Source organism: Echeneis naucrates, chromosome 7 (genome assembly GCF_900963305.1).
Source record: "Echeneis naucrates chromosome 7, fEcheNa1.1, whole genome shotgun sequence".
Taxonomy (NCBI): domain Eukaryota; kingdom Metazoa; phylum Chordata; class Actinopteri; order Carangiformes; family Echeneidae; genus Echeneis; species Echeneis naucrates.
In genome coordinates this window covers 23,216,314-23,288,402 of record NC_042517.1, presented here as the reverse complement: position 1 = coordinate 23,288,402, position 72,089 = coordinate 23,216,314, and the positions used below count along the sequence as shown (strand labels likewise).

General features: G+C 40.5%; 1 protein-coding gene across 1 annotated transcript; it reads left to right on the top strand.

The window, feature by feature from the left end:
- The first annotated feature begins 57,203 nt into the window (after positions 1 to 57,203).
- gata5 (GATA binding protein 5) lies at positions 57,204 to 63,292 on the top strand. Its single transcript, XM_029507001.1, has 6 exons — positions 57,204 to 57,726; positions 59,276 to 59,445; positions 61,848 to 61,976; positions 62,477 to 62,561; positions 62,667 to 62,797; positions 63,173 to 63,292. Exons 1-6 carry the CDS (start codon positions 57,204 to 57,206, stop codon positions 63,290 to 63,292), a joined length of 1,158 nt encoding a protein of 385 aa, XP_029362861.1.
- The last annotated feature ends 8,797 nt before the right edge of the window (positions 63,293 to 72,089 follow it).

The window sequence follows — 72,089 nt, the reverse complement described above, 5'->3', positions numbered from 1 at the left end:
GCCAAAAGTTTGGACACACTTTTTTATTCATTTGAATGCGAAGGTGTGTTTTTGTTATTGTGTTCAATTTGGAAATGAGTATTGTTGACTGTCCCATGTTACTGGTACTGAAATTCATGTATCATAATGTCCCTAATAAGATAGAGGCAGAATTTATCTCTTCAAGTAAAGAATAAGCTCCTAAAAACAGTTTCCCAGTATATTTACCGCTGACCTTTACCTAGTGGTGTAGCATAAACCTGTGAGGACACCCACAGCCAAAGTGACTTCCTCTCTGCCAACGCTTATGTGGAGCAGTCAAGCCTATGACTTAAGGGCCACACTGTCCGGTTTTATAACCTGTGCTCAGTAAAATACTTGAAGATAATAAGTACTCTATCAATCCTGTTGGGAAAGTTTTCATAATATATTACATAATTTCCTGTAGTGCTTTCAATCCAAATGTTATTATGTGCTCACAGCCATTCTCTTTTAACATATCTCTGTTTAAACATACATCCCAATAGAACTGTGCTGCTCTCGCATTAAGAGCGGATCCCTATCAGTGCCCAAACAAAGAAGACTGACCAGAGGTCTGCTGCAACGGCTGAGAGGATCTTTAAGTACTAAAGTGGTCCAGCAATTTCCCCTGTCGCATGTTGAGTGATAACAGTGAGGTCAGCCTCTGGTCAGCCAAATAGTTATGAGAGAATAAAGATGTTCCAATCTGTTTTACTGTTTTACGCCTATCAGCAAATTTCCACCATTTCAGTAAGACAGAAAGGGAGAGAGATAGGAGAGGAGGAAGGAGTGGTCTCTTCTGCACAACGAACAGTCAGCTCATTAAAATTAATTGTTTGGTAAAACACAGAAAATTTTGGCTAAGAGGATTCTCCATTCGATTGGCAATTTAGACACTTCCCAGTTTGTCTTTCTGCTCTACCAATCAATTAATATGACACTTTAAACACAAACAGGTGTATCAGTCAAACAAGGCCTACACCTCCTGTGTATTTATGGTCAAAAATTCCCATAAACACACTCCCAAACCTTGTGAAAGCCTTCCTAGAGGAGTTGAAGCTGTTATAGCTGCAGAGGGTGGACCAACATCATATTAAACCCTATGGATTAAGAATGGGGTGTCACTTAAATTCATATGCGAGTCAAGGCAGAGGAGCGAATACTTTTGGTAAAATAGTGTATGTATGTGTCTGTGTTTGAACCACACTGGTAGAGCTTAGGGCTGCTGCCTCAGTGGTAATGAAAGTCAAGAAGCGGGCATTAATAAATTTGCCATCCGTGTATTTTACCTTATTAATGGTCTCAGAGTCAAATCACAACCTCTTTAATGCATTTCACTTAGTGCAGCTTATAGGTGCATTTCATAAAACATGGCAGCTTTTTAGACACTTATTCTGGGTGCAAATTTATCACCCTGTCTGCCCCCTTTCATGCCTCTCTCTTCTCCCCTTTCATTTCCACATTCACGCTTCCCCTGTATCTGCTCCTCCACATATTTGCTCCCTGGCTAAAATAACTGTCTGAAAGAAATGTGTTCAATCTACAGTTTAATCTGGAACACTTTGTCATTGTGAACAATTTCTATGAGGGCAAGGGGAGCAAAGATGTTTAAACAGAAGCACAGGCCGCAAACTGTGCTGCTCTCCTCTCGAAACACATGATAATCAGAGTTGTTAATTTGGTATCTCTCACGCTTTAAAGGTGTTTGCCCAGTTAAGATGTGCATGTCTAGCTTGATTATCAAAATGCTGAGCCCACAGTGTTGGAGAAGAGGTTTACATCTATATTGAGATGATTTCATTCATTCATTCATTTTATAGCTTATCTGTTTCTGTGTCGCGGGGGGTGCTGAAGCCAATCCCAGCTCACACTGGGCGAGGGCGGGGTCACCTTGGACACCAGTCCATCACAGGGCCAACACCCAGAGACAGACAGAGACCAACAACCACTCACACTCACACTCAGACATACAGACAATTTAGAGTCACCAGTGAACTGAAACATGATGTCTTTGGACGGTGGGAGGAAATCCACACAAGCATTGGGAGAACATGCAAACTCCGCATAGAGGAATCGAATCCACAACCTTCTTATTGTGGAGCAACAGCGCTAACCACTATGCTGCCATGCTGCCCCATTGAGATGATTTTTGGTCCTTAAAAGCTAAAATGTACTTTATCAACACAAGCACTTCAAATGGAAATAAATGAAACACAAAATGGTGAAATAATTACCATAATTCAGAGAATTATCACTCACAAGAGCATTTTTTTTTATGTTTGTGTGGAATGAAGAAAAGCATAAGTACATCAAATTTCATTGCTTTTAATTACTTAGTGAAAAGTGCAGAGAGGCAGGACCCACATATCATATCTTTTGTACCAGCAGCAAGAAAAGAAGAGGAGACATTATTTCAACTAAAATGATGTTGCATTCATTTGTATGCACACTGAACAATTTAATACAAACACCACATTGATATTAAACTAACTTTCCTCACAAACAGCCTCAGTTCTTAATGGAAGTGTCATATATTGAAACAGGATCAGTTCCGCGGTGACCTGTCTGCATTACATGCAGATTTATCACCTGCACATTTAACCTCCCTGACCTACCAGATCCCAAACACCGTCTAAAGTACAGTATACAGGCCATCAAGGGAAACCAGGGTGAGACGGCTTCTGCTTTGTGATATCAAGCATAGTCCTGCAGGATGTACCCATTAGAACATGGTGAACTGTAGCAAGGAAGGAATAAACATGGTCAGTAACAACACTATGACCCTGCCATTTGCTGCCTCAGCAGAAATCCAGATCCATCAGACCGTTTTTTTTTTTTTTATTAGTCAGCTGCTCCACAAGACCAATGGATTCTGAACAACTAGCATATTAGTTTTCCTGGCAATTCTTCTTCTCCTCCAATTTACAAGCATCAACATAAGTTTCATCCTGTTGAAAGGGCCAACGAACTCTGCTATTCTTCTCAAACCCACACAGCTAATGTGTACACTCACAGTACAAACACCATGCAAACGAACAAGAGTCATGGGCCCTGTTGATGTAGTTTACTGCTGTCTGGCAACCAAATACGTTCACAAGTCTTTTTTTTTTCCAGTCCAAGTCAAGCGTCAAATCTTTGGTCACAAGTCCAAGTCAAGTCTCAGGTCTCCTCTGGCTGTACTAAGCGTTCTATCATCTATCATCCTGTGTAACCGTAACCTGATAAACCTGAAACATTAACTTTACATGGACAACAATAAACCTGCAACCTGCCTGTAAGCCGATAGTATAACTATGTATTTTTCTCTGTTTGACGTTACCCATTAGATGGTGGCAGGCAAACGTAACGTTACCCGTCCATTTTTTTACGTTATTTCAACGCCGCTCAATGCAAACAAGTGTGACAAGGAAACTAACACTCACTCATCTTTTCAAATATTCAGTTACTAAACTAGTAGCAAACCAAGTTAACGTTGTATACCTGATGATAAGCTAAGCATGTTTGCTAACCGTCCAATGTAAGCTACCGATCTGATCTCAGGTGCCTGATAAAATTTGAAGTAGTTGATCCAGCATCCTTAATTTGGTACCACAGACTTTGCAGTCTATGCTTATTTTTTTTGATGCCATCTTTTTTAAAGATTTTACAACTAAATGTATTTATAAAGGGTAACGTTACAGAAGCAGCTGCAGGTATGCTGGTCACCATAGTTACCGTCATCTGAGGTACAAGGTGCGCACCAGATGCCTAATATGTTTATTCCCGTGGCAAAATGGAGGTAGTGACATTAAGCATGTCAGACATTTCAAAGTTTCCTCAATGTTAATAGAAAAAAAATATGATTGTTCATGAGTCACAAAACGCGAGTCCGAGTCGAGTCTGAAGTCTTTTCAGTACGAGTCCGAGTCAAGTCTCAAGTCTCCGAAGTGTGCGACTTAAGTGCTACTTGACTCCCCATCTCTGCTAGCAACGCAATAGTAAAAATAACCCTTCATGTAGCTGGATGGTTGAAGAAGAGGGATGGTGAATGTAGGACATTTCACATGCTTTCACATGCTACTAGTTTCCATCCTGAAGATTCAACAAACCCCAAATAGGATCTGTCCCAACCTTGAGAAAACAATGTTTTTGCATATGGGACTCAGAATTTTAAACTATCAACTTAATGCTTAGGTGCACAGCACTGGTTGTTAGCATTAACATGCTAGCCTCCAACATTAAAATATATGGAAGCCTTCAATCATCAGACAGAACTTTGCTCATCTGTTCCTCTTTCTTACTGAGGAGCTCCATTTTGCTACCTACCATGTCTCACCCACCTCAAGTGTGCCTCTCCTATGCTTCGCGCCCTCTCACTCCTCCCCCAGACCCTGAAGGTCAGCTTCTGGTGAGTGATCTCCCATTCTGCTGAGTCCACCAAACGCTAGAGCAGAGTGGCGCTGTGCTGCCACCCGGCTGGCCACTGATGTTCATAAACCAAACTGGGAATGACAGGTGTTGCTGGGCCCCCGCTGCCTCCCCTCTTCACCCAGTTTTCCTCCACTCTTTTTTCCCACCACAAGCCCCACCACCTCACCTCCACTATCCGTTTATGTATGGTTTATTGTTCCTTGTCATGTTTCAAGGTCATCACTTAGATGGGCCAAACTAGACCAAGGGGGCTGTATTTCAGTGTGCCTGCCAGGGTGCCCCAATCGTGGCTGCGGCTGCGGCTGGTGCTGCTTTTGACATTGCAAAGGGGTAAAATGAAGCTGTGGTTATCACTGATGGACTGGCGGCCTGTCCAGGGTGCACCTCGCCCTCTCCTAATGTGAACGGTCCCTTAAACAGATAAGCAGTAGATGTTGCATGAATTAATTAAGTTGGAGGGGTTTTTTTTGTTTGATTTGTTTTGTTTTGGTTTTTTTTTAGAAGGGTTGCTTTGGGGGCTGGATAGAAAAGGAAAAAACACATGCTTACTGTGGCAGACATGGTTCCTCACTAAACTGTAGTCAATGAAAGAAAGCTCCATCATGGGGCTCCCAGGGGAGTCGCTGAGATCTAAATAGAAATTAGCAGAACAGTGAAAGGGAGAATAACTATCTCAGTTGTAATAGTTGTGAAAAACAGGGAGGAGGGAGAGGAGGAACACTTGAGCAATCAGCTTAAAATGCACCTCTTTTGGAGTGTGTGTATGTGTAGGTGTAGTAGATGTAATGGTGTTTCCAGAGGCTGTCTCTGGATCTCTCTTCTACAAAATGGAACCTGTCAAGGCATTAACAACTACGACAAGCATCACAAAAGGAGAACATATTGAAGGGGACTGTCTTTGTGTGTCTGCCCAGACATTCATAAAAGTTTTCATTGCAGTCTTGTATATTGATGGGAGCTGCCAGTCAGACTGTGATAGTCCTAAAGTGTATTGAGTGTGCAGGGTAAAGTTTGACTGTTGCTCCACTCTCCACACTGTTATAAAATCTTCTTTAAATCTAATGCAAAATCATGATCTCATAATAATAATAATAATAATAATAATAATAATAATAATAATAATAATAATAATAGTAATAATAATAAATAAGTGAATTGACAACAGCAAATGTGTAAAATGTAAAGTAGATGAACAGTCGTTCATGGTAATGTGGGCCAGCAGTGAGTTTGGTGGGGATGTGCAAAGCTCAGTGGGTGACCGTGGGTCCGTGGGTGTTTGTCTGTGTAAGGGGTGGGAAATGCTGATGACAGAGAAGAGTCTTACAACATCCGTCACTCATCTACTGTTGCAGAGGCACAACAAACCTCAGGATGTGCTTTGTGTACTGCATGTTCCCATGCGCGCCCACAAATAAGTGTATTTGTGTGTATTCTTTCAATCCTATGTTTGAATATGCCTTTTTGAGCACACAAGAGTTGGTGGTGTCTCCAAAAATTTGGGTTCTGGAGTCCCAAACTGAAATAATCACGTTCTTGGTACTTCAATATTTTGTATTGAAATAAAATCTTTGATTGAAGTTGTGGCAGAGGGAGCCAGGGACATCACTTTGTCATCTAGTTTGTTCTTTACCTTTATTTCCAAATACTGCCGACCTGCTCCCATGTCCCTTTCACTACGCCTTGCTTCCAACACTTTCCCCATAGCACCTCAGCACCACTTGCGTCAGTCTCATATTCCCTTCCTGTTCCTCTGATCTTGTTACTGCTTCCGTGTCCTACCTTTTACCTTTACCTTCTCTTCACTCCCCTTTATCCACCTACATCACCCTTTTCCACCTCTGTTTTTTCATTGTAAACCTCTTGTGTGCCAAGGGATTCATCCTCACCTCTCCTTCTCCTCTGTTTGAAAAGTGCATGGGAGACTAACAGCTCGGCCTTTCTGAGCGTTCTAGGCCACTGTCTCCCTGCAGACAAATCAACCTCTGTTTTTTTCCTCTACCTTTCTTTTACCCTTATTCTTACCCTTTGTTCAGGTGATTTTTTTTTTCTTTTAGCTCGATTGCTTAACTTGGATAGAAAAGAAAGATGGATTGTTACACCATTTTTGATTACATCAGTTGAGAGCAGAGACACTGTACCAGACTGTACAAAATTATGTCTCCATTTCAGGAAACCTGGGATTTTACAGCCTTGAATTGGAGCAAGAGATGAAGGTTTGCATTTTTTTTATCATTATTTACAACAAATTGCGTGGTGTCACATTGTCAAAAGTGGACTTCCTACACATAAAATACTGCTAACTACTGTTATTTGCATGTTCTTTGTTTTTTTTTTTCTAGAGTTGTGTAAGTTGTGCAAGGGACCGCAAATAACTATAATAATATACCATATTTCCTCTAATCGTGGCCAGGGGCTTTTATTTACTCAAATGTAGAGGGTACTAGGTCTTTATCAGAAGGATAGCTTTTATTAGAGAGTAGACCTTTGTTTAATGAATTTGCTGCTGCATATAGAAGCACTGCTGTCTTTGTACCCCACAGTTACCTTAAGCCTTCCTGGTGTCTATTAGAATGGAAGGCATTATAGGTGGAAAGACCGTCTGGATATCTTACCATTCTTCTAAACAGGGTAAAAGCTTTTTGGTATACACATTAGGATCCAAACGTCTGAGTAGTCTCCCAATTTGTTTAAACTTATTAGAAACATCTGTTTCAGGTGATTCGGGTGTAGAGGTGACACCTCTACATTTAGATGTGAACGCACAAGAAGTGCAATTTCCCTATGGGAGAGCTGCAGCAGTACCAATATATCATCAAACAAGTCAACCAGGTAGATGTGAATCTGCTTCTTCTGTTCGCATTCTTCCCGTAATGCCCAATCTCTACAATCTGCAACCAAAAAAATCAACTGTACAACCATACACCATTCAAATGAATAGAAACCCGATTTCATCCTCTCCCTTGCTCATGCAATGTCAGCTACACACTGAATCACAGTCAGCAGACCCATTTGACTGAATGACTAAAAACAACAATGCCCACCTGTTTATTTGCATATAAATCAGTGAAGCGGGTTTTGATCACAAGTGATCACTCAAGATGCAAAATGAAGCATAGCTGAGCAGGAAGCAGACACTGTGTGCTAACAAGGTTACAGTAGTTGTTTCTCTATTCCTGATATTGATGGCTACACTTGATGGCTCAGCAAAGCAATTTGATTTAAAATTTTCCCTCAAATGTGACTAAAGGTCCAACTGGGGGTCCTTTAGCATGGCAGCTGGTCCAAAGATATATTTTGCACGGTTGTTTAATCAGTTCGCATCTCCAAATCATTCAAAAGGCCTAATTTCATTGGGCCCTGAACTGAATTACACTAAACTCAAGATACTAAGTACTGCTAACACAATAAAAATGCTTGACAAAAAAATGTACTCAATTGTGAAACACACTAGAATATCAATAGTGCTTGGGAATGCACAGTTACTGTGCAAATTTCCCTTTGGAGTCTTAAAACCTAATTTAACATTTTCCACTGGATACTCAGAAACATCTCCCAGTTGTCCTTCAATGTGACACATTACCACAGTGGTCATTGCGCAGGCAAGAAATATTGTCTGTGTAAATTCTATTTGTTTACATCATGTATTTCAGCAGATAGATGAGCCATAAGCTGTTGACGATGTTCAGACTGAAAATGGCTCTTAACAAATAAACCCATTTGACATTCATTCACATATGTTGTAGATATTCACCAACAGTCTCAGAAAAATTTGTTTTGCCTTCATTTTAATGGCTGAGTGATATTATACGAAACGACTTCTACCACTTTTCTGTTTTCAGGCCGTGTGGGATGCTGCAGCCAAACCTAACCACTGGACAGGTCACCAGTCCATCACACAACGACAAACAATCACATTCAGACAATTTAGAGTCACCAGTCAACCCAAACATGCATGTCTCTGGACAGTGGGAAGAAGCCCACACAGACAACATGCAAACTCGGCACAGAAAGGCCCCAGGCCGGGAACTGAGCCCTCAAACTTCTGATTGTCAGGCAACAGCGCTGTCCACTACGCCACCCCTCGATTGCTTACCCCCCTGCAGAGAAATCAGCAAAAACAGAACCACAAATTCTTCTTGTGTGTGTTGTGTGTCCTCAGTCCTGCTGCAATCACACTTAACTATGGATAGTTCGTATTTTTATTGTTTTACTTGTGGTCAGAATGTCATTGTACATCATTAAGATGAGAAGCATGAGATGGCACAGAATGCGTTTGTGAGTGAGCGAATGACTACTGCAGCACAAGGTTGAGCAAAGGCCACCTCCGGTTTATGCTCCCTCCCCTCTCTTTCTCTGTCTCTCTCTTTCCCACACACACACACATGCTTTCACATCGCGGTTGGAGGTTCAACTCAAGCGCAGTGACTGAGGGTGGAAACCTAAATGTCAATGAGAGGAACAAGTCCATGTTAACACGAATGCGCTCCTGCAGAAGTAATTGATTTTCATTTTGGCAAGCAGTGGGGTGCATTGCTCCGGAGTCTGCTGTGGAGTGTTTGTTGCCATCTACATATCAAGCCATGCACCAGTGATGATTCACCTTACTGCAGACGTGTCCAGCAGCTAGCACATTTTAGAGTCAGCCAGAAACAGTTTTTTTCTCCTTTGTCCAACTGAAAGCAATACACAATCTGCACCCCATAAATTTATGGCAGCTATGAATTATGTTTCACCAGCAGTTTTCTATTTCTATTTGTATGTCTCTTCTCATTTTCGCTCAAGGAGAATCCTTACTAGTGAAACTGAGAAAAGAAGATTTCATTTTTATAATATATTAACAACGTGAGTAGTAAGAATTAGAATAGTAGGTATTCTAATAATGAAGGTGTTGCAAAGAGGCTGATAAAAAAGATGCTGTGCCAGTGAATACTCATGAGAATATCCAACTGATTTTTGGCAAAGAAAGATAAGAGCAAAAAGTAAAAACCTCATAAATGTTATATAAACAGTTGTTTTTATTATGGTTTGCTCTGGTTGAACAAAGTTTAACAAAAGCAAGACAAAATAAAATTAGAAGCAAATTGTCCTGCCAATTCCCATTCCAATCAAACATCTCAAGTGGCTCTGATCTGACCCTGTGGCTCTATTTGGCTTAATAAAAGACTTGGTTTCCTTTTCTTATTGACTTTTTTCATCATTTCAGCTACTGCACATATTTTGTATATTACCCATGCAGGATATTTGTACAGACACATTATCCCTTGTGACAGCAGGAGACAAACTGAGCCTTGTGGCTTTTCTCTCAGTGGATCACATAATGGATCCAGCGAAAGCTTTTCAGAACTCGACTGGTTTAGTGTTTCGGACACACTGATAGATCTCCATGAAACGTCTGTTGGCCGGAAGTCAGATTTGAGGCTCTTCGGTGAGTCTCTCCGTCTTCTGTCTTACCTTAAAACACACATAGAAACAAACAACATTGTGCGTGGTTGGGAGGTAACACAGTCCCATCCTACTGATAGGCCTTGATCTGTAAAAATCAGTGGCCAGGGATGAAAGGCTGCCTACGCTTTAGTCAGTGCTCTGCTCACTCCAGCTAGTCATTTGTTTGCTCTTTGTTTGTACGCACTCTCACAACGAGGCCCATACACACACACACATACACGTTTAAAATCAGAGGTACTTCGACATGGTTTGGTGATCACAGGAGAGACCTCCTCTGTGCTGACTGGACTCAAGTGAAGGTGATTAGTTACAGTCTCCCTCTACTGCCACAGATGCCTCACTACATCAAGTGTGCGATTTTAAATGCAATCCGGCAAGGACAGCAACACAGGACGATGTAGGAAGGTAAATGAGAGAATGTATTCCTCTAAAAGTAACATATATTCAATTGAAAAAACTTCATAGACTAGATCATAAAATTTAAGGAGGGCATACAGACACGAGATCAGTGTAGTTCCTGCTTTTAAAAATTTTTGGGTGTTGAATTTTTTATTTTTTTTTTTTCAGCTCAGTGAACAGAAACTGCGATGCTCAGCCTCAACCATGATGAAAAGCTGTTCCGTTTATCTGCCTGAAAAAAACTAACACTTTCATTAAGTGGAAATCAAAATGACTTTGACGAGATGTGGGGGCCATTCATGACTGCATGGTTTCGTTAGTGCAAGAACTTTGCCATGTAATGACTTGGGGCAGGGGAGGTTGGTCACACTTACTTTCATTCAAATTACTCAAAACAGCCTCCTACATAGATCACCTTTCATTCTGTTATGGGAGCCTCAAGTGCAAGGTAAAAGTTGAATAGCCTTACTGAAAACCCAACATGTTTTTTTTTTTTAAGAAGTATTTTTTCTTTTTTCTCTTTTTTTTATATTCTATCATATTTATTGTATTAAGAGAGAAGCCAGGCTGGCAGCGTGGTGGCATAGTGGTTAGTGCTGTCACCCAACAACAAGGATGCCACAGGTTCAGTTACAGGGCCTGGAGCCTATCTGTGCCTGTGACTGTAAATTGTATGAGTGTGAGCGTGAATGGTTATTGGTCTCTGTCTGTTGGCCCTATGCTGGACTGGTGACCGATCCAGAGTTTCCCCCACCCTCACCCAGTATGACTTGGGATTGGTTGCAGAACCCCCTGAGAACCCAGCCAATTCTCATTTTACTCTTGATATAATGACAATAAAGTTAATGAATTAATTGGTTCACTCCTTTGACCATTCAAAATGTGGACTCAAACACATCTTCCGTGACATTCAGCAGGTTGGTTGTCTATATATTAACTTAATCTGGAAAAATTACAAAGCGGAGAGATTGTTAAAATTTATTTTGAAATTCCATTAAAATCCAACAACCAATATCCTGCTCAGGCTGAAGGAAAATCCTCCTCAGGGCGCCCTGTGATAGGACAGAGTCATACTCCAAAAGCCACGCCCCCCGGAGGGGAAAACAATATGCAGCACAATCGAAAATACACTGTCCAGTAGTTATCCTAAAACATTATTTCAACATATCAGATGATTATTTTAACACCCTGGCTGTACTGGAGAACAAACAGTACAATGAAAAACTCACATCTGTGGGTCTTTCTCATTGTCCCTTCTGTTTGCCTTCATTTTCATGGAGAAATGATCCCAGTGAATAGCTGGAGGTGACAAACATCGATATTTCCAACTACCTGATGGAGTCCCCGGTAAGATCATCATTTAACCTGATAACGATAAAAAGCTAGGCTACATCCACACTGCTACATCATCATTTTAGAATAGCTTTTAATAACCCAAACGTTTCAAATCTGCCCCACTTTATGGGGTTATGTTGTAAAAACTTGATTGGTAACAGAAGCGGTGTTTGTGTGACAGACAGGACTTCATGCAGCCCGCATCGTGTTTCTCATTCTCACTGTTTCTTCACCAGGTCAGGTTTTTTTCTGGCCGGCTCGCTCTTCTTACCTTGGTGTGATACAAATTAAGCTGTAAATAAAAATATATTGAGGCTCACAATAAATATGGGAACTTCTGATCAACCCATATCAATTTCAGGCTTAAAAACACAACTTTTGGATAAAACACGCCCACGTCTGTGTTAGGCCACGCCCTCTTCCAAGTATGAATAGAGCAGATAATGTAGATGGTTGAAAAGACAGTGGTGTACTCACTCATCCCTAGTAAAGACTGACATAGACAATCATGATTTGTCACAGTGTGTCAGCCAATCCTGAAGAAGCCGTAACAGTCTCTTCCTTAATTAATTTAGCACTTTTTTCTAACTGTAGCACTCACATCCACATGTTCAATTCTAAGCTATAGCTATCACATAAAACTTTGGTCATTTGGGGCTCACATGCTGAGTCAAAGACAGAGATAGACTGAAGTGTGAGAGACTCAAACTGCCACACTTCTCAAACAGAACTATGAGCAGTAGTAGAGCAGGATCACAGAAAATACTGACAGATTTTTGTCCATTTCTCTTCTACCTATGAAGTCAAGCGGTAGTTCAAAAATAATCATACCATACTGCCTTGAGCTTTGCAAACAGTGGTGTTGTGTTTGATTTTAAAGTGAAAAGATTTAACCTGTTTTGAACTCATCAACACTTCTTCATAGAACAATTTGGAGCAGGTTTTAAACCCAGCACACTGCTTGGCGAAAAACTCATCCATATGTTTGAGCCTCCGTCAGACTCCATTGTAGCAGATGTTTCAGAACGGTTAGCGTACTTTGCATTTCTTTTCTGTTAGCTTGTAACTGACAAAGAGTTAGTGACAGTGTTCATAGAAATGAAGGTCTGAGTTCATCCTTCATTTTGAAAAAGTTTGTGACGTATGAACATCCATCCAGGCGAACAACCACTCATGCTCGCATTCAGAACCATGAAAATCCCACAACATGCATGTGTACGGTGGGAGGAAAGGCACATCTGTCTGTTCTAATCCCTCTTTATGAAAATGTTATTGGTATAAAAATTGTTATTAAAAACATCATGCGGTAATATTGCAAAAGATTCGTGCTTGATTTTTATCAAACCTATTTTTGTTTGACATCTCATATAGACATGTCGGGGCTTTAAAATGAAGTTACTGCCGGAGTTTCTTAAACCTGTATTCCATTTCATGACCAACACTTGGTGACGTCTAAATTACTAGTCTGAGCCTTCAAAACATCAGTTCATAAACCAGCAGGTGATGTCATGTTGGGTTACCCCTTGATCTCATTCTAATCTGTCTCTTTGCTCTGCAGGCAATTAAATGGTATACCTGAAATGCCCAAGGCGCCTGGTGTGCTGCAGGTCCTAAATCCTGGCTGCAAATTAATCTCTCTCTCTTCTCTCTGCTTCCACAAGCCCTTCATATCCTGGGTGTGGTTATGTTATTCTAGTTTGTCACTCACTCTCCTGTGCCCATGCATGTGCCAGGCAGGAAAGTTTGGTTGCTCTCCAGAGATCTTCCTGGCTCCCTGTTTAACTGGCCCCTTTAAATCCATCCAACATTCCTTGTTTCATCACTCAGACCAGTCCCTTCTAGTCTCAAATCAGTCTGCTCCCTCCATCCTTACACTGCTTGTTGTACAGCTGGCTGCCTGATGACCCCAAAGGAGAATATTCATAAAATCAGCAGAAAGGACATTCCTTCTTTGTTTACTATAAATTAAGGAAACAAATTAAATATAATAAATAAAATCAAAACTGTGATAAAATTGCAGGTAAAGTCTCTCTCAATATGCCTATATACATTATATAGCCTTTCATCATATTTTGTATGGCTGGCAGATATAAGACACTGCATATTAAAAAATAAAAGAGGGTAGTTTGCGGTATAGAAGGAAAAATGCAAATGAAAATAGTTTCAGGAATCACAGCTGAAAAAAGAAGGTGTTTAACTCTACAAAAATAAGGAAATATAAACCAGTCAAATCTGTCAAGTGCGAAGGACGTGATATGCAGCCAAGTCGTCCTGTGCCTGAGGAAGCAGGGGAGCCTATTTGTATTTTTAACCTGTAAAAATCATGGCCGGTTGAATCTTGTCATGTCAGGTCTGCATATTCATGATAGATGTCTGGTCTCCCTCCGGGTCCAGGCATGTATCTGAGGAATTCTTCGGCCTGCTATTCTAAAAGGCCTTTTTTTTGACGATATATCCATTTTCCTCCCACACCCTTCGGTCCCAACACACATGCCTTTACAATGCTCCATCCATCCCCATTATCCAATCTAATATGGCATGTACCTGCTGACGTCTCTCCATCATGCGAGTAGACTGGGATCTCAGAAGGCCTGAGGATGACATTTCTCTCAGTGGCTAGGTCTGCAGAGTAGAAGGCGTCTTTAAATTAAACTTGTAATTAACACAAACAGAAAAAATGCTATTTTTTTATTTTTTAGAAGCATGGATCAGATCTAAATGCAGGCTGCATACAAAAAAAAAAAAAAAACAGATCACATATTTTTGAATAAGTGTATTGCTGAGTTGATTAGTTTTTTTTGGGGTTTTTTTTTTTTGTGACTTAATTACTTCCAGGACTATAGAAAAATAGGTCTAACAAGGCTTAGAGTCAAATCAGATTAAGATGGAAAGAAAAAGGTAATGCAGTGAAAGAAACTAGTGAGTTAAATGCTGAGTTAATACGTTTCCTTTCACAAGGCCAAATTGTAACATCACAGCTCTCTAACCTTCATCTGTGCCGCTAATATGTATAAGATGATCACTCAGTCAGTCAGTCACTCATATTCTACTGCTTATCTGTTTCCAGGTCATGGGGGTTGATGGATCCCAGCTCACAGGGCCAACACACAGAGACCAACAACAAGTCACACACACTAAAACCTGCAGATAATTTAGAGTCACCAATTAACCCAAATATGATGTCTTTGGACGGTGGGAGGAAACCTTCACAGACAAAAGAGAACATGCAAACTCAGCACAGAAAGGCCGGGAACCGAACCCGTAGCCTTCTTGTAGTGGCGCAACAGAGCTAACAACTATGCCCGTGTATTATCTTTTAGTTAAATATTAATGACTATTTGAAATATTTTGGGTAACACTGGATTTCAAAGCAAATCCAATGTATTTATACCGAGAGCTTTAATGAAGAGACTTTCACCCTGTCTCTGAGAGACTGGATTAAAATTCAAGAAATCGCGTGAGCAGCATATAATCTGAGGATTATTTTAGGCAGTATGTCTACATGGGAGGTGTTCAGGCACAATGTTGAGTGACAGGTCACTAGAACATTGGATGTGTTCAGGGCCAAACACACAATTACTGTACTTATATATGAGGGCGTGAAGAATGAAAAAATCACACACCATTACTCACAGCTGGTCTGATGAAGCAGGAGTTTATCATCAGCATGTACTTTTTTATATAAATTGTGGTACGCAGGCCAGCTTGTTTGTGATGCAAAATCAAAGCATGCCAACCTGAAAGGGAATGCTCAAGGTTTGGTTTTAGAAACAATCTAAACTAACTGCAATTTTATGAGTGAAATGTTTACTCATTCATTCATTCATCTTCTATTGCTTATTTGTTTGGGGTTGCTGGAGCCAATCCAAGGCTCACACCGAGCAAGGGCAGGTATGCACCCTGGACAGGTCACCAGTCCAGCAAATTGTATTGCCAGTGTAGATTCTGTTTCTGTATCTTTTTTACATCGGGGCCTTAAAGTATTTTCCTCTAGCTGGCTATCTGCAGTCATAAGAAATAGCAGAGGCTTTTTTCTACATTAATATTTAATATATTTAGCCACTTCTCAATACAGCACACATTAAAGGATCAGCGTTTTTTAACACAGGGAGAAGAAAGACCAGAGCAAACAAAGGCCCAGGTATAAACACAAACACTGAAGGTTTGCTTTATTTGTTTTGTTATAGGGCACTGGGCTAATCTAAAGAAAATGATTTGACATGCTCAACGGTCGTATCTTTTAACCCAGGCACCAATATCAGCAATTTAAAGAGGGATTTATGTTTGAGAGAAGACATAGGCATGGCATAGAGGTGAGCATCGGTGTCTCTGTTTTAGGGAGGAACTGATGGTAGTGAGAGCGGTAACATCTAGGTGGATGTACTGCAACTCTGGGGTAGAGAGAGAGAAAGGAGGAAGAAAGGAGGAGTGGAAAAACACTTACAGAGATTAAACACAATAGAATGAGTGAGGACTCTATTTTTACCTGCTGCAAATGTGTGCAAATGTGCGCTTGTGTGTGTGTGTGTGTGTGTGTGTGTGTGTGTGTGTGTGTGTGTGTGTGTGTTACAGACAGAGTTTTGGATCGGTTTCAGGTCCTGCCTGGCAATCCATTATGGATTGGTAGTGGGTTGGCCCTGTTTTTATTACGTATGGAATCTATCATTAATGGACATCTAGAGGACTTCATAGGTATTCAGTGAGAAAGACATCACTCTACTGTCAGCACTAACTGTGTTTGCCTCAGTGGCGCTCAGTGTTGTGGAACCAGGAAACAGTGTTAAACTACTATTATTGGGACAAAGAGTGATACAAGGTCTGGGTTATAAAATTCATCACACAGTGGCATGAGTTACCACAATGGGTGAAATTAACAGGAAAGTATGTGTGTATGTGTGTGTGTGTGTGTGCATAAAAAAAATAATAAAAGGAAGATTTCAGGGTTATGGATATGTACAGTAATGGTCAAAGTTATTAGAACCCTACAATTCTTTCACACAATGCATCACCTCTCTGGGAAAATTACTTTAGTATTCACTCTAGTATTCACATTTATTTATTCTATTTGCATTGAAGTTAAGTAAAAAGCAGAGAAAAAAAATGGTCAAATTCAATTTTATTCCACAGAAGACCCCTGTCTTTTTGCAAACTGTTCCAGGTTTATCCGATTTGAAGGGTACCTGCTTCCAACTGCTGTTTTGAGATACAGTATCTCCACAGGTGCTCTATGGGATTCATGTTCTGAATCACTCTCCCTCTCTCATTCATCTCCCACCGCTTAACTGTTTCCAGGTTGTGGGGGGTGCTGGGGCCAATCCCAGCCACATTACAGGCAAGGGCAGGGTGCACCCAGGTTGCAGGTCTATCCCAGGCCCAACTCATAGAGACCCAGGGAGTACCTAGAGGAAACCCAAGCAGGCACAGGCAGAACAAGAGAGTGACCCTCTTGCTGTGAGGGCACAGTGGTACCACTATGCTGCTGTGCAGCCGTTTTGGACTCATTCCTGGCTATTTCGGGACTTGAAGTACTTAAGCGCCATTTCTGAGTGCTTATTGGAGTATGTTTTGGGTCATTATGCTGCTGGAAGATCCATGACTTCTGATGGAGTCTGATAGTCATCATATTTCATGATGCCATTCACAAAGTCAATGCATCCAGTGGCAGAAGTATCAAATCGAGCCCAAAACTCCACCATGTTTGACTGTAGGAACTGCAAAGGCTGTTTTTGGCAAACATTGCTGTAATGCGCTTTGTTAAATAGCATGCTATAGTAGGAGAACCAAAATGGCCCCACTGCTTAAAAGGCATAAAAAAAGACTTATGTGAAGAAGCCAAAATTCTTAAGGCGGATAATATCTATTAGACTGAAATATAAAATTAATTTGGTAAAGTTTAATGGGGCCAATGTTTTTGGCCATTTTTGTATGGGAGAAGTGATATTTACTTCATTGTTATAAACACACAGTGACACTCACGAAATCAGAGACCAGCTGTATTGGATCACATAAGCCACAATGTTCATCATCAAGGATTACAGGAGTCATTAATACCCTATTACTACATTTAACTGCTACATTATTACAGGAACACTCGTAGTTATTACTAATCAAATCAGATTTATTTGTACATTGCCAAATCATAACAAAGTTACATCAAGGCACTTTACATATAGAGCAAGTCTAGACAAACTCTCTATAAATTTATTTAAAGAGACCCAAGAGATCCCCTGATGAGCAAGCACTTAGTGACAGTGACAAGGAAAAACTTCCTTTAAGAGGCAGAAACCTCAGGCAGAACAGGCTCGGGGGGGCGGCCATCTGCCTCGACCGATGGGTTGAGAGAGAGAGAGAGAGAGAGAGAGAGAGAGAGAGAGACACAGAGCGACACATACACACATACACACACACAGAGAGAGGGGCATTATAGTGTCCTATATCCTCCTCAACCAGAATATGTTTTCATAGATGCAATATTTTTACGTTTTTTGCAAGGTGGGGGGAGGAGGAGGGAGAGAGAGAGAGAGAGACAGATGCTCAGTCCTTCCCCCAGCAGCCTAGGCCTATAGCAGCGTAGCTAAAGAGTAGACAGACTTTAACTTTTTAACTATAAGCTCTGTCATATAGAAAAGTTTTAAGCCCGGTCTGAAAATTGCTAAAAAGTCCGCTTCCCAGACCAATACTGGAAGTTGGTTCTATAGAAGAGGAGCCTGATAACTGAAAGATCTGCCTCCAGATTTACTCTTGGAGACTCTAGGAACCGCAAGTAAAACTCCTTCTAGAGAGCGGAGTGGCCTGCTAGGACAGTAAGGAACTATGAGCTCTCTGAGATATGATGGAGCTTGGCCATTAAGAGCTTTATATGTTAAAAGAAGGATTTTAAATTCTACGCTGTATTTTACTGGCAGCCAATGAAGAGCAGCTAACAGGAGAGATTTGATCTCTTTTCCTAGTTCCTGTTAATATTCATGCAGCAGCATTCTGAATCAACTGAAGGCCTTTTAGAGATTTATTTGGGCATCCAGATAGTAATGAGTTACAGTAATCCAGCCTAGAAGTTACAAATGCACGGACTAGTTTTTCTGCATCATCCTGAGAAAGGATGTTTTTGATGGTCCTAATGTTTACTAACTAACAACTAACAGTATTTTAAAAGTGTACGAACAGTTAACAATGAAGGAGCAGATTTGCCGACATTCCTGCAACAGCGTGGGTGGAAAACACTGGAATTTCTCCAACAGGGCAAACATTTGCAAAGTAACAGTAATTTGAAGTGCGCTTGTGCGGCACGCTCAGTTTAAAAGGGTTCATGCCCAGTTCAGTTCACTACATTAATACATTTTTTATAGCTAAGCCTTTCGTTGAGTATGAGCTCTTACAGAGTTTATTCATTAAAATGTCATATACTGTATCTACAAAATTCAACCTTAAAATGTTCTCCTGGATTTTAAGGGCATTCACTATACATACATGAACTTACTGACTTACACAACTGTTGGTTCCTGTCTGGAGTGGAGCTGAAGATTGGCGCTCCGGCTTGCACGGTAAATGATCGGTCAGGTGATGAGTTTAAATTAGCGCAAGAAAGATGCAAAAATGGATGCTGAGGGCTACGCGCATTTGAATAAAGTAAACGGCTGTAAACAGGTTCAGGCCTTTAAAAAGCTGTCAGTCAGTCAATCAGTCAGGCTTGATTACAGCTCTAGTCTGGAGTTCAATGTATAAATACTTCAATGGTGGTATGAGAGAAGGATAAAGAAATGTGCAAAGACAATGTTCTTGTCACCATCTCCCCTTAAAGAATTGAAATCGGTAAGGCTGGCATCTCAGCAAAAAGAAGTATGTGTGTGGGAATGCATGTTTAGGAGCTTTGGTGGAGGTCCTTATATGCAGTAGAGGGAGGAAGCAAAACAAGATGAGTAGGTTTGGGAGAGCTTATCGATTGCTACGTTGGCGAAGCAGACCTGGGCTGAAAACTATTAGAAAATACCATCAGGCTGTTTAAGAGAATAGGCTTGGATACAGTTTGTCATTGCACATTCTTTCATTTGAGGCCACTGCACTTTCCGACAAGTCATATAGCAAGGACTAGGAGGTTTTTCAATTATTCCAACCAATATGGAATAATGTAACTGTGACCTGAAGTTGTTTACGATGAAGGCGTTATTACGAGAGAAAGCAAAGACTGAGTGCAGGCAAAATGCAGAACAGGGTGTTTTTTTACCCTTGGATTGCCCTAATTATACAGAGCATTGATTTTACAATGCATCTATGGATTGATTAGAAGGGTCCTCAACCCCCCCTAAGGAAGGAGGGCTTCACTCCCTGGTCCCCTGATCACCGTTCTGCTCTTCTCTTGTCCTCTGCCCCTCCCTCCTTTAACTGCACATTTTAATTACATTCCTTTTATTGTACGTTTCATTTTCCTGTCCCTTTTCTTTTATTCTCACCTTTCCTATCCTCCAAGTTGCTCCTTTTACTTACGTATTTTTCTTCAGATGCATTCAGTTTGCAAGACTGCCCTGAAGAAAAGATTCTGAAAAACTACGCCTCATAAACTCAATTAGCTGACAGCTTTGGTTAATAGTTAGAACCTGTGTTATGATAATGTATGCCTGACCATGAATCATTATACATGGTCAGTCTCTATTGTGCATTTTTACCCTCAGTAGTTGTTGAGCCACCTATTTTTGCAAAGAAAAACCAAGCAGGCTGGTTTTTTCAACCACTGATAAGACCAAAAGGTGCATACTAGACCTCAAGGGTCATGTTTAAAATAATAAACGCAGAAAAGTGCCTGCCTTCGTCGACATGATGACCATAATAATTGTCCGAACTTGGTTCAGTTTCAAAAAGTTGTGCGTGTACTTCAGCTGAGCAGTGGCCTCTATAGCCACAGTTGGAAATTACAGAATACTGGCAGAATAAATTCTGTTGGACTGTGACTCAGCGAACTTCTGAAGGTCATGTACAATTCAACATTTGGCGAATCTTGCTGCCTGAAAACATGAACCTGCGGCAGCTATGTGTTAAAATTTAGATGATAGGCACGTGTCTCTTTGCCTTTGGCAAGATGTTTTATGCTGAGAATGCAGAGCTATCTTCCGAAATAGCTATAGGTGGTAGCATACCATGAAGCTTTAAGTGCTACTTGCTCCCTCCCAACCCAAGGAAGAATGAATCTGTACTGTATCACACCTCCAGCAGTGCCTGCATGCATCAGCTTCACTGCTGTTTTGTCCAGATCATCCCAGGATGGAGGGTCAGTGGTCGTTCCCTTGCTGCTCCTGGAAGCTGGGCTTCGATTTCAGGTGTCTTTTTTTTTTTTTTAATCAAACCTTTTTCGTTGCATTCTGCAATAAACAAAGTATACTAGGACTTTTTTTTTTATTTGTGCAATTCCTGGATGCTCACCTCCCACAGGGACTATCAGCTCCATTAGAAAGGCCTGTTTTCTGTCTCTGGCCACAGGACGGTGTTAGGGTAAGTGTGGTTGTAGTGAAGTTATTAGGAAACCTTAGATGCCTCTCCAGGTCTCCTCTTAACAACCAGTTGCCACTATAGGCTGAAACTTTTGTTTTGTGCTGATTGATCAAGGTAAAATGGATACATAATGTTGCTGAAATATTCTTTCACTCATATCCCCATCATTATTAAAAACTAACAAATCCACACAGAGTGTGTGTGCTAGAGTGTTTCTACATGCTCCTCCCTCAACACCCAGTAAAGTCAACTTGACTGGGTGTGCTTTGACATTTCGATTGATTGAACAGCATTTGAACGATAAAAGACAGCAGGCTTTTCACACTCGTCTACTCTCCAGAGAAAAACAAACAGCGTCAGCTTTTTCAGCAAATGCCCCCAAAATGACTCTTGCCCATCAAGAATATAGGAATGGCATTTTTATACAGAGGGTGGAGGATACAATGAGACACTAGACTTTTCAGTGGCTGTCATTATTTTTCTCTGAAGTTTTGAATGTTTATTTTTTCCTAGTCAGTGTTGCATTGTTGCTCAACGGTCTGGCTGTTTAATTTGAAAACCTTTTTCAGGTTAGCTGGCATCAAGCATATTCTGACCTTTAAGCTTTTTTTTTCTTCCCAGGACCGTCCCCTTTGTCTTTCTTTTCATCCCCCTTATCCTTCCTTCCTGATAAGTTGTCCCCTCCTCATTCACCCCAACAAAAAGCTTTTCTTTTTCTTCCTCTTCTCCAATCTTTCCTTTGAGCTGTAAGGTTTCCTGTCAGACAGCTTAAAAGAAACCCAACATGAAAGACATTCATCCATTCATGTTCAACTGCTTATCCGTTTCCGGGTCACGGATGAAATATATAGAAATAATAAAACTATATATAAATATACCTATATATTTATATTTATATAAGTAATGGAAGGCCCAGTTACAGAGCTGACAATATTTATCTTATAATGAAGGGATGAATATTGAGTTAGACAGTCAGATTCGGCAGATCTATTGCTCCGGGAAAGTGAAAAAAATAGTACTGCAGGAATAAAGTAAGATGAGTGTGTTTAAAAATCAATTACACAGTAAATATGACACGAGTCAGCAATGACGCCCTCGGGGGAACCCAGGAAATATGTTCCTGCCTGCATGTCAGTAAATCCGCTTTCCCTACAAATGAATTACTAATTTTATGTACAGGAGTGTGAAAGAGGAAATATGCTCACCCAGTGTGTGCAAGCGTGTAGGCTGGTTCTGTACACACGCTGTAAGTCCCATGGGGGAGAATTATTAATTGATAGAGTAGAGTGAAGTTCTTTTTTCTGTTGAGGGAGAGGAAGCAAGAGCAGAGTGCAGACCCAGAGTTACCTCTGATCTTTTGGAGTGTCAGCAGGTCAGTGAGCCAAAGAAAAAGACTGCAGCAGCCAATGCTTTGAACCAGCCTTAAAGATTGAGCTGAAGAGGTGTACGGGAGGTGGACAAGAGGACAGAGAAGGGAAAACAGAGAGATAGGGGGATGGGGGCAAAGAATTAAGAATTGAGACATGAACCCATGATAGAACCAAGTGAAGGCTGCAGGAGGGTACCCACAAAGAGACAATAGCATTAGAAAGGTTAAAAATAGCAAAAGGCTGTTGAAAAAATAAAACTTGTTTTGTACTATCAACAACACCATGTTTATAGCTCAGCTCACAATCATGACATTGACCTACGTAAAACAGAAGGGGAATACGCTCGCAATATGTGTAAATAGCACGTTGAACAAAGTTGACAGCTCACAAGTTCAAACAGAAACTGTTTCACCTGTCATATGTCAGACAGATGAGTGAAAAATGTAGCTGAACGGCCTCCTGCATGCACAAGCTGTTCAATGTGAAGATTGATGCCACTTATATATGGACATTAAATATCAAGCCAGAGCTGGGAGAGTCAGCTGAGGCGCGGAAGGAAAAAGCTTTGGAAAGAGATTTGGAAAGAGATTTTGGAAAGAGACACATGCTTGGCTCGAGTTCATTCACAGGATCTGTTGTCAGAAAGGACCAACTTGTCCTTTAAACTGTCAGCTGTGAATCATTCAAATCTGAGCGCCATATCATTCCAAATCTAACCCACCCATAAGGTTAAACCAGGAGAATGAGCCCATAAATTGAAATTAGCTGGGATGGAGAAGTTGAGTGATTTAGTTAATTGTAGCAGTTGAAGGTGGTAGTGCTTTCCATCTCCTCCTGAGATAACCCAAGATGCTCAAAGCCCAGCTGGAGTATGTAGTCTGTCCGGAGAGTTCTGCGTTAACCCGCTGATTATTTATAGAGATGGATGTAGACAATGGGACTGAAAGGAGAAGCCAATGCTTAATAGCCTTAAACCTGCAATCCAGATAATGAGGGAGCAGAAGTCAGATTATATTGATGCCATTGTGAACATGGCCTTATTTCTCATTTGATTTACGTAGTAATTTTCTTAACAAGTTTATGTACTCAGTCCCTAGTTTCAAGTCTTCTTCAATGCAACATGATGTTCACGATGTTTTAAAATCATTTTGACTAGACGAGAAAAGACATACCTGCACAGTATGTCTTAGGGCACGAGGGTCAACGTGACTAACAGGGTACATCAGGAGCAGCTATCAAGAGTGCAGGGAAAAAAAACTGGACAATTACCAGTACATTCTCGATGTTAAATATCAGCAACATGACAACCAAGGTCTCGTAGACCTGCTGCTGGAAGTTGGAGGGCTTTGTTAAAGCCAGAGTGATGGGAAACTGTGCGGTTGGATAGAGAGATATAGTAAGCATGAGTGAAAATAGAGCTTATAAAAGGAGATGGCAACAGCAAAATAATATAGTTAGAAAGTATGCTGTATGGTCAGTGGAATTAAATCCCACTAAAATCGGATGACAATGATTAATTCAACTCGTGATTAGTAGAGTTGGATACTCAGCTGAGAAGAGTAGCCGGTAGGGATGTAACAATTTTGAAGAGTGCGAGTACCGTACAAGTAATACGAGTCAACATCCTGCTGCTGAAGGAAAATCCTCCTCAGGGCGCCCTGTGATAGGACAGAGTCATACTCCAAAAGCCACGCCCACCGGAGGGGAAAACAATCTGCAGCACAATCTAAAATACACTGTCCAGTAGTTATCTTAAAACATTATTTCAACATGTCAGATGATTATTTTAACACCCTGGCTGTACTGGAGAACAAACAGTACAATGAAAAACTCACATCTGTGGGTCTTTCTCATTGTCCCTTCTGTTTGCCTTCATTTTCATGGAGAAATGATTCTAGCTGGAGGTGACAAACATCAATATTTCCAACTACCTGATGGAGTCCTTAGTAAGATCATCATTTAACCTGATAGCGATAAAAAGCTAGGCTACATCCACAATACTACATCATCATTTTAGCATAGCTTTTAATAACCCAAAGGTTTCAAATCTGCCCCACTTTATGGGGTTACGGGGTAAAAACCTGATTGGTAACAGAAGCGGTGTTTGTGTGACAGACAGGACTTCATGCAGCCCGCATCGTGTTTCTCATTCTCACTGTTTCTTCACCAGGTCAGGTTTTTTTCTGGTGCATCTTCTCTCTTCTTACCTTGGTGTGATACAAATTAAGCTGTAAATAAAAATATTTTGAGGCTTACAATAAATATGGCAACTTCTGATCAACCCATATCAATTTCAGGCTTAAAAACACGACTTTTGGATAAACCACGCCCATTTCTGGGTTAATTCCCGCCCCTTCCGAGAACGAATACGGACACAGATAATGTAGATGGTTTAAGAGATACTAATAGTGACGTACTCAGTCATCCATACTGATTAGTCCTATCACTTCATCTCCTCACATTATGTAGGGACAACTTCCACTCCAGGAAACTACAAAATACTAAGCAACACACCCACAGAAACACAAAAACAAAATGCTAGTCCCTCTCTCTCTTTTGCTCATTTTTTGTATCTTCATTAACTCTGTATTTCCCCTCTAGTGTTCATTTGGGTGGTGAGGTTGGTTTGGCAGGCCAGCAGTATTGAGTCCAGCCCTAATGAAGAGCATTGATCCTTGTTGGGTTATGAGCAGGCTTTAGCGGCCGCGTTGAGATGTTAATAAGCCTGGCCTTATTCCGGAGGAGCTTTAATTAGCCTCTTGGAAATGTGCTTACGGGGCGCACTGTCACTCTGTTGTGACACACATTGCTGAACACATACTCTCACTCTCTCTCTCCCACACACACACACACACACACACATGAAAAAGAGGTCACACACAAGCAAATGCATGCAAGGGCAACTGCACACATTGAACACACACATGTGGTATAGTCAGTCATTTCATGGCTGAAATGGTGACCAAAAAACATTCTCCATTTATTCAATTAATAGTTTCATTAGTGAGTCAGGCAGTGTGAATTTAGTTACACATGCCATGCACACTCATCTTCACGGGCTGTGCTGAATATTCTCCCTGTTCTTCCTCTTTGTCTTCACCATCACCATTCTTTCTAATAAGTATTTTTTAACTGTGGTGAGGGACTCACTCAAAACTAGGCACTGATCTCTGCTGCTCATAATCCATTGAGGAGCCTCTAATTTGTGCACACAAGCTTTTTTTTTTTTGTTGTCTGGTTTTATCGTTATTGTAATGAGCTGTGGAAAGAACATTTCAAAGATATCCTTGATTCCACCAACAGATATTTTGAGATAAAACAGCTCACTACCCCAGAGTTGGGTCCACTCATCACTGGGATTGAGGATGCGGTGGCTGTAAATTAAGTGTCTTGATGAGCTCTGCCCCAAGTTTCTCAAGGGTTTGGATGTTGTAGGGCTGTTTTGGGTGAACCACATCTCCAACGCTGCATGGACATTGTGGGCAGTGGGGTGGTGGTTCCCTTTTCAGGACAGGGGACCTGAGGCTATGTTCCTGATCACACTTGTCACAGTCTATGCCAGAGAGCTGGAGGATGCATGGGAGTTTGTCCTAACTGTCTACATGCACTTTGTAGATCTGGAGAAGGCTTGCTGCAACATTCCCAGTTAGGGTTGGACTCCATCAGGGCTCTTGAGGTAAAGAGGCTGGGCTCAGCCTTAGGGTTAAGGTTAGGAGACATCCGAGGGTGGGGGGCTCAAAGTAGAGCTGCTGCTCCTCCATATCAAGAGGGGCCAGATGAGATGGTTCAGGCATCTGGTCAGGATACTTCCTGACCACCCAGGCCAGGTGTTCCATGGACCCCCAGTGGGACATCTGGGGCACTATCATTTATAAAGATATCAGTGCAGATTCCAATGACAATTATCTGTTCGTTTGTGTGTCAACAAAGTCAGCTGCAGCAGCAAATTAGAGCACATATGCACAGAAGCATATAAATATAAAACATTGTTGCTTGTGTTGTGCACCCGCGTGGTAAAGAGAGATTTACTCCTGCAGTATGTGCTAGTAGGGTTAGGGTTAGTCCGGCTTGAGTGACTATCAGGTGCAGTGGTAAATATGGTCATAACCTGAGTTCAGAAGGCAACAGGCAAATTATGGAAACACAACAGAGCACACTGCTGGATTGAATATGGCACTACTGTGAAATATGTTCAATGTAAATTCTGACATTGGGCCCCATTCTTGCTTTCTAAAACAGAAATCAATATCATCAAACTTAAACTGATTATCCAGCCATGTGGTTTTCTCAAGGTTTGGTTAGGTCAATGCGTAGAAGTGACATTGTCAAATCAAGGATAGAAGCAGTGTCACATCAACCACTGGTTTGTGAGCAGCCACGTTGGAGCCTCCAGTTTTTAAATTGACAATATCTATGTTGGTTTTTTCGAAACCAGAAGCAGCTGGACCTGAGGAGGAATGAGGGTTTGATTTGATGTGCTCTATGTTCTCTCCTAATTGTCAGGTAGTTCCCCATGTGTGTGCTGGAGTCTGTTAAATACACATTAGACATTTCAATTGAATCGTTTCACAACCAGTGGACCCCCCCCAATGTCCATTAAATTGACTGAATGTTTACAAATAAACACCCATTTAACGTTGTAGGTGACGTCAACGTCCGTTTTATACATATCTATGGGTTAAACACAGCACGCACCTTTTGCTTCAAGGGGTCTTGCTATCAAAGAAATTATTAAAGATAGCAGTAGCAGTGGATCACAAGAATTGTTGTCGTTAGCCCCACTGTCGAGGGGCTTTGAGCTCAAATTTAGTCAGTATGTTTCTCTGAAAACATAAAAACAATGACAACAACACTCAATTTGGAAAGAGCAACCATAAAATGTATGTTTTGGTGATGTTTTGATTTTAAAGTAGAACTGCTCAGGCAACATTATAGTTTGGGTGAAAAAGTTACTCAACTTGATTGGAAATCTAATTGAGTGTGAAGAGGAGTTGACTGATGAAAGGTAACAAAGAGAATCACAACCAGGAGATGTGTTGTTCTGTTGTCTGTTGTCTGTGACACTTTATCACAAAATCTCTGGTCTTGCTCGAAATGACTCACTCCCTTCTCACTATCCAGGGACTTGTGCTCATTATTATTGTAGCCCTGGCATGGAAGGTGTGCTCATTTGGGAGCGCGCTGTATACTTCCTCATGGCCTTGAACAGGTATCTGTAGACCTTCCAGATATTAACCTTGTTTGTGTTTTTCATATAATTGCCAAGTGCTATGAAGAAGCGGTCACTCCTCATCCTTGCTACAGAGATCTGAGCTTGGCGTGACCTCTTGCTGCAAGATGTGTAATACACAAACGTCAAGACACCAAAGTGTACTAGTGTTATTCTCACCGGAAGAGTTTTGTGCTTCCACCACACTGGGAAATTTAGACTGCAGAATTCCTCCTGTCTTGCTCTGTGAACCCAATGCATGATGGTCTAAATTGCTTGGTTAGTGTGATCAGTTGTGCGCGTCAATGTACTTTCCATAATGCACGAGGGAATGCCATAGTCCCACTACATATGACATAATAGCTCACTGTGCGTTAGGACAGCATCAGAAAATGGCTAACTCCCCCTATGGTGGGTTTCAGACAATGCAGTAAATCATTCCAGACAACTGATTTCTTCCTTTTCCCCCATTGCAAAAGCGTTCTACACGAGAGAAAAAGAAAAAAAATTGCCCCAAATTTGTGCAATTGTAATATATGCATACAAGTTATTAGATCCTCTCATCTTACAAGTGCAGCTAATGATCCTAGTCCAATGCAGAAAATGTAAATGCCGTAACTCCCTGGCTAGAAAAAGGTTTAATGGCTTTCACCATTGTATGAGCTTGTTTCCCAAGTGGTTTTCTTGCCATCAACCTCGGCACCAGCTCTGAAACCCAAAATATGCATCAAATGAGGCTTCACTTAAAAATGACTTTGCTGCTGAGTCCAGTTCTTTAAAAATATGGCACAATCACAGTTAAAAGAGCTGGCATGAGTTTCACGATGGAATTTTGTTTGCGATTTAGTAGAACTTTTTGTTTGTTTTATTCATTCATCAATTCATCATTTACCACTTTACCCATTCTGGGTTGTAGGGGTGCTGGAGCCAATCCCAGCTCAAACTGGGTGAGGGTGGGATACACCCTGGACAGGTCACCAGTCCATCACAGGAACAACACACAGAGACAGACAGAGACCAACAACCACTCACACTCAGACCTACGGACAATTTAGAGTCACCAATTAACCCAAACATGTCTTTGGACGGTGGGAGGAAACCGGAGTACCCAGAAGAAACCTTTGTTTTTTAATAATACTTCATTTGTTATTTAACATTATAAGAAACAGAAATAAAACAGAGAAAGATGACACAGGAGAGAGAGAAGGTCTTTACCTCACCTGGCCATTTGTAAGGTGGTAGAACCACAACTTAGCGCCTACTTGTGGAAAGGAGGGAAAATGAAATTACTGTGACTTACTGTGACAGCCATACTTACTTCCCCTCTACTTTCAGCACTGCCATCATATCATGATGGAAGTACATATCATCATCTTGGTCTGGCACAATATGGTTGTTTGAGTTGTGGAACTGGAATCTTAATGGAATCTTAAAGATTGCATGCGATAGACCGCTCCTGGTTTTCCCCTCTGCCGACCCAGTCCACCTGCCTGCCTGCCTACCTCTTCTCTTTGCGTTATGCTCAACTTTCCAGCACTCTTTTCCAGATGGACCACATCTCCTCGTCTGTGCTGCGGTAACCTGACCTGCTGCCTGTGCTCACCGGCCAGTTGTCTGGAACATTGGTCATTTGAACTGGTGAACTTATTCAATACATTTCTGAACTGTTCAGGTCTAGATTTGTGCTGTTGTTGAGTCCACTCTCACATCCATTACTCTCCATGCTTAACCAGTGTAATGTCTCAATATCTATTGGAAATTCTGTCATCATCTGGCATCATAATGATTACAAATTATGAATCCTGCTGTGTTTAGTGATTCTGGGACTCCTGTAGTTCCATAATTAGTTTTATTGTCTCAGCAGGTATTTGATGAATTGTTCATCTGGCGTTCACTTTTTTTTTTTTTTTTTTTTTTTTTTTAATCAGATGTTCAACAGAAGTTCCCATCAGCCTCAGCCGGAGGGTAGAGTTGTGCAGTAAGCTTCAAGCGCAAGCGCGATACAGTTTTTGACTAATTTAACAAAGGATAGTGACTTTGAGTTAAATGTGCTTCGTTAGTATAGTGCTGAGTATGCCCACTTGGTATGCGGGATACCAGGATTCAATTTCCCGATGAGGAAAACCAGCCACAAGGTACCCACTAATGATGGGAGGGTTGTGGCATAAAACTGGAGCCAAATCAGTCATGCAAGTCGCGGGAAGCAGATTTGCTGTGGTGACCCCAAACGGGGAAAAAGGGGGTGGGGGGGGACTGAGTTGGGTGTATGATCTTTTTTTCCTTTAAGTCCACCCCTCCCCCCTCACATTAGCTTCAACATGTATCACCACTCTAACTGTCCACACACAGAGGCTAATACTTTGAACAAGCAGTGTGGACATTGAGCACAGACACTGATGACTTGCTAATTAGCTCGAACATGCAAATGATACTATTCAATTCAACCTGGCAGCTACACACTCAGCCATTAGCTAACTGTGACAGCACCCACCAGTCAATCAGAATGGTAGCATACGTAGTTATATAGCTGCATAAAATAAAAATAGATGAACTATGTTAAAGAACCATTCTGTTCAGTTCTCTTGAAAGAGGAAATTAGCTACAGAGACTATGTCTTTTTCCTTTTGTTTTGTAAAAATGCTTATTTCTGCTATAAATTTGGACATTTTATCATGGGAGTCTTTGCATGGAGACTGAATGTTTGTTTTGTTTTGTTTTTTTTTATTTCCAAGGAGAGGGAACTATGTTTGATACTGATCAAAAATGTTTAATCTAAATGATGTGGCCCACTCATATATATGATGACATCAAGATTATTCCATCTATCATTAACTGACTTTAAATTTGCACACCTGAGGAAATATATATATATATATATATATATATATATATATATATATATATATATATATATATATATATATATATATATATATATATATATTTTTTTTTTTTTTTTTTTTTTTTTTTTTTTTTTTTTTTTTTTTAAAGGAGAGTTCTTTCATAATTAATAATATAAATTTTAATAATGAGATCACAGTGATATAAATATAAGTTCATTGCTTTTGTCTCATCTCAGTGTAGACTTCATTTAATCTAAAAATGAGATCTTAACAATGTTTTATATAATGCTCAGTGTCCAATTTATACATGTCATACTTTACTCAGGCTGATCCACCAGAGAGCTCTCTCTGTAAACTCATGCAATTCTTATTTTGGATGTATTTGGTAAGTCTCACATTAAGCTCAGTCTGTTCTGAAAAAGACGTCTCTATACAGTCTTGAACTGTTCTCATTCTAGTCATCTCAGTTTCGTCCTTTTTTGATTTACAAAAGTAAATAAAGTAGTGACACACATGCCCTCTTCTAGCCAAAAGCTTTGTGTGTTCATTCAATTCAATTCAGTCAGTGCCTCTGCCTCAGGTAAGATCCCTCTCTGGCTGCTTGCTGTCATCACCACATTTCCCCTCCTTCTGACCATTCTAGGTCAGTGGTTCTCACGCAGCAGCACTGAAAATACAAGTTACCGTTCATCTATACGGTGTTGTGTGTGTGTTGTAAATAGTAGGCTAACCGCCACGTTTCCCCGAATGAATTAGCCCACAGACAAAAACTGCAGGCTTGCGTGCCATGGTTGATGCGCCGCAAAAAAGGTTCGGAACAACAAAGATTACCTTATCACGCATTCTGCACTGTGTGCAAGACAGAGCGACATTGAAGTAAGGAAAACAGTCACAAACACATACAGACCTCGAAAGTAAACTCCCTAAAATGTCAAATCCCAAGTGAAATCAAAATTATACTCCCCACCCCTCGAAGGTAATGATATTAAAAATAAAAGGATGATAAGAAAGAAATGTTCATTGTTTCGATAGGCACACACCGCCCTCCTTCCCATTAGTTGGGGGGAGAAAAGTGGTGACATTGCTTGAAATCCAGACAGTTTTAGGCAACCTAGGTGCTGATTATTAGTACTCTAGTATTCAGTATTAGTATTAGAAGAACTAAAAGTTCTTCAAGGTTGGCAGGTCTGTTCATCCTAAAGGACAGAGTCCAAGGTTTTCTGAAGATATTTTACTGATGAACTTAACAGATATCAAAAGTTTAAAAAAAAAAAAAAAAGACATGGTCAAAATTATAAGATCCCCCAACAATATTTTTGCTATGGTGTAAATTTTCTTAATCAGAAACAGCCTTTTCGTTGTTGGTTAGATTGTTAATGTCTCTTGAGTGATCAGAGCAAATTTTTTTGTTTTAAGGCAAAATTAGGAGAAAGAACTGTGACAAAAGGAATACTTAAATGATACTTAAAAGAGAATAACTATTTTGTCTCTTGAGCAACAGAAGGTATACCGATGTGAAACAAAATTTTACCACTGAGAAAGAGAGTCCCTCCCAACACCCCATATTAAAAGCACAGGATAGGACAAAATCATTTTAAGATTTGACTGAATTGCCACATTTATTATTGTCATCTGCTGTCTGCTCTACAACTGTTGGATGTTTTTAAAACTATTCTGCTCAACCGACCACTTAAGAATATTTTTGCTGTAAAAGTAAAGATCATTGGGGTTTTACAATAAATGTCATATCATCATCAATATCATGCCAATTTAAAGTACATTTTGTTATATTGCAACAGAGTGAAAAAGTTAAACAGTTTAGAAAAGCTCTTATAGGATTAAAGAGGTTTTCATTAAACATCAGCAGCACACAGCAGAGCTGCAATTTCATCAGATAAAAGCCAGCAAAACTCTATCAGAGATCGATGATTTGAGGCATTTTTACTGAAAACACGTAACTTTACTGCTCCCAACTGACTGACTGCCAGTCTGGTCAGGTCTGAAAACAGAGCTGAAGCATTTTGCACAAAGAAAGAACTGGCTTTGTGCATGTGGACATTGTGTGTGTGAATCCATGTTTGTTGCATGTGCAATACATCTAAGGCTGTTGGCATGTGTGACCGACAGACTGCATCAGGCATCTACGCCCTCTCCCTCAGGACAGGAGACAGACAGATGCTCTCCACTGCTCTTTTCTCACTGCAGACACTTTGTAAAACACAGGGCAGAGCTGCGCTCGTCAGTGTCAAAGACTGAGTCCATTGCTAACCCGCTCCCTGCTCATCCAGGGTCATGGGACGTTTTCCAGAACAACCACAGATTCAGTGATGGGTTGTGTGCACCTCATCACACGTGCAGCAGAGGGGAGCATGCAAACTGAGCTGAGATAATTCTCTCTGCAAACAAACGGCTGTTTTTCTTTCATTTTTACCAGCTCCGTTCAAAATCTCTGTTCATGAAATTGTTGTTGAAAAAATATTTAGCCAATTGGGAGCAAGGGGATTTCTCATCTTATTTGATTTAAACCTGCAATGATCAATATTTTCTATGAAGAATGATGTGACAGGGAGTGACTTGAAGCGATGAATTACCGCCCCTCCACTTTCACGGACACTTTCTGCTGTGTTGTCGTTACATAGATCACAGCTTTACACTTTTGGCGACATTGTTGCACCTGAACAATTCGTGGTGAACAAACACAACACGTCACCAGCTCCCATGCTGAGTAACAGCCATTATTTTGTAATCATGACATCATTGTTCAAAGTTAACATAAATGATAACAGCTTCAACAGTAACAACATCTCAGATGGGCACTCAGATGGGTATTTTCCAGTTATTTCTTTAGAGCTGATTTGATGTGATATCAAATTATCCTATCCTATTGATATTCTATTTTATTTAGATATTATTTATATATTATTTTCTATTTATCAATTTTCCTAAAAATCTCCCTTATGTTATTAACACTAAGTCACTTGCATTGTTTTGCCTGTATGTTCCCCATTACTGTTGAAATATTATATTTAAGTATGGAAAAAACAGAACATATATATATTCAAAATATATTTTTTAATCAGACAAAAAGTAAAACATTTTTCCTCAACATGTGCAGCAGCAATGTTTACTGGCCTGACATTTACCATCCTGCACTGCTTTTCACTAGTGATAAGCAGCAGAGTTATTACACTGTGGGTCATTATCCCATCAATGTTATTTATAGTGTAAGCTGACTGTAAATTATCAAACTGGTTTGAAAACAATAAATATTTTTTTCAGGCACACAGACACACGCACACACATTTACAAGTTTGCTTTAAAAATAAAGCCAAGTGAAAGTTTGAAGTTTTTCTCTTCTCTTGAATCAGAACTGAACTGAATACAGTGAGTCTCATGGTTTACATCAAATGCAGTTCCTCAGTTTTATGACCTCTGATCTCACCAAAAAAAAAAAAAAAAAAACATCCTTTCGGGGCTCAACAACATCACAAATTACCATTATCCAGGATATTAAGCATGCAGTTCTCTTCTCCACCTTCTCTGCCTTTATAAGTCATTGATACCTAGACCATATTTTCAGAACTGCACAAGAATGGTTTACAGCTGTAGTTCTGGTCCCAGGTTGTAAAGGTTTTATTGTTGTTGATATGCTGACGTCAGTGCTGTCCAGGAATAGCTACCTGCGCAGGACCCCTGGAGCCACATTCTAATAAACAGCATGTGGATCTCTAGGACAACATGCACACAGACCTCCAGTCTATCTGTTGCTGTAAGTTCAAATTTCCCTCATGCACAAACTCCCTGTGGTCAAAAACAGCTTTAGACAGCAAACCTGAACAGCCCAGGGCTGCAAGGACATGCTGCTCAAAATTCGATGAAGCATGTATTAATAGACAGCCACTTTGTCTATGTACGCACTATGCACGGCGCCTGTATGTAAATTGCCGACAATTCATAGAGCACTGTGGATATAACACAAAGATACTATTACAGAAGCTAACAAATGCCACTTTGTTTTTTTTTTATGTTCTAAGTGTCTTTTCACCTCTTACACTGAAATACACATACTCTCTGTCCGTCACACACACACCTTAACAGGGGGCCATGGTGCCGCAGAGGTCCACTTAGTGGCAGTGTGGATTTGATGAGAAGGGCCTTTTGCTTTATTTAGTGAAGTGCTGCCTAATATGATTATGGTCAGCATGCCTCCTGTTCTCTTTCACTTTGCAGAACATACTAGGAGCCATTACCTGAGTCCCCGATGACCGAGAGAAAGAGATAGAAAGAGAGAGATACAGCTGGAAAGTCACAGGTAACACAAATATGTAAATATACAAAAATCTCAAGCGCCGCACAAAACATCTTCAAGAAAATGCTCCTGCCCTCTTGGATTTTATCAAAAATAATCAAGCATAAATGAATGATAAATGAATGGTCTGACAAGTGTAAGGCTCAGCTCTGTAGCACTCGCTCACACGTGCTGCAGTCCTAATTTACCAGGTGTATTCTCTCTGTTCCAACATGGAGAGAATCAAAACTGGCATTGAAAGTCTGAAAAAACACATTGTACTTGTTTTTTGTTTTTTGTTTTTTCTCTTGTTCGGCTTTTCCCTATTTTAGGCCGCCACAGTCATCATCTCTGTTACTTGCATGATTGATTTGGTCACAGTTTTTACACCGGATGCCCTTCCTGCCGTAACCCTGCCCATTTATCTGGGCTTGGGACCAGCACAAGCCTACCACTGCAAAACAGATTGTATAATAATCTAAAAGTGTTTTGAGCTGACAAACTGTGAGTTGGGTGATGACTCCACCCTCATTGGCATTTTTCTTTAAGCAGGAACTTCAGTATTAATGCGAGGAATGACTTCTGTTTGACTCACTCTTTCTCTCTCTTTCCCTTTCTCTCTCCTCGTGTCTTAGATCCAACACAGTAATGTTACGCTTTGCAGATAAACTGTGAGTCAGCAGCAGTTTAGTAGGAATTGGGAATCTAAATGTGAGTAAATGAATTGCTGGTCTACTGTAGCAGTGAACATATACAAAAGACTTTAGATCAGAACATTGAGTCCAGAGGAGCCACAGTGACTTGACTGCAGTCTCTCAGCCTACAGACGCAGTGCAGGGACTGGTGACAGCCAGCGATGAGAATGTCCACACTGCCCTCTGCTGGGGTCGCCTGTGTGCAGCCCCTCAATCACACAGTGGGTGCAAAACAAGCTTCAGGGTCAAATATGACACATTTTTTAAAGAGGAGTAAACACTGTGAATACATAAAGCCCTGAAGCCTCAGAGTGAGTGTTGTTAGGAAACTTGCACCGAAAAAATAAAACATTAACAGTAAAAATAATTTTGTAAAACTGTATCTGTGTGCACCTTAAGCAGGTAAAAAAGCAAACAAGCATTAGTATTTTTGTTGCTGCTGTTGTTGTTCTTACTATTAAATATTTATATATAGCATTGCTCCCCTACACTGTGCGCTTTGTAAGCCATTTGCTAATAAAAATAATAATAAAGTAGTCTGTACATGAAAAAATGAGAAGGGGTTGTGCTTGTGCTTAAATTCATTGCCCAAAGAGTGTAATTAATTTCAATATTTTTTGTTGGTCTGCTCTTTTTGCATAAAGTTTTGCAATTCAAGTCATATATTAAGAAGGAAAATGTTGTCTTTGTCTTAAATAGTCTGTATGTACATTTGTTTGTGTGCAAATGATAAGAGAAGCCATCGGTCAGCGTTATTGCCCAGGTGAAGCTCTTGCATAACCTCAGCTAGTGATTATAGGACAAAATTCTCAACACTCAGTGTTTAACCATTTGTGAACCAACGTACTCTGTGTTACTTGTATTACAATGTATCGCTGTGTCTTTTTCAGCTTACTTTGACTTTCTGAAATTAATTTGTGCGTCCTCTCTCTCTCGCTCTCTGTTCTCCATAATGCTATTTGTGTTATGTACAGTTCGCTCCTGTTCAGACTGTTGAGATTAGTAGAGTTGCACTTGAGACTGGTCTAGTCTGGTGTTGTGTATGAGCTGAGAGTGGTTGTTTTCCCTCAAGGTCAGAAAGGCTACTGCAAGTACTTCCCAGTCTGCTATCAACTTTGTATGTTTTTGTTTGCATGTGTGTGCGTGTGTGTGTGTGTGTGAGTGAGAGAGAGTTCACACTGTGTGTACCATATGAGCAACACTCTTATGACTCATGCGCTGATAAATTTACTGCATTATTCTCTCGCTAATCTCCACAAGACAAAGTTCTGAAGAGCTAAACCATTCAAACTCCTGCACTTCTCTATCATAAAATAAGAGAAACTGCAGATGGCAATGAAATAAACATAGTGTTTTGTTTATCATTCAGGAAGTTGACCATGTGGTTGTGTTGAATCAGATTTGATTGGCAATGACCTGAGACCATAATCAGACATGAACTCTGAGCGGAGCTGTGAGGTTGGAGGAATTATTTCACATGCCCCTCAATCCCCAGCAGTAAAAGTCCAACTAGCAAATGTTGGTGACCTAATCAAGTCCAAGATTGTGAAGGAAAAAAAATTAAGTTTCATATTAGAAGATAAAAATGTATCAGTAGGTGACTTACTACAACTCTCTCTTGTTGCAGAATTTAAGCAGAAACTTAAATTCAGCTCAGTCATGGTTGAAATCCTCTCGAAGTTCAAAGCAGCTTAGGTTAATTGGTAATTCTAAATTCCCCACAGGTATTTATCCATCCATTATCTCTACCGCTTAGCTGTCAGAGAGATTTAGAGTCACAGGTTAACTTAACTCGAACTGAAACCAGGCTTGTGCTTGGACAAAGGCTACCGTAATACATGGAGGGAACCAACGTGGAAAGGCAGGGATTTCAACCCAAAAAACAGTTGCTGCGTGGTGACAGTGCTACCCACTGACACACTGGGTATGAATAGTGTGAATGGTCAAATATCCTGTTACAGAGATGTGGTATAGATGATGGATGAATGGATGGAGGGGCAGCTGGTCTGATTGTCAGAATCAACATTTTTATTAAAATTGGTGACGACACGAAGAGGAACACAATGTGGAACGCTTTTCCATCCTATGTTTCGACACATTTGCAAATTTGGTTTTAAAATTTCACGGACCTGAGAAAAAGACTACTGGACTCTGTTGGCACTACCACTTCACATTTTGTTTCACTATGAATAGTAAGAGTTTGAGCACTCTATCCTAATTGTGTGGTACAGTCTCTCAATGACATTGTGTCATTTTCTACCACTTAATCTGTTTCTGGGTTGCAAGAGGTGCTGGAGCCAGGCTGCTCCCAGCCAATGCTCCAGACGAAGGCGAGGTGCAACCTGGAGAGGTTGCCAGTCTATCACAGGGCCTGTCAATGAAATGGTAGCTTCCCTCACCTGCTTTATGGCGTATTTTACTCTAAATTGGACCATCAAATAAAAAATTAACATCATAATATATCGAAGATGACTTGATACTAGAAACTGAGACCACAAACTCAAAATGAAAATATTTACAGACCTAGCAAATCTAGTGAGAAGGAGAAACATTTTCACATATACTTCAATAGAATCTGACTTCTTTGAACAACCAGCGGAGTTGCCACCTGATAGACAAGTTCAGCTTAGATTTTAGATCATGTGACCGTTATCATGGGTGCCAAAAAGGAAAAACAAATGTTCCACACCTGTTATGCCCATGTGATGCATCAAGTGTGCTCTCAGTCTTAGCCAGTGTTGCAACCTGTACACCGGAATTGTATTCCAAAATGAAGGCCTGAGCTTTGGGGACCACAGCAGCCCAGGCCCAGTTCCTTTGCTGCTCTCTCATTGCAGCTGTACTACTGGCAAAAAAAGCAAACCAGCAATGTGTAGAAGTTTAAACTCTGCTTCATTGAAGGAAAACACCAAATAACTTGAGATGGAATCCACTGTCTGATAAAATTATTTTATTCCCCTTAGGCTTGCACACAGGCAACTTTGTGACCTGTGACCAGAGTAAAGTAAGGAGGACTGAGGTGTAAGATGTGGCCTGATGGCCGGGCGAGTTGCCATGACCATTGTAGATGACATGCCCTTTTTTCTGGCAGGAAAGCTGATTGATCAACAGCACGAGCATCCAGCATCTGAGAGTCTCATATGACTCAGAGATCTGGAACAAAAGGAGCAAAAGCAAACACCTGTCTACTGAGCAGAAGAGAGGTTGAATAAAACCTAGAGGAGTGCGGAGGGAGTGTAATTAAGGGGGCATGTGGAAGAGAAAACAGTGGCAGGTGGTAGGAGGTTAGTCAGGTAAGGTGCTTAACCTGGCATTCCAGCATCTCTGTAGCAGACAGGGAGATATACAAATGTGTGGAGTGGCATTTACTCAAGATAAGGGCAGGTCTGATAACGCCACCCCAGGACATGAAGCACTGCCCCTCTGTTTGTGTTAAACGTTCTACATTTCTGAGCTGTTCTTCTCTGTTGCTTTCAACTCTGGCTCTGAGCATGGTGTGATGGACACTCTGAATCACGCCTTCTCGAAAGGATTTTATGAGAACTACTCATAAATGAGCAAGAATTAGCTTCCTCTCACAATCAAAAGACACATACGTTTGATTATTTGGTGACACCAAATAGCCTGCTGGTGTGTGAGTGTGCTTTTCTCTGCAGCCCCCTGTCTATGGTGTACGCTGTCCTTGCCCAATGTCAAAAGGGACTGGCTCCAAGACAAAGTAAAGCTGAGGAGGAACAAAGGGTGAGTCTGACCTGTCAGTCACACCATAATTTATATTCTGATTTATGCTGTATTTTCCTTGGTATTGGGATATTTACAGTGTTGGGCGGTAGTGTCACGAAAGAAGCGAATGTTTGTAGTTTAACGACATTTCTCAGTAGCTTGGTGGTAGCGTCGCTGTTTTCTATATCAAGCAACTTCTCAGTAGTTAAGCTCTTTTATTGATCACTTAGCACAGTAGCGTTTTCAAAATCATTTCTAAAGCTACCACACAGACGCTCTTCCGCATGACGCTGACGTGATGACGCTGGTACATGTAACTTGTAGGCAGACATTTTCCGACAACTTCCAAGAAACCGACTCTCAAATGTAGATTTTGAAAAACTTCTCTTCTGTCATGTGAACAAACATCTCATGTGAGATCACCGTCCAGCGTGGTCACCTCATCCTCTACTGAAGCCACTGATAAGCGGTGGGAGAAACTTGTTTCCATGAGAAAGAGAGTGAAAGAGAAATGGATTTTTCCCATTCATGGTATACGTTCAGGATAGATCTCAAGACTTTCATGCTACTGTTTAATTTCACTGTGGCTGCGTGTTTATCAATAAGATGAGAAGAAAAGCAATAGACCTGCATTACGTCAAAATAATATAAATATTCTGGGTGTTTGTGTTGTTTATTCTTTTGTTTGGAACATGTGTCTTATTTCTAAACAAATCTTTTTAGACTTCCACTTTAGCTTTTTTTTTTTGGCTTGGAAGAAGGAAAAAAAACTTGCACAATGAACAGATTTTTTTTCCTACTTATTATTAAGTGAAAACGACCTTAAAAATATTTCAAGTGCAATGAGATTTGCTTTAACTAGAAATACATATTCTTGGTAAGATTTTGAGTTGCTGCAGTGTACACACACATTGTACGTTGTTGTGACTGTTTGAAGCAGGTCTTCATTCTTGCTGTTGTGGTTTGGTCATGTTGTGAGTTAGCACAGCTCACTGTTCAATAAACAATTGCACTTAACTTTTTTGCCTGAGTTTTATTGATCAGTAAGATAACACTGACTTGGCTCGAAGTTGGTTCAATTTAGTAAAAAGCTTGGATGTAGTTGCACGAGTTACTTTCATTTTGCTGCAGCTTAGCTTGCTACATTTCTGAGGGTAATAGCTTTGATGTAGCTAAGCTTCATTTAATGTTAGAGTAACAAATAGCTTAGTTCACTACACTTGCCAAGTAGCTTGCCCAACACTGGATATTTATTAAAAATGTATTGTGTTGCATTGAAGAAGACTTGGTACTAGACAGTGAGACCATTAACTCATTAGGAAAGCATTTGCTGAGCTAATAAATCACCATTTTGTCTTTTCTATTTTTTTTTAAAACATAAGACAACTTTGTATATAACCTCCCCTCCCAAAAAAATAAGACAATTTTCACAGACTGCCAAAGTCAACAGCGTTGCATCAGCTGAAGCACAGACTTTCTCAGTGATGTCAGTTACACAGCTGTATCGCTCTAAGTCAGATCACATTAGCAAATCCAAACAGGAGATTATTCTAGGTCAAGCAATAATAATGTAAATTGAGGATGTTCTATTGCTTATGAATTAAATTTTCCATATTGTCCAAAAGTATAGGAGTTCCACTCATACCGTTTTGAAGGAGACCCAAACACAAAGCAGGAAAGAACATTTGACTGTTTACTTCTCAATGGTGCACATCAGAGAAATAAAACTAAAAACCTCTGAGTGAATTCAGCATGTTTTACTGTCACACATTATAATGGACTTCTGCCATGAGGGGTTTTGTTATCACAACAGTAACAAAGGCTGGTGTGATATCATGAGATAGTTGGACAAGGAAAAAGCATGATTATGGTGCAGACTGGCAAATTATAACAGTTGAAATAACAAATAAAGCAGTTTCTCTTTAAAAATCAATGACTTACCGATGCACTTTGGCAAACACAATGTGAACTCAGAGGATCCATACCTTTGATAAGTTACAAACTAAACATTGAGAAGATTCTTACAAGCAGCCAAATTATCCAAAGAGGTATCCTCCACCCACGCCAGGGAATTCAAGTTGTAAGAAATAGTGAATTAAGCTGTTCACTTAAAAAATATTCACCAATCACCAATGCTGTTTGGCAGCCGGAGAATGTGTCTGTGTGAATGGGAGATGAACCGTCCAAGATTTTGTCAACTTCTCTTTTTGTTGACAAAAGACCCTAAATCCTTCAGTGTATGGTAAAAAAAAAAAGACTTATTTGGCAGGAAATCACAACACTGCCGTAGGGGGATATGACAACATTAATTGAGTGAATGCTACCATGATTAAGATTAAAGGTGTGTTTGAGAATTGATGGAAATGTTTTGGGTCATTTCAGTACACGGCTTAGCAATATTTATGACACAGGTCAAATTGTTTTAGACATTTTAATGAGGAAAGGTTACACATCCATCCAATATCTCAGGCAGAGTGTGCGGGGGGGAGTGTTGGGGAATGTTGGGAGGTATTTACAATATTATTTACGTATTGTATATTGTATTTAAGTATTTACATCCACCAATTGTGGATTGTGCAAGCCTTCTTCTGTGTGAATCGCTCCACCACAACTCCCAGTGAGTCTGGTTCCAATCACAGAGGCAGCTTTTTCCACCACTTTGTAGAACGGAATTGCATCATTTTTTGTTACGCTGCCTCCCCTGCAGTGGCACCACCAGGTGGTAGCCACAGCCATAGCCACCCTGATGAATTTACTGCCTCCCCCCGATGTCGGACGCATATGCATGTGTTTCAAAAAATACAGTCAGCAAGGTGCTCTTAAATTCAGTCACACATAACGTGGCCCCTGCCAGGAGGCTTACAAAAAAGCAGCAGCTCAGTACAGTAACGTTAATGTCATCAATGCAGAAACGCCGGTCACAGGTCAGGAGTGAAGAAAGAGAACTATCAGTGAGTGAGTAAGTCTTAACTTCTAAACCCGTGGAAAGTGTGTAGATTCACTAAACTTCAGCAGCCCAATTTAATTACCATGTTAACGTTAGCTTGGAGCCATATGCTATTTAACGGGCTCTTTGACATGACAGATTTTGTTACTTAGCAAACATTAGCTGGAGATATATGCTATTTAACTTGCTTTTTGACATGATAAATTCTGGCGCTAACGTTGTATGTTAATGTTAGTACAGATTTTGGTTTTGCCATGCCACCCCATGATTTTCAGTGGCCCCATCTAGCGACCCCTATGAAAATATTCTGGAGGTGCCACTGCTCCCCAGCAGACAGCAGCATAGAACAGGACACTTGTTACAAAGATATCTGTTAAAATTGTGTTGCACATATAGAGCACTGTCATTAAATTTAAGTAAAAAAAACAAACTTTCATTTTCCACACCATTGCAAGAGCAAGAATGCTACGTTATCTGCCAAAGGTTGCTGGATTTGTTCCAATCAAGCATCTACCAAGTCTCACATTTTCTTGAATTTATCTGAAATTAAATTTGCTTCAGGGTTCATAAGTAAACAAATCTTATGACAGTGCTGTCAGGTGAGTGATCACATGCTCATCTGTAGATAAACATGAATCAATAATCCTGCCTCCAAGAACACAAACACACACTATCACCACTCCCCTAATCTTCAGGGCCTGTATTTATGCTGTCTGACCTTTAGATGCATCAATGCAGCCATTGATGAGTAACCTGAGAGATCGCTGAAGTGGAAATGCTGAGCGTAACACTTATCACTAATACAGGCAGATAGGAACATTAATGGCAACAACATGAACGCAAATGCACAGACGTCACGAAAAGCACTGGTGGGTGTCTCCTTGTCTTCCCCACATGGACGCAATCACTCACTGCTGGTGTTGCATGTTTGCCAGCAGCTTGTGTGACAGCTGGCTGCAAGACTTCATGATTTGCCGTTAGTTCACGGGTAAATGATCTGTGTGAAATGGATTTTTATGGGATTGTTGGGTGGGTGGGGTGTTCACACTCAATTTAACTCCTCATCGTTTGGTCAGAAAAAAGACTCAATCTGCAGAAGATTAAGTAGAGTAATCATAAGTAACAGTTGATTTAACATAACAAGAAGGGACACAACTGAGCAGCTGGGCCACTGCGGAATAACACAACGTTGATCATGTGGTGAATTTAAAAAGCACAGGGGGAATTTCCGCACCTGTAGAGATGTAAAAAAAATGTTTCATTTCATTTGAGTCTATCTTACTGTGAAAAGTCAGTTCAGGTTTATGAAGACAAAAGCAATTTTAACATGCTTGTAGTTAAAGCACTGATTATATGAGTATCTGAAAAGTGAAGCCAGTGCTGAAAAGCCTGAAACCTGCACTTTTTTTTTTTTTTTGACCATCTCTGGGTGACTCCACCGATTGACTTCCACTTATGATCTCTGTCTCTAGTTCCAAGTCAATTCAATGAGAATAAATTTTAATTACTTTGCTAAGAAGTAGAACAATAACTAATTGTCACCCCAGTGCTGTTCCAAAAAGACAATACACTTGCATAATAAATACAGGGTAGTCATATGTGTTACTATATGTCTTGCTTTTTCCAGATCCTGAACCCAGTGGTAGCAGTCGCACAAGCAGTCCAGATAGGGCCTGACAGTCTGAAATGAAACATACAAATAGGGAAGTGTCGGCCAGGCAGACAGGAGCCAGTCTCTCATGGGTTCTGGAGATTAGGCTGACTCCTACTTTACATTCCCCAGTAAACAGAGCATCAGGGGCGTGCCCCAGCCCTGCAAATCCTTTCTTCCCCACTATCTGCTTACCATGCGCACTGGCATGCATCTGGGAGAAGTCCACAGAGGCTGCCTTACAATGGAAAGGGAGAAAGTTCAAATTTTTTTTTTGTGATCTGACCACAGCACAGACCAGAGACATGATGTAGCAATGGGGTGAGGCCCCAGCCCACCCTGCATGGCTCCCTGAGGAGCTCCCTGAAGAGCCATGCAGGGTGGGCTGAAAGTGGTGATAATGTGTGGCTACAATTCAGACATATGGGGCATGTGGAAAGAGCCACGTACGGAGTGAAGACTTATATACATGACTCTTCACTCTGTCTACACTGATTCAAGATGGGTCGACTGAGTTTATTTCAATCCTCATTAATATTCAAACACATGAAATAAAAATAAATGAAGCATAACAATATTGTTGAGCTGTGATGGACTGGAGACCTGTCCAGCTTGTACCCTGTCCCTGCCCTCTAAGACATTACAATAATAATTTTATGATAAAAACAATAAATTTGAGTCAGACATGAAACAGGCACACTCATTTCCATTTTTCAGTCATCCGATATTATCAAATAGGTCACAGCAATGGCCACTGCTATTGATTTCAACCTTTTTGAGGTGGTGTCAGTTGGGAAAAAGGCCAGAGAGACAACTGAAAGTCTCAAAATTTGAGAACAGAAAGTACAGAAAAGAGGTATCTTTGCTTTTACTGACAAAAAATGCACATCGTCAAGAATTTATTTTCATGAGACCTGACAATACTTTCATTCAGCTTTTTAGGTTGATATTTTATCAGAAAGACAATTTCTTTGACAATTTTGATGGACATAGAAAATCGAAAGTTGTTGTTCTTTCCAACGCAGAAGTGACGCTTTGGTCCCTGTTGTCCCAAGATACACACACATAAACATGCACATCACACAGCAAACCAGTTGTACGTCCATACATCACATTGTCCAACTCTCTAGACCAGATCGACAGTCCTCTCGCGTCCACCTCTCCTACCTCCTCCCAACACGAGGGAACACCATCATCTGCCAGCAGTTTGCAACTCAGATCGGCCTCCCACTGTGGCAATAAGCTGCTATCGCAACTCCACCCCTGTCTCTGCGTCGGCCCTGTCAGTCCTCCCCTGTACCACCGTCAGTCCTCTTACAGCTATTTCAACATGTCTGCTCATTATGGTTTGGGGTTGTTTGGGGTTGATAAGGTTTCCTCTGTGATGAATGAAGGCTGGGACCATGTTATCTGGGGCAATCATAGCATCAATTTGCAACACTGACAAGGAATTGAGAGAAAAACTCAGTCCGACAGTGCGCACACACACAACACAGAACCTTAGCTTTGCTTTGTCCTAGACAGTAAATACCTTTGGAAAATTCTTAACTAATCTTCCAGGCATGTAAAATGAAGATAGAGACCGGAATTCCATTCCAGTCCAAAGAATGCAGCTGTAAAGGACAGTGGCATCACATTAAAGGGTGATCAAAGTTAAAAGGCATTTTTGGATACAATGCCTCCCTGGTGGATTGTCCTATTAGCCCGTCTGCCGAAACATTACCAAAAACTGACATTACAGCAAATACCCAATCTGTAATGGGAATATGGCACTTTCACGGATCCCAGTTTTTATTGACATGGCCACAGACTGACCGGAGGGGAGCTGTAACAGTGCCACAGCAGCCCTCACCCCAACATACAGCCATGTGGAGAGTCATGATGAACTGCATAAATGAGACTGCAGCAACAGGACCTCAGCAATCACCTCATTCATAAGGGTGCTATCTGACCTGAGCACTGAGAGACGAGAATTACTCCATGTGCTAAACCATCTCACTGGGATTTTTCTCCAGGGTGTCAGATTGGGGCTATGGCGCACAGTTTATGTTGGGGGAAAATACAATGAATGTCCGAAAACAGATTAAAACTTCAGTCTGCATATTTTTTGTTACATCATTTATTTAATGTCATTAAACGTTGGATATTGTGTTGTCATATCACCTGTGTCCTGATGAGCAATGGGAAAATAATATGTACACCAAAGCTGAACGTGGATTTTTGGTCTGCTCTGCTAATTTTAGTAAGAAACACTGAAATTTTACACAAACGTTTTGTGAGAGAAAGGAGTTTTTAATTTCAACTTTTTTTTTCATACATTCACTGTTTTTCTTATTACTTACATTATTCCCACTTAGTATTATTATTGTTATTACTACAGCACCTTTAAAAGGAGGATATCCGTACCCCACTACAGCAGGAGAGAGAGGCTGGAGGAAATGGATGAGGTGGATAATTTAATTTTATGTTATTTTTAGGGATGAGCAAATACACTACTATCCGTATTTGTTCAACCATCTACATTCTCTATACGTATTCGTCCTCTGAGGGGGACGTGGCGAATCTTGAATTTGAAAGGTTTGGGTTATAAAAAGCTATTTTAAAATGATGATGTAGTGGAGTGCAGTGTGGCCGTCGGGGGGGGGGGGGGGGGGGGGGTGCTCACTTATATTGGGCAGGGGAGACGCTTGTGACTTACTCAAAACACATCCATTATTACTGCACGCCTATTTTCCTTATCAACACATATACCACATATCACACCCCGGGCCCGGCTGTTGGTGAGCTTTCACCGGCAGCAGTCCCTGCAGGTGCAGCGTCCACAAGCCAGCATCTGCCGAAGAACTGGCCTCTTGCTGCTCCACAGAGTCATTCGTCGCCAATTTCTTCGTAAATCCGACATTTACGAGTAGGTTTCCCTGTTTTCTTTTAGTCATGCTGACTGCAAAACATGGCAGTAAATGCGATTTAGCCCCGAACTGGAGCAGGTCCAGCAGCGCAGCATAAACGGTCCAGGAGGTTTTTTTTTTGTTTTTTTTTTTTTCACATTTTATTTCCACGTCTGGGTTAAAGTGGCGTTTAAGACGTAGGGCCGCTTCAGCGGTGAGAACAAGAATTTCATACAGGCCGACACCTTTATTAAAGTAAAATAGTGATGAATCGCCCTCACGTGCAAATCATACATTAAAAATGAATGTATGATTTTGATCCATGGAAGCAGAAAATACTCCCCCCCTCCCCGTAAGTCCACTTCTGCATAACTTTGTATTCTTATTATCATTAAAGAAAACAAAAAAAAAAAGAAAAGGAATATAGATCACACTTCTATCACATTCTATACATTCTAGCACGGCAAAAAAAAGCACGTTCCACTATCTGAGCAGAATTGATGTAGCCAGTGTATTTTTTATTGTTTCCCCTCAGGTGGGCGTGGCTTTCGGAGTATGACGCGTTGCTCTCTGTCCTATCACAGGACCGAAGGAGGATTTTCCTTTGGCCCGAGCAGGATATTGACTCATATAACGCGTATGGCACTCGGCAAAATCGCTTTACCTGAGCCAGATACTCGTTTCAGCCGAGTATCTGGCTCACCCCAAGCTATATTGTACAATGACAACAAAGATTCTAAACTTATCTAATCACAAAGCAGAAGCTATGACAAGCAAAAGGTTGATGAGACAAAAAGCTGGGCATTGTAGCCGAGGGGGTCAAGCCGAGGCATGATGTTTCCATTCATGTCCACCTAGATGTTACACAAACTATCCCTGCTGGTTACAAACATTGTTTTTACACCTTAGACCATTGTAAGGAAAAATATATAGCCTATTTTAAGATATCTCAGTGTTTTTACCATCTTAGTATTATTTGTCAGACACGGACATCCTTTTATCTCATCAACACTGTATCACTCTAGCAGTCCTTTCAATCATCTCACTCAAAAATCTATTGATGTCAACCAGAACTCTCCTTTAATAAGAACCAAGCTACACAAACACATCACTCCCGCTTCAGCCTTTCCCAAAAGCTTTAAAGTTTAAATTTTACTGACTTTACCGAAGTTTTAAAAATTCTGAAATGCATCCCACCCAGTTATATTTGGGACCTGCTAGCTAAAAATCAGGACATAGCTTGAGCTCCTCAGGTAAAGGTTCACTGACTTTTTCCCTGACCGCTTTTGTGTTACAACAAAGACAGGTATAAAGTTTTATTCAATTTCATAACAAATGAAGAGTAACATCACAATGATAATGATAAAGAGGGAAGACTTCAATAAAAATAACATCAATCAAATGATGTCATATCAGAAGAAAGTGCCTAAAAATGGGCTTTAAGAAGTGATTTAAAGTACTAATGACTACCTTGTCTCCTCCCCCTAAAAGCTGGTGGACTTTAGCCAATTTGGGAAACCAGTGCATGATATTATTTTTCTCTTATCAGTAACTGCAAACACTGAGGGAAGTTCAAAGATTTGTGGCTTCCCTGAAGTTCCACCTTTTTCAAATATACATAAAGAGAGTGTAATTTTTGCAGCTGGGTGCCAGGCACCTCTCAGGTGGGTCACAATGGATTCTGTATTACAAGAAAGGTGAGAGTTGCCTCTGGCTGTTTTTGCCTGCATGACAGCTATACCAATGCAGTTACTTGATATTCATTGATTCCAGTGAGTTGTTGGGACAAATGGTGGTTGTCGAATTGAGCTGTTCTCATTCTATGTGATTTCTAGTCAATGTCAAGGTTATTGTGAATCAACTGACTGGCTGCCGACAAATAAACACAGTAACTAATCCTGTTTCAATTCAGCTAACAAGGTTAATTAGCTGGTTACTAAGTAGTCAGAGTCACAGTTAATGATGCCATCTAGCTGTATAATTTATTTATCAGCGCAATGCTTTATATTGAAAAATACTAATGAGCTGGCAATTGCGGCAGCTGCTCAGAGAGGTAGGGGTCATGGTTAAAAATTTACAAGAAAGGGCATCACTAAATGGGGTTAGGGCTACATGTAATACATCTGCCTAATTTGGAATTAACACACAGTGTCTGTACAGTGACATAATGAATTAAAAAAAAAATGTATAATGTGAATAAAAGTTGTGAAACACCCTCATCCAACCTCAGTAAAGGATAGCACCCATGACGATGACAGGGTGCCAGCAGAAAATGACGATACAGTCAGTTAAGACTGACGTGTAACATAATGACTGAACTGCAAGGTGAGAAATGATGTAAAATGCCATTTTGCACCTTCACTTGTGGCAGATGAACTTTGTCCCCCTGCTGCAGTGACTCACCGACATCCCCAACAGGAAGCTCAATCAACTACAATATTTACCAGTCTACAATCATGCCCGGGGACGTAACTCAGTGGTAGAGCAAATGTTTTTCACGCAAAAGTCAAACTGAGGTCAAACTCCTGCCACAGCGCAAACCAGTCATGTCTCTGGTCTGTCCCATTCCGCAGACCAACATATCCCTCTAAGCTCAGGGAGGACAGCCATCTGACTCAACTGGTCGGGTTCAAGAGAGGGAGAATGGGAGTGGGGGCGGGGCTAATGAGAGAGATCATGAAGGAGAGAATGGGGGGACTTAGGAGAGGGATGAAGGGAGAACATGAACAGAAGAGATGGCATGGAAAATATAAACAAAACATACGGTGATTAATGCAACCTGGTACTCACAAATATTAGCAGTAGGGGAGAAGAAGAGGTTTCAATTGGAAGTGAGTAATGCTGTCAATTATAACTAAGGGTAACTTGCAGCAGCAGGTACTGAGCAGGAACATGGAGCAGAGATGATTCAGCACCTGGAGGACGGGCGCAGGAAGAGAGAGGACAGCGGGACAAAATACAGGCTACAGGAAGAAGCTAAGTTAGTGACATGTAATGTTGGAATGTACACACATGGGGTTGGGGGGTGCTCAGTGCAGCCCCCAGTAGTCTAAGCCAATAGCAGCACAAGTGAAAGGAAAAGAGTAAAGAAACTTTGCATTTTTAACTGTAGTGTGTGAGAGAGAGCCATCCTTAACTTGAACAAAGTGATATCTTTCTGAAACCTTTGATTTGGACCAACTTAGCACAGCTCCTTTGATCCCAATTTCATGTTTCATCCTTTGTAATAGAATATTATGGTCAATGGTGTCAAAAGCAGCCCGAAGATCTAAAAGGACATTCACGTACAGATGTTAACGTAATTGGCTTGCAACAGCTTTTTCAAGAATTTTGGAAATTAAAGGTGAAAAAGATTCCAAATACATAGCAGGTGTTACTGCTGCCTTTGGTAGAGCTGGTGAATTTTGGCTCTGATTGCTTTGATTTTATTAGTAAAAAAAGCCCATAAAATCATCCATGCTAAGAGACAAAGGAATCAACGGTTCCACTGAGCTGTGACTGTCAGCCTGGCTACAGTCCTGAAGAGAAACCTGGGATCGTTCTCGTTTTCTTCCATGAACACTGATAGGAGCTTCTGGGAATGCAAAGAGATTTTTTATAAGTTTTCATTCCAGGCTAAGTGGAATTAATCTGCATTACTGGACCGCCACTTCCTTTCCAATTTTCATGACATTTGCCTTGAGGCACAAATTTGAGGGCTCTACCAAGGTGCCAGCCTCCTCTGTTTCATGACTTTCTTTTTCAGAGGCGCTACAGAATCCAGATTTGAACTAAGTGAGGCCATAGTGCTATTCACAAGGTCATCAGTCTGTGTAGAGGCGAAGCCCTCTATTGACTTTAGACACGGCAGTTTAGCAAATAAGGTCTGAATATTCTCATAAAATTTGGTCACAGCATTTTCAGATAAACATCTACTATAGCTCAATTTATTCCCAGATGCTTTGCAGACATTTATTGTGAACTCAAATGTTATTAAGCAGCAATCAGAGAGAAGAGGGTGGAGAGGACATATTAATTGCTCAATTTCAATACCGGATCAAAGGTGTGATAGAAACAGTGAGTAGGTTCATTCACACACGGCAGAAAGCCAACTGAGTCCAGTAATGACTTAAATGCAGAAACAAGGCTGTCGCTGACATCTACATGAATACTGAAATCACCCACTATGATAATTTTATCTGCATGAAGTATTAATTAACATAGAAACTCAGAGAACTCTGATAGAAAGCAGTTAGCAACTAAAAAAAAATATTTTTTTTTGCTGTTCTTTTATCATCAAAAACACTTGCATTAATGTAGATTTTAAAATGACAACATTCAAAGTAAAAATTTTCAAACAAAAATGTGATATGTATGAACTCTGGTCTGAAGTCAAAGGTCAAAATTGTGCGCATGCCACGTCACCACCATCTCACTCTTTCCTGAAACAAATGAATAAAGCATGGTAGAAAAGCAAAAGAAAACATACAACTTTTACAGTGATTAGGAGGAAGAGTTCTTTTTTACGACAGAGAAAGAAAAAAGTGCGTGTCTCATTTGCGGGACGTCTGCTGCGACGGTAAAGCAGCACAATGTGGAGAGACATTTCAGTACTTGTCACAGTCGCCCAGCCGTCCTGACTCGGGAGCTGCTGGAGGGTCAGCCTGCATCGACGACATGGGACCGGATAGCTACAGTGCAGTCTCTCCTCCACATCTATCAACAACCTGCATTCATGACATGTACCATTATCACTAAAGGAGGCAGAGGAGTAACTGAACATGAAGCACACAGAGCAGGAGAAAGTGAGAGCTAATCGCTATGAGCTAACCAAACCAAACTAACTGTGAGTTGAGTGAAAAATAACTTTCAAAAGTTTGAGTGAGTGACTGATTTACACCACAGAAACACACAGAGATAAGCAGAACAAAGTCAAACAGCACCACCAGTCATCTGAAATGATGTAACATGCCTACCGCCAGGAGAGGAGGGTCAAGCAGTTCAGACTTGGTTTCATCTGAGCAGAGAATTTGGTTTCTTAGGGATTCAGAGTGGTTTAGGTGCGAACTTTTACTGGGATGAAGCTTCGTCTTCAACACATCCGTATCACATCAGCACATTGACGCCAGTAGAGTAGAGCAGCGATGGCTATTGTCGTACTGGGATGATCCATCTTCAGAGCTCAGAGACAGGATTGTATCAAGCCACATTCACAGGCCAAGCAATTTTAGCAATAAGCTACAGCATAATAAATTGTGACAAGAAATAGAAGCTGTCCGACCCTTGGCCAAAGAAGAATAGGTGACTCATCCTCCGGAAGAGGATCCCTTCTCTCCTGAGCAACCTGACATACCCAACGACCACCTTGTATGCCCTTGATGAATCTCCTCTTCTCAATAGATGTATAACTGAGCTCGTATACCAAATACTGCCACCACACTAACTTGTAAGTTCCTTTGAATAAAAGTGTTTAACAGAGCAAAGCATATTCATATCTTTATCAATGTTGTTTCGCTATTATTTAGCAGCCTCCAACCTCGAAGAAAGGAAGAAGCTCAACAAGCCCTCATCAAGCATGTTTTCTTTTGGGCCGAATCACGTGAGGACTCAAATTCATAACATGTTACACACAGTAGCTAAAATTGCAGATGATGCAGAGGTTAATGAAATTGATATACCCTTCTTACCTCTTCAGACTATCTCCTGGAGACATTTACAGAGGAATATTTTTCACTAGGGAGTATGAGGCCATACTAACCTATTTATAATCAAATAAAAGAATACGCTCATAAACTCGGAATCTCAGAATGAAACACCATTCATACGTCTCAAACAATCATGTTCCCATCTGTGAAAGCTTCACGTGTGTAACATGCGTATAACATGAGCCATTTCTTTCAGAGCAAATACACTTCACCGGACAAACCCCACCTAAGCGATGGGACATTCCAGCTGATACCCCGTCCTTCTTTCCGAATGGTCAACAAATCATTGAGGTGCCCCACGCTTCATCTGGGATGGTAGGGGACGTGTTACCACCCCTCAGTAGTTTTGATTTTATTCATTTAAAAGTGCGAACTCAAAAACAGACAATGGTAGAAATTGCTTTTGGAAAATAAGTGATCACACACTGCAATTATTCTAACTATTTAACAAACCAATGTTTTGTAAAATTAAAATGCAGCTTTGCTCTTAAAGTTCATGTCCTAGTGCACGGGCAGACTGCAGGAAATCTTTCTTCTCATACAATTGGAATGTTATGTCACACAGCTTTATTTGAGCTTGGTGAAAATAGAAGTCTATATGTTCTTTCAGAAATTGCTTTTATCAAGTACAAGACTGCAATGGAAACAAGGAGAGACTCTATATAAACACATGAGGTTAAATCAGCAGCTCGATGATTAATGTTTTTCCTGTTCTGATCCCCAATAATAGGATGAAAAATACCCCAATATTATCATACTGTGTAGATAATGTAATATTGATATAATGCGGTATGAGCAAATGCAAAGTTTTATAGAAAGTAATTTATGATTGAACGTATTGGTTCCCCTCAAGGGAGATTTCCAAGAAATCAACTTTTGTTTGCCAAAGCACAGGCGTAGAGCACTGGCTGTGCAACCATTACCAACTGTGACAATGTAAATATAGCCAGCTAAACATCAGCATTTGTACAAACATGTACCTACCTTTGGTTTTCATTCAAGTTGAATACGTGGGATGTTGTGTGTTGGTGTGATATAAATGTAATGGACTTAATTTCCTTTGGACAGAACCTTTTTTTATTTTCTCATTACAATTTAAATACCTCAGCCTCCTAATTTTTTCAACTTCAGTACGTCCAGTCTTTATTTGCTTCATGACATTTCACAGGCTTTAACCATGACCTTTTATCGACAAGACTGTTCTCACTGTTTTGTCAGTGGGAGAATCAGGTGCTACTTCTGTAGTGAGCCGGGAAGAATAAGTGACCATCTCAGACTTTGACATAGGAAATTACCATACAAGATGCCATGCTCATGTTTTCATTGTCATCATATGTCTGTCAGAAACTATGCATGTTTGAGTTAGGGTTAGGCAGTTGACTGACAGCTGACATAAAAGTCTTAAACAGTGAGTATTAGAAGTGCTGGGAGGTCCATGTTGTTGCCTTTGGACAGAATCTAGCTTTTTTCCCCTTTCTCTGGTCTCCAGGGTGAGTTAAGGTAACCATCTGGATTTTTCTTCGCCATGCAGACGTGCAGAACTCTAATTCAACACAAATATAAACTAACATGTTTCTATCTCCCTAAATGTGCTGCACAAATAAGATCACTGTCACAGTCAAGTTGGATGATGCAGCTGGAAAGAAGGTGTTTACACAGACGAATGAAATGGTAAAATCCAGTCAGTGAAAAAAAAGTTATGCCCCAATAATTCAAATTTTCCTTTTGTGAGATGTGTGATGCAGGTCTATCCTGTCAGATGCAGCAGTTGTGCAGGCTTCGCAGAGATTCATCAGGGAGCACCAAGAGGAGTTCCTCCAATCTTCATGCATTTTACAGCAGGTAACCCTTTGAGCTTTTCTTCAGTCACATTTTTCCAGTTAGTCGTCTTGATCAGCTTTCCTTTTTCTCTCTATTCAGTGCCAAACCACTGAGCTGATTCCTATCACCAAGGTACGAGTAGAAAGTGTGAGGCTCTGTTAAGGATTATCCTGCTGTCTGCTTCTGCATCCACTGTACACTGACCATGATTCAAGTCTTTTTTTTTTTTTTTACTCCATTTTAAACTTTATCATAGAGGAAACTGCAGCACAACTTTGGGTGATCTACCTTTGACTGTGAAAATTCATTGTTTCACTCGCCAGAATGCGGAACAACTGTTTGATTTAAACTGACATCAAATGGGAGAAATGACACAATTTCCCCTGGATAATTAAAATACTCAACCCTGGGTCTATTTCAATATTATAAATGTGGCTGTCCTGACATGAAAATAATGATTTCACAAAGGGTTAAGATAAGGAGTCAGGTGACCTGTCCAGTGATAAATATTGTCTTTATAGATGTCTCAATTTTTCTTCTCTGATCCTCCACTAATATAATATTTAAAGGTAAAAATGCTTCTGATGAATTATAGTAAAAGCCAGAAATATTCATTTATGTGGATTTAGTGTTTACTCCTTGCAAACAAAGTAGTAACATAAGAAAATACTATCCAATTAGAAGAAAATAAAACAGAGATATATATTTTTATACACAATGCTCCTTTTTCTCTATCTCTTAACGAAAGACCAAGTTTTCGAATACGCAAAAAAATGTGAATCCTGCAAAATAAAAACAATTCACACTCTGCAATAATGATAACATTTCCACGTTGGATGCAAAGCTGTTCCAAAAGTGGACATAAGGAGGAAGGGGGGGGCGTTTCGTTTTTCGTTTTTTTTTTTTTGTTGTGAATGTTGCGAATAAAATGGCTATTCCTGTGCACTTCTAATGCTTAAATATGTAGTTATTCGATGCATAAAAATAATATTCCACCTGCGCAGTCTACATTTCATTTGCACAGATTAAAATTTCATTTCGGTTTCAAAGCCTTGTGGGGGAAACAATGAAATCCTTTACTTGTATACTCAAAATCAGCTAAATATAACGTAATCAGCTGAAATACAGGGGATATATTCTCATAATCGATTACATATTAACAAATTATCTTGCTTTCAATCATTTTCCTGTTAACAATTGAAATCTTGACAATACGAAAACAACGAATAGCCTGACTGTATTTTATATATGCTGTTTTGTTTTTGTTTTTTTTTTTTGATCTGATCTCTGCTCCATTCCTGTCTTTGTGTTATTTTTTTCAGCAACCTGAGTTATGTGAAGTTATTGTTTTGTAGACTATACTGTTAGTTGTTTCTTGTGTTTTACACAAAATTCAACCACGCTTATCTCACAATAAAAACGCCACGCAACTTCTTCTTCACTTTACATGTTATTGTGTTATGTTTTTGCATCCCGGATCACCTGATTGCAGTCAATTCAATTCGATTAACCGATCGTGTTTATTGTCTAAATTTGCATAAGCCTGGTTCTGCCCAGGTTGTTCCTGAACACATTTAAAAATATTCCACCAAGCAGACCTGATGTGGCCTGTGAATTTGAATCTGGATAAAGTAAATATTCACGATATCAGTGTGAGTTTATGCACCATTAAAATTATGTAAACAGAGATTCATAAACATCGCCAATATTATCAAATCAAATAAAATGTATTTATATAGCAAAAAAATCAAAACAAACTTACATCACGGCACTTTACACATATTATGGCCCGCATGGTAGGTTTAAATCGTAAATCGCACGAAGGTTAAAAAATAAAAAATAAAGAAATAAAATCTGCCTCCTGTTTATTCTAAACATTTAAATGTGTATCTCGTGAAACACGGTTCAAACTGTGAGAAGGTCAATACAGGTGTCTCCTTAGCAGCCCCTAATCCTCAATTTCAGGCCCTCTCCTGCACCCTCCCTCCCTCCCTCCGTCCTTCCCTCTCTCCCCACCTAAGGCCTACCTCGGAGCAGCGGACTGCGTCACGTGTTTCTCTTCGGTACAAATCGTCCAGTAGGGGAGTGAAAAGGAGCACAACCATATCAGCAATTATCAGCGACAGTAACTATCTCCAGATACACCGCCGGGAAGGGAAACGTTGTGGTCCTCCCGGACCACAAAAAAAAAAAAAAAAAACTACTTTGGCTTTATTTATCTCCGACGCAACTTTTACGCATTGAAGCAGCAGATAGTTTGGAGAAGCGGCTCCCTCTCTGTGTTCGTGGAGTGCGCTCCGCTGTGTGGAAGACTAAAGCGTCGGACTGCTTTATCACCCGACCGTCCTTATCTGGTGAGATAATACACTGAGAGCCCTTGGAAAGAACCTGTGTTCCTCCAATGCTGCGAGCGCTATTATCAAGCTTTTATGTGATTTGAGTTACTATTGATAGAAAATATAATGACGGCAGATACGGAGGGGAGTTCCTATCTGTTGTGATTTATTTGTTTCCGTTATGGTTATGATTTAATGAGACGCAGCGCAGAGCCGAGGATGTCTGGGGTCGCAGATTGTCACCTCTGTCTGCGATAGTTAATGTCATTTTAATCAATTCCATGTCAGTCAGAATGATACAGGTGAAATATTGGTCATGATGCTTAACTTTGTCCCCGAATGGACAGCTGTGATTTCACTCATGGGATTGTTGATGTAATTGGTACAGCCGTTAGGCTGAGAGAATTACTCCAAACCGGAGAAATTCATCAGCAATTTTTCCTGATCTCACATTTAACATAAATATCTCCATTATTAATTTACTCATTTATTTATTTCTTTTACAGGATAGGAATCCCGTCAAGGTTTCTTCTAAGCCATCTGTTACAGGGCTCAGGAAAATTCTTTACCAGAACCTGGAAGAGTCTTTACGCGTGGACACCTCAGGACAAAGGGCAGGTCCAAAAGAGCCAACATATATTTTTTTCCGTATTCCTAACAGGACATCCCAGCATTGAAAATGTATCAAAGCCTGGCCTTGTCCTCCAACCAGTCCCCTTACACGCATGACGCCGGGAATTACATCCACCCCTCGGCCAGCTCCCCGGTCTATGTGCCCAGCACCAGAGTACCAGCCATGCTGCCCACCCTTTCCTACCTGCAGACCTGCGACTCGCCCCACCAGTCCCACGGCCTCGGCGGACACCACCACGGCTGGCCCCAGGCCGGCAACGACGGCTCCTCATTCAACCCCAGCAGCCCTCACCCTCACCACGGCTTCTCCTACTCGCACAGCCCCCCCATCAGCAGCAACACGGGCCGAGACGCGACCTACCAGAGCTCGCTGGTTCTCGGAAACGGCGCCCGGGCAGATCAGTACGGAGGCGCCCTGGTGCGCTCCGTCGGAGGCTCCTATACCAGCCCTTACGCTTACGTGAGCCCGGAGATGGCTACGTCCTCCTGGACACCAGGACCCTTCGAGAGCGGGGTGATCAGTCTGCAGGGCCGGCAGGGCGGCCTGTCTGGAAGACGGTCCAGTCTGGGTGAGTATTGGCTTCCAGGGTAAACTCAGATCATTTTATTTATCACTAAATATGTTACCTATTAAATGTCTTAAACGTGTCACCACCAGCTGGGTTTCTTATAAACGTTTCTTAGTCAAATCTTCGCTGAGCTGTTACATTGATGAGTATTTTACACGCTGCTAATGAGTTTAGTCGTCTTACACTTCAACTAATGAATGCAAAGGCTTTCGTTTCGTTAATATTAACATATTAACATGAATTAATACTGAAGTTAAATTAAAGGATTTGTGGCTTTACAAGTCCGAGCTTGTAAAGCCTTCTTTTTATGACTTATTTATGAGCTTATTTTTGTGACAGCAGAACCAAAAGAAAACAGTTGTGTAATAAAATTCAGTTATTCCTGGTTGGTTAAGATTTCGTTTATCAGGAGTAGAGTCCACATTGTTGTTTATCACGGATGCTGATAGAGAGACCTGTTTAGGACCAGAGTCCACCTAAAAAACAAGGCTCCCAACAATCCCACATCACACGCAGACAATAAACATTCATTGAGAAAATAAAAACAATCAATTACAAAATGTTAATTGAATTCCCCAGTAACAGTTCAGAGCTGCGGTGGCAGAGCTCAATCCACACGGAGACAAAAAGGCGCAGTTATCACCTCAAGCCTGCAGCCGTCACTTTAGGCGGCGTTTGAAGTGAGTTAAGGCAGAAGACGTTTTGATGAAAAGCTGATGAAGGTGTTTCATGATCTGCTCTTTAGACTGTTTCACACCTCAGCCCTCGCTCATTCATCAATATTTCCCCCTTTGGTCTTTGATACAAAAAGGGGGACTTTACACAAAATGACGTGGGAATGGTGGCAAAAGCACGAGCGCACGGAGGCTTACATAGTTCTTAATGGTTTAAGAATTTTAGATTTTAAAATGGCACGCTGATGTTGTTAAATTTCTCATCATATAAAATATGTGTATGCAATAATAAATAAAACACTTCTATCCTAAAAGACATTATTAAAATTTGGTTAAACGTGATCCTAAAACTGTTCTTTAAACCCATGTGCCCTGTTGTCCTCGTCTGTAAAAATCACAAAGCACAAGAACGAAACTTAAGTAAAACTGCTTTCTTTTTAACCCTTGGGTCTCTGATTGGGCCGCCATTAAACAGATTCCTCCGTCTGTATGTCTCCCTTAAATGCATTTGGCAATTTGGTTTCCCTTAATCACACTGAACGGAGGGGGTTTAAATTCCTCCGCTGGCTATTTATCACGCACTCACTGGCCGATAACCAGACCCTCCCACTCAGGTAAAATAAAATAAAGTAAAAACACCTTAAAAAAAAAGTAAAAACAATTTTGTTTATTTTTGAAGCCAGATGCTGCCTTAGAATGAAGTCTCTCAGCCAACATTCAATGTGTACAAATATCCAAAGACAAAAGTTTTTTTTAGCTTTTCCTTTGCGGCTGATACCTTCGCATCGCAAAGCAGCTCCCTGTGGGAGATTTATTCAGAGTCACGGCGGCATAACAGTGTGAAGGTGCTGATCATTTCATTCTCGTGTGTGCAGACCTGATGGACGACATGCCCACCGAGGGCAGAGAGTGCGTCAACTGCGGTTCCGTGTCCACGCCGCTGTGGCGCAGGGACGGTACCGGACACTACCTGTGTAACGCCTGCGGCCTGTACCACAAGATGAACGGCATCAACAGGCCTCTAATCAAGCCTCAAAAACGACTGGTGAGACACGGAGGGGGGGGAGGACGCTCCCGCTCTTCCACAGGCCTCGACCCCAATCCATTTTCTATCATTAGAATTAGACGGTTATTTGCAGATTTTGATTCTTCACTGTAAAAAATGAAATATGAGTCGTTAGATCCAGATCAGTGTTGTTATTATTCGAGTCACACACAAATGCTGATCACATCTTATTTTTTTCCTTAAATACTTCTTTCCAAATAGAAATTGAAAAGCAATGCAAAAAAGAAAAGAAAGTTACTTTTTCATTACTAACTTTTTTGTCGAGGTGTTACTTTAATTTTGATGTTTCAATTATAATTCTTAAATGTATATAATAATATTTTTTATCAATTTCTATTGATATATCATTAAAATGTAATTATTACTGCAATAAAATATGTCAAATATTTCCCCACCTGAAATATCACTATCCACAGCAGGATAAAAGGGTACAAGAGTGAAAAGAGAAGAAATTGATTTAAGACTAAGGGGACAAAGGCTAATCATATGTGGAGGTGGAAAAATAACAAGTATATTGACTTTTTTATTTGATTAAGATTTTGTCTTGATAGAGAAACATATATATATATTTTCAACCACACTGCCTCGTATTTTTGCTAGATTGCTGTTGGGCATCTTGAGTTTATGCTTAAAATAATTTATTGTATGAACTGGGCCTGCAGCTATTGTTTTGAGTATTTTCTGGCCTATAAATAGGTCGTTGGTAAATATATTAAATGAAGAAAAATTATCTGAGAAGAAGTCTCATCTCCATATATGTTTTATTTGAAATCCAAAAATAATCCACACTTGTACCTCAAAAGAACATTTTGGATTGGCAATTTCACTTGGATATTAAAAAAGGCCTTTTTAATGGCAGGCTGTAAAAACCAATTTGTTGTAAATAACAGGAACAATGGGTCAGTTCTATTAAAATGTTACAGTAAAACATATACAAAATGAGAATTAACCAGCAACCAGGACCGGCTTTTTCTGTAGTGACTTGTCAAGCTATCTTTTGTGGAGAGGGCCTTTTAATTTGCTGTTCATCAGCAAACTGTTCAACAGACATAGTGGTTAGTGCTGTTGTCCCACAATAAGAAGTTTGTGCGTTCAGTTCCCGGCTTGGGGCCTTTCTGTGTGGAGTTTGCATGTTCTCCTCGTGTCTGCATGGGTGTCCTCCGCATACTGCAGTTTCCTCCCACCATCCAAAGACATCATGTTTGGGTTAACTGGTGACTCTAAACTTTCTGTAGGTCTGAGTGTGACTGTGAGTGGTTGCTGGTCTCTGTCTGTCTCTGTGTCGGCCCTGTGATGGACTGGGGACCTGTCCAGGGTGACCCCACCCTCACCCAGTGTGAGCTGGGATTGGCTCCAGCAGCCCCTGTGACCTGGAAACAGATAAGCGGTAGAAGATGAATGAATGAATGAATGTTCGAGTGATATAACAGATAAAAATACTCTCCAGACAAAATCAGCTCCACCTTGATTAGCACAAACATGTATCAGTGATGATTAAGACTAGTGGAACTTTGTGTCACAAATAAGGTCCTTGTGGACCAACCATCCATTGCACAATTTGTTTTGGCTGAGTGTGTGCGTGAAATTTGTTATATGTTTACAGGAATTAATGTATATGTTTTCACTCAGAAAACAGTCCAACCAATCAGTTCCGGTCCTTTCTTTTGATTTGTTGGCTGACCTGTCCTTACGTGAGCTTCAGAAAGAAACTTGGGAGAGGAGATGTTAAACTACATTGAAATGAGTTTTGGTTCTTAAAAGTATAAAATATAGGTCCAGCAATGCAAAAATGAAAATGTGTACTATAATGTATCTGGGGCAAGAGGGCATTTAGAAAATGGAAAGCAGCTCTGTGGTAATGTGTGGGGGTGTCAAGGCCTCACAGCTGTATATTTCCCAGGAACTTGCCTCTCAGCTGCGGTTGAGAATCGTCCTACACCACTGGGCGGTTGTCTCTGTTTTTATTTGTTCTACAGTGACCTTGCCCTTGGATGAGCCATTTTTAGATGCGGATCTAGAGAGCAATATGACTCTGTCCTCAAGCTTGGTTCCTTTTCTTCACACTTCACTGAAACTGAGCTGATAGTCTCACTGCGGTGTGAGAAAGAAAAATATCTTCACATTGTCTTTAAAGCTTTTCCAGCCAGGGAGTTATTGGGATTTTACTCACATGGGCACGATGAGGGATACCAATTGTATCGTGTCGTACCAATTCGCAGACTGACATCCTGCAATTCATTCCTAGAGTTGATTGATTTTGGAACAAGCTTCTCAAACAATAGTTCTAGGATTTTTTCTTGTCGGCTGTAAGCCTGTGTCTCATTCGGGGTGTCACAACTGATTTTAATTCAAATGCTGCTTTTCGTCTTCTCCATCTGCAGCAGACAACACCACGCCGAGCTGGTCTGTGCTGCACAAACTGCCATACCAGCACCACCACACTGTGGAGGCGCAACGCAGAGGGAGAACCTGTCTGTAACGCCTGTGGTCTCTACATGAAACTGCATGGGGTAGGTCACACCGCCGTCTCTGACAGAGGGAATTTATATGTTTTAATCTGTTCTGCTTCACCTCTAGCAAACCGCTTCATCAGTAGGGAACAGCTCATTCTTTGCAAAGCATAAAATCCTCTTCAAGGGTACTGAAGTCATTGTTATCAGAGTGGTGAAGGGGGGGTGGCTCGTGTGAGTTGTCATAACACTAGCCCGTTTTAGACAGCTTGTCCAAGGCAGGAATGTGGCACCTTAAATTCACCCACCATTTTGTATAAAAGCTCTGAAAACAGAGTACTTGGGGTTCCAGTATGAAGCTGGCAGCCAAGCTCATCTCAGGGCTAAGTCGTGACAGCTGAGTGCTGGGACACACTGAGGTATTGCGCCTGATTGGCTCTGTTTGGTTCAGTCTAAACAAGCAAAGGTGTCATGACGGGATCTCTGTTTAAAGGGGCGAACTGTCGCCTCTACTGTATGTGGGGTGACAGCTGATGTGTGTGTCGCTGTGCTCTCTGCAGGTTCCTCGACCTCTGGCCATGAAGAAAGAGAGCATTCAAACCAGGAAGCGTAAACCCAAGATGCCCAAGAACAAGACATCCACAGGTAAGGAAAAGAGATGTGCCTGAATGGGTTCAGAATCAGTTGAAATGTGTTCTATGAAAAATTGTCATTCTGAAAACCTCTTTTGCTCCCCTGCTGATTCTGTAGGAGGTTCTACCACCTCTAACACCAGCTCCCCAACCTCCCTTTCAGTCTCAGAGCATGCCTGCACCATTAAAAGTGAACCCAACATGGCCCCTTCACCTTATGCTGGACAAACAGTGACATCTGCCACTCAGGTAAAAAAAAGTGTTAATTCAAAGTGCAATACAGCTAATAAGCTACAGTAGCTTCAAGGATTTAGCACACTCCAGATCTTCATCATCCCTCACAGGTCTGCGCTCGTCAGTATAAGCTAGCTATCAGCCAAGGACACAAATTCACAGGACAAAGTTAAATTCAGACCTTTGCATAGATATACTTCACCCTGGCACGTGAATCCACTGATTGCGGTGACTCCATCGGGATGAAATGACTTTTGATCTTTTAAAAAAAGAGTATGACTAATCAACCACAATGATGTCATCAGAAGCACAGATGGCATTATGTGGATATATCGTTTGAACTACATCTGTAAAATTGGTTCGATATTAACATCTCTTTCCTCCTTGCAGACGACTTCTCAGTTAGACAGCACTGGATCAGGACATGTGGATATTAAATATGAGGATTATCCCTTTACCCCAACCTCCATGGCTCCACAGAACTCCTGGTGTGCTCTGTCTCAAGCCTGAGCAGCATTGACCACCGGGACTGATGCAGTAACAGCACACAGCTTGGGCCTATGAACTGGAGCTGTGGAAAAAACTGTGACATATAAGCATTAAACCGGGACTCACGCAGTACTCTGAGGACGTCTGATCCGCTGGTTGCATCATGTACTGCACTGCATCACACTGGGCCCCTGCAGCTCACCTGGACCATTCTGTCAACATGACAAGAACACAGGATACCTGGAAGGCACTTTAAAAAAAAGGGTGAGCGTGTGTTATCCCTGGCACATCGACTGCATGGCCCACAGCTGACCCCGGCTCTCCTGGATTTCCTCTGCACGCAACAAGAAACTACCTACTGCTAAAAGAAATCTCTATTTTTGGAGAAAAACTTCTTCAAACAGCAATGCAAAGACAGACAGGTGGAATGTAAAACCTCAGTAACAACATAATGGATAAGCAACTTTTTTATTTTTCTTTTTTTTCCGTGGCACAACACTTTCAATATTTTTCTTGTTATCGCAGAAAGAACCTTGTCAAATGGGCAGAAAATACCTTTTTTATTGCTGTTGAACATGTCTCATTACTAACATGTAGATTATTAACTTTTATAGACACATTATTTATGTTGAGATAAGGACAGTTAAAAGTCGTGGCAGTTAAAGCCAGGCTGTTATAACCCATCGCTCACTGTGGAGTGTCGGCTGCTGCGCCGTGAGGCCCCTGAGCTTTGACACTTGGGTTGTATTCGTGATTTGTTTGTACAAGATATAAATTTATAAACTCATGAGATTTGTTTCAAAAGAAAAAATCATTACTGGTTGTTTTGATTCTGACATCATGGCCACATATCAGAAAGTTTATCATTTTACTATTTTAATATTTGACATCAATGAAAGTGCAATGACTAATTTTTAAGGCTAAACACAATAATTATTCTAAACATATTAATCTAATTTTATTGTCTGTGTTTTTCCAATGTGTTAGTGAATTTTAATGTGATACTGTCCTGAAAAACTGTGTTCTCTCTGGTATTGACACGCTTTGGAATCCATTCAGGTTAATAAAGTGATTCACATTTAATGCTGTATATTTGATTTATGGAAATTTGTCTGATTTCCAAGAGACTCTCACAAAAAGTTTACGTGTATTTGATGATACATCAGTAGTTAACAGTTCTTACTATCTGAATTATCTAATGTCCTTATGCTCCAAATATAACCTGGATTTTATTTAATCTAACCTTTTTGTGAATTACATAAAGGTAGAGAACAGGAGTAGTTTTGCTACTCAAGAGCTGTCTCAAGTATTCAACTTTTTGATTTCAACAGTTGACACAATAATTTTCATGCATCAGTCAGTGGTACATTTTAGTTTTCTAAGTAAGTCATCCGTTGACTAATAAAGATGTAGCCTTTTTCCTTCCCAAACCCAATTTTGATACATGGGGCGTATTTCATAAAGGTATTTGCCCCTATGTTTGGTCTGTTGTGTTAGGCCAGTTTTAAGTTTGCCCATTTATTAGTCCAATATGAGTAAAAGTGTTTTGCAAGAAAAAAAAAAAAAAAAAGATGGACTAATTTGAAACCCAAAATATTAGACCCCTTACCTTTAATCTCAACACTGATATTAATCATGTCTTATAATTCAAAGTTTAAGAATGAATAATCTTTTGTTAGTCCCTCAGACAGGAAAATTTAGAAATCCTGAAACCGTTGTGATGATGATGATCAGATTTTATAGCTTTGCATTATTTCATTCTTTGCTGACAATCCTAAAACTAAACACAGCTGAGTAATTTCATACAGTTCATGGGTCAGCATTTTTTTTTTTTTTTTTTCAGAAGACAAACCTTAAGTCTGACTATTTATTAAATCTGAGTCTTTAGGAAAGCAACCCTTGAATTTCTGTCTCCTCTGAAATGAAGTACTGATCCAAAACTAGTTGGAATAGTTTTTTTAAAAAGCAATATTAAAGTTACATTAATTGATGTTTCTTTTTGTTACTTAATTTGACAATAAAGCGTGGCAAAACTGTTAACCTTTCTCACATGGCTCAACGTTACTGTACGTACGTTCTTTTCACTGCTCTACAATGGTTGCTGCCGGTGTTTGCGTGGCACAACTTCCTGGTCATTCCCCTGTGGAAAGAAGAATCAATTTCTGCATATCTGCATGTAGGAAGCATATCTGAAACTTTGAAAAGCATCTGTATCAGAACAATGCTCTAAGCTCAATTTTAGCTATCTCTTCTCACTTGCAAACTAGTTTTCACACACTCAACATCCAACATGTGCCTCAATGTCCTTTTCCATGACAAAAGACTCAAAAAAAAAAAAAAAGAAAAAGCAGATTCAACAAAAGGTTCTAATTTTTTTTTTATTTTTCATTTCTTTAGCCATACTCTATTTAATTAGAAATCCCTGCAGCTGATGACATTTGATCAAGCATTAACAATTTGTGTTTTCTGATTCAGCTCCCTGTATTGCATTGTCTACTGGGCATGTTTGTGCGTGTGTTTCTGTATGTGTGTACAAGCAGGGTGTGTGCTTCTGCTAGTTGCTCAAGCAGACACCGTCGACCAAAGGTTGTGTTCCAACTCTGCTTTATGGTGGTGAGGCCTGAGTTGGCTGCAGCATCGCAGAAAATACCCGACCCGTCAGCAACAAGTTTGCTGCTTTACTGCCATCATGGCGACATCCAGGCACCGCTGCACCAACAGCACTGCCCAGCTTTATGACTATTGGCCGACATGTCTTATCTGTTGCTGGGAGAGGCCCCTGGTGCAGCGCAATGTCAAGATGCAGACATATTTTTTAGTGGGCAGGAGGAAGTTGGGATGATGGTATGCAAAATTATAGAATAGTTCCATGATAAATCTGTTTATAAATGCAAAATTGGAACCTTTCAGAACTGTTACCCAAACTCTCTGTAATAAAGGTGCAGCCTCGAAGTCTTTGTAAGAAACGAAACAAAGGGAAAATCAAGCTTTTTGCCAAGCTCGTTTTCAATGGAATAAAGTTACAACCTCAAAGTCAACTTTGGCACCTTTAGCCTATTCCCTTAAACAAATACACACTGACACTCACAAACAATTCTCACCGCCACATTTACACTCAATTGTCAGCTAACTGAGTGGCTTCATGACAACCACGGCACAGGAAAAACCTCTGCATTGTGACTGGAGGGCAAGGGGTGGGGGGAACTTGAGGAACTCATGTGTTAACGCCACATCTAAAAATGTGTAATGCGTCTCTCCATGCAGCTGTGTTTAATCCCTTTACCACAGCTTTTATCAGTCATCCTGGAGATCCTTAAAACTTTCAAATGTGCTCCTTCAGTTTCTTTGTATTTAGAAATTGGAGCTGTGAACATATATTTAACAAAGGCAATATGCTGCACCGACAGACACCAAAATTAAACCAAATTAACTTGGTGTCTTAATTTAATTATGAAGGCTAATCAGATCATTCATTTCACATGAGACAACATCAACATTTGTCATACTTAATGAATGTTTATTTCTGCCTCAGTTGGATCAGAGCTGATCCCTTTGTTTATCAAAAGCCAAATTCTAGTTTTAGTTAATACTAATAAAATTAATGCTTGACCATTAGTTTTGTTTTAAATAAAACATCTCAACAACTACTACATGCATAAGTTTAGCTTTTGAGAAACATTGGATACATTCCTGTGAATATTCAGAATACATCAATTTGTCAAAAAGAAAAAAAAATAGAAAGAAAAACTGCAGTAGACATTTATTTTGGAAAAAAAAAATTTTATTTTTATTTTATTTTTATTATTATTAGTGCTCATCTATGCAACAATGAATGTGTCCATGGGACTTTCTTCTCTAAACAAAACAAATATGAATTGTGAGCTCTTCCAACCCCTTGACTTATTGTTGTACATTATTATGCCAGCAACTTTTGCACACTCTCCTGTGGACACAGGGAAACTAAAAGAATCAGGAAGGAAAAGAAGAAGAAAGTTCAACATCTTTGTGAAGAACTAAGTTTAGTTTTTATCGACAAATAATGCCAGTTTTCTAAATATATTAAGGTAAGGTTGCCTGAGCAGAGTATGTAAAGGACGTGCTCAGCAAAACATACCCACCGGTCTGATGTTTAAGGATAAATTAATTAAACTGAATATAAAAAGAGAGACCAGATTAAATATTAAGGTGACATGTCAGCCCTCTACTAATTTTTATCCAATCCCTAAACGCTTGACCTATATGTTTCCATCCATTCACAGGAAATTTACCATTGTATGGTACACAAAGCTAACACATTCATTTTAAATGACAGTGAGTGCTGACAAAAAAACCTTGGGGTTGATTTGGACCTGGAATCCTCAAGGCTGGGGTTCGATCAGTGTCAAGGCTGCAACGAGTGCTGGGTTTGCGTATGAGTTTGTGAGTTTGTTGACATGGTTCAAGAGATAGAATTCCTTTAATTGTGTGTGTGAATGTGTAGGAGAAAGCGATAGATTCAGCTCCTGAGGGCCCTATACTTCCCTTTCCTTCATGTTCTCTGCAGTGTTTGGTCTTTCTGTATGGCTCCACAACAGCTAAATGTGTGTGTGTGTGTGTGTGTGTGTGCCTGCGCGCATGCATGTGTGTGTGTGTGTGTGTGACAGCTCAATCCTTGGACAGACTTAAGGAAAAGGGCCGCATTCCAGCAATAATATTAGCCAATGATAGTGAGAAATGGCTTTTTTCTTCTTTGTCTACAGCTGCAGACAGTCTCTCCCAGAGCTTTGCTCCATTACTACCCACAACCAGGATATTCTCATCTGTACTGCAGTGGTTCTTTAGGGTTCTTGTCATATATGTGTGCGTGTATGCGTGTGAGTGAGTGTATGTAATGTTAGAGAGTAGCACACACATTTATTCAACAAATTTTCTGCCTTTAAATCAAAACTTCCGCCAGCTGTCTGCTCGTTGATTTGCCCTGAGGTCCTATTCTTCAGTTTGTGAGACAGGAACAAAACTGTGTTTGTGTGTGTGTTTCTGTGTGTTTCTGTGTGTGGTTTGCAATCTTAGACATGCTGTATATTTCAGGATTATTTTTCCTTGCCAAAGTCTGACATTGTCCTTGTGGGACATGTTGTTTCTCACAGCTCTAATCACTGGCTGTGTGTTGTGTCTCTGGGCTTCAGTCCACTGTTTCCTCAGGACAACAAACACAAAAGTCAAACACTCTCATGAGGCTTGTCACTTTAACAGAGCTGCAACAATCACACCAACCCTAATCCTGTAATAAAGTGAAAAACGAAGAATATAATGCATAATATTACATTAAAAAATACAAATTAGAATCCAGCATTCTTTGCAGTGGCTGATTTGCCCAACGGTATTAGACAGATAAATTAGGGAAGATAAATAAAATGACTAGATAGAAAATTATTTGCAGGGAAAGTTTTAATTTCATTATGCACTGATTGCAGGTGGTATTCACCTGCACAGCAATTACATCACACCTTAATTTAGATAGTATGAGTAAGGAAACATGTAATAAACCAGGCCACGTTAACCATTAGTGCAACTGGGTAGTTGTGCCCAGTTACCTTTGAGGGCCCAGTGCAGCGAGGGCACACATAATATATCTAGTTACAATATAAAGTTTGGTCCATGTGAAGCTGGAGTCTGCTGGTACAGCAGTGGCAAGGGACGACAGAAAAGGTAATGTTGTGTCCATCTCTGCCGACATGGAACTAATCAGATGGTCAAATTGGCTTTTATTCACCAACTGTTGGAAGAGCTAGCATTTAGCAGTTGTCACAGAGAGATGCAACCAATGCAACTTAATGCACATACATAGTAAAATACAAGTAAACATAAAATAAACATATAAAAAAAAAAAAAAAAACACTGAATATAACTATTTCATGTTCAAAATCAGTTATCCTAAAGAATCACAGATTTTCTTTTTCTTTTTCATTGGACCCTGGAAGTGGGTGAAGTTGTTTGGGAGGTTTTTACTCTGACAGCCAGAAAGAACAACAACAGCAATAATAACAATAATAATAAATAGTCAAGTTTATAAGTGCCCTGTGATGGACTGGCAATCTGTCCATTTTGTACCACGTCTCTTGCCCGGAACATTGGCTGGGATTGGCTCCAGCACCCCCTGAGACCCGGAAACGGAAAAGTGGAAGGAGGTGGATGGATGGAAGTTAGTAAGTGCAGCCTTAGTAAATTTCAATCAGTAAAGTCCCGCTCACAGCATAGATTGTACAGTATGTTTTCTGTACTCTCACTATTCTTAGTACTTTTATGGTATCACATCAAGTTCTGTTACAAAGAAGCTGCTTTTCCCAACACACAAACAAATTGACGAATAAAAAATGTGTGGTGGCAGTAGACTGATGAGGGAGGGGCTTTGGGGACACTATATGTTATTGTGTACTCAGTTTAACCCAAGGAACGCCATTCTCTGCTGATTTACTGTCCTGTTCACTGATGAGGGGCACATCTGTTTCTGGTATGACAAACATCAGTGTTCAATTAATCAGTTCATTACTGTAACATAATGTGAAGTTATTACAACAACCTGTTTTTCAATTATCCATCTAAAAAACGACTTACACTGTTGTATGAGGTGCAGAAAAGACGAGTGCAGTGTAAATGGGGGACACGTTCTCACCTGTTTAAAGGTCGCTGAATGAGCAGGGCAGAGGTTGTAACACAACAAGGTCCATAAAATCCAAGTGTGTCTCAGCCGGGGGAGGTTGATGCATAGAGAACGCACACACATTGGTTAATTCAATCTGCAGGTGCCAAACACCAGTCTGCCCATAAACTGGAGGTACTGCAAGAAAAGAAAAAATAAAAAGAACCACAACACAAAATAAAAATCAAATGATACTATTATCATTTCTTTAAATAGTGAATCTTCATTTCTACTTGAAATCTGGACTGTGGAACTGATAGAGATATGTGATGTAATGATTAATTGAGATGTTTCATACAACTATATTTTGAGTGACTTTGCATAGAGCTACTGCTGTTCTGGAGCTCTGACCTCTGCGCTCAGGTCATGGAGGTGTCTGATTTGTCGCCATTGTTCTGTTCCAACTATGAGGTGAGATGAGCATTGTGTCCCAGCATGCTCCTCATTCCTCACCTCTCTTTGTAGCCCTCCCACAAATTAACCTTAAGTCTGTCAATCTGAGTTCGCAGGTAACAGTCACCTTTTCTACTAAGTTGTTTTGATAAACCTGTGCCCTTGCTTTTTACCCTGATGGTCGCCGGGATGACAGGGAGGATAATTCAGCAGTATTAAAAAGCTGCTCCTCAGTGTCTGTAAAAACTTCCAATTCATGGATCTTCTTTGTTCTCTTAACCAGTAATCCTGGTTTGTCTCACCTTCTGCATTGAGAACCTTAAATACTTGTTACACACATTTGAAAACTAAATATACTGCACTTGATTAGTAGAAATCAAGTCTGGAAGAGTTGTAGAAAATAATAAAAACCAGGAACAGCAAAGACAGTTGTTTTAAACTGCAAAATGTGTCATCATTTTCAGGTCTGCCTTGTAATTTCTTAGAATTTAACCGTTAAAATAATGTGGGGACAACCAAACCCAGGACAGAATGGTTGTCACAAATGCAGAAGACTTTGATAGTCCACATCTTTTGCACAGAATAAGCCTAAGAAATGTGAAGACGCTCCAGTTCTACCTGAGGGGAATCTATGAGGGATATAGTTTTTGAGGGATTCAAATGGACCCCATTCTCTCTTAGGTATCTTAAACCAAATCAGATCCTTTCCCTAAAGTGGGGTATATTTGGTTCTGTTTTAAGTTGAAATATATGATTGCTCAAGTTGGAGGACTCAAACCGCTTTATAATGTTTTGTCCATTTTCTTAATCACATCCGAACTGGATTTAAAAACAACCTACTCAAAAAACTGAGCAAACATGGATCAGTTTTGTTGAGTTGTGTCCACAAAATGCCCACTTGATCTACTGAAGGCAACCACACTCAATGACTGTACAGTCAGGTAAAACCTCCAGAGCTCAAGAGCCCAACCCAGAGTAGCTCATTGTGGAACGACAGGTTACATAAAGGGGCACAGTGAACGCACTTCAGTGAAATGTGCTTCATTCATACTTTTATCTAGAGTCAACAACACTCACTCTGCACAACAGTAATACTGCCTTGACCCAGCAGCAGAGAACTCACACACAGAAAACACATAACTGTTTCATCAAGCATCCGATGACCTTGTTGCCTTGTGGGGAGAGAGAAGAAGAGACTCCTATTTTGCAGACAAGCATGCACATGTGTGTATTTTCATAGTGCAACGACAATGAATCACACAATCTGCTGATATTATTATCGCTTAACCCAGACTTGTCTATTTGCAGATTTATTATTCCATTTTTAGGCCAAAAAAAACCACATAAGGCAACAACAGGAGAGACTGAGCGGGGCCTAAAATAAGACAGAAAACAACGGGGTGATGGATTAAGCGGAGACACCCAAGAACGATGACTTCCGTGACTGTGAGTTTGATTGTTTCCTTGAGAAAAAAAGGTTACAGGAAGGGAAGGGGGATGGGGCAACAATCTACCCTTGAAAGGGAAATCAATAGAAGAACCTTCCTCCATTTGTGTCATTACATTCAGCACATGCCTGCTCTTTCAGTTTATATTGTTATCCACATGAACGATCATGTATTTACTCTGGGCCCTACACAGCTGATTTATCATCGATCAGAAACATCTGCCTCACATCTCATAGGACCCCATACTACAAACCCTTAACAATTTGGCACCAGTAGCCATTGCCAGCATAAGCCTGTG

Excerpts from the sequence above, each read along its gene's own strand:
- gata5 (XM_029507001.1), top strand. The coding sequence starts at position 57,204 with ATGTATCAAAGCCTGGCCTTGTCCTCCAACCAGTCCCCTTACACGCAT. Across the intron at positions 59,446-61,847 it reads TCAAGCCTCAAAAACGACTG|CAGACAACACCACGCCGAGC; the intron begins GTGAGACACGGA and ends CTCCATCTGCAG. Across the intron at positions 62,798-63,172 it reads CAGTGACATCTGCCACTCAG|ACGACTTCTCAGTTAGACAG; the intron begins GTAAAAAAAAGT and ends TCCTCCTTGCAG.